Here is a 72,089-nt window from a genome sequence, read left to right as displayed (position 1 = left end):
TGAAAAGCCAGGCTTGACTGCTTGCATCTGTTACACCATCATTAGCAGGCAAAGACAGGTGGTTCCCAAGAGTGCACTGGCTAGCCACTCTAGCTTCAGTTTAATGACCTTGATTTAAACCATTAAGGCAGAGTGTGAGAGAAGAAAACACCCAACATCCCAGAATCCTGCTTCATGCTCATCTGTATACACACACACACACACACACACACACACACACACACACACACACACAAACACACACAGAGAGAGAGAGAGAGAGAGAGAGAGAGAGAGAGAGACAGAGACAGAGACAGAGACAGAGACAGACAGAGAGAGACAGAGACAGAGAAAAAGACAGGCAAAGACAGAGAGATGAGAGAATTACAGAGACAGAGAGAGGTCCAGTAATACTTCCTCACTGTCCTTTTATTATATACAAGGTAATAATTTCAGGCAAAATCTTAACATTAGATTTTACCATACAGAAGCCGCTCTCTGTGAGCTTTTTAAAAATGTTTATTTGAAAATAAATAAATAAATAAAATGTTTATTTGTATTACTTTTGGTTATATAGAGGTGTGTGTCTCTGAATATAGGTATAAGCACATGAGTGCAAGTGTCCGTAGAGGTCAGAGGTATCAGATCCTAAGAGGCAGGAGAACAGACAATAGCGAGTCACCTAATGTGGGTGCTGGGAAGCTAACTGAAGTCCCCTGGAAAAGCAGCAAGGTTTTTTAACTACTAAGCTGTCTCTTTAGTCCTCTGTAAGCTTTTTGAAATTAATAGATTCCATACTTTAGTTACCACCTAGAATTCTTGGTTCAGAGTCTGATGTGGCACAGATGTGATGGCTGATAAAAAATATGACATCAATCAAGATGATTGTCTGGGTCTTTTATGAGGGTCATCTCCTCCTTTGGTGTCAGGGCTAGAGTGAGGGCTATTAGAAAACCTAGCATATTTACAAATTATCACTTATCTTAGGCCATATCTTACCTCTTATATTCCATGAAGCTTTTAGAATTAGTGACTTGCATTTTATTCTCTACTCCACCCTGGCCTGTATCTACTGAAACATAAGTCCAAATAGTTTCAACTTACGAGATCAACCCCTTCAGTTTCTCCATTTTACAAAAGAGGAAATGGGAGTCAAGAAAGGAAAGATGCCTTGGCAAAAATCACATGCTTGTTTAAAAGCATATCCAAATTGCTAATTCTGAGACTAGGCTCTTTACAGTAACATTTACAAAAGACAATATATGCCTAGCATGGTGGCTCACACTTATAATCCTAGTACATTCAGGACTGTAGTGTGAGAACCTATCTCAAGAAAGGATGTGTATGTAACAGCATAAATAGCTACTTTTTCAGAAGTATACAATATGAACATTCCATGAACCCTAATTATTCAGGACACTTGGTATTTCTGAATGTTCATGGTCTTTTCCTAATGACCAGCCTTAAAAGAAACATGATTAATATGTCTTTCTGACACATTCTTACCCACAGTTTGATAGTAAGGCTCCTTTAGGGCTTGACCCTGGGGCCACTGCTGAGTCTAGAGCTGGAAGAGAACTCCCCAGTCACTTCATATTTCATTTCTTTGCAGAATAATGTGTAGCAGCCACTTGTAGGTGATACATGAGTTGAGCTTTGTCACTTTGAGAAAACCTGTGGAAGTAAATCAAACTATAAAACATTCCCCTTTCATGATCTATATTCTTGATTGGGCAGAGGTCTCTGGGCCTTCAGAGCAGACCTCTTGAGGTTGCTAAGGTGTTCCTTTGGGAAGGGAACTGGCATCCATGAAGTTCATTACCCAGGAGTCCTTCACCTCCTACCAGCTCATCTTATTGCAACAATTACTATCAGTCCAAGTTGCAACTAACCTCTCTTACTGCAGTGTTTTGCATTAGTGAAAACAATTACCATCATAGAACTCCAAAACCAACTGGGTCCTTGCACTGCATGACTTTAGAGAAAGAAATTGCACACTTCCTCATTAAAATAGGACCTTCTTAAAATGTGACTGAGTTTCTTGATCCCTGAGATGATGAAGAGAGGCACAGTCTGAGAACATAGAAACTATCAAAGCAGGCCCTAATCCTAAGTATTGGGAAAACTACAGTAGTTTTACACCCTTTCTTCCATAAGTACACTCCATTGTTATCTTGCCCTGAAAATACCTCTACATCAGGATTCTGGATTTAATTCTAGCCATAACTTCAACTATTCTTGAGAGACTACTAGCTACTTCATTAATTGTTTAATTTCAAGCTTTCTCAAAGAATAGAGTTTACATATTTATTCCATAAAAATTAAGTATTAGAGGTATTTAGTATCCAATTGTATACACAGGTATCAAAAAATCACATTTTCCTGTAAATGTATTCAATCGTTATTTGTCAGTTGAATATATTTGTAAAGGAGAGATGTCATTTTCCTCATGCCAAAGTAATATCCAAGTGTGATAATGATGAAGTATGAACAATTATAAACTCTTAGCTGTGTGGGAAGACTTATGTAGGTTTCCCACTTTCTAATCACCATCACATTTTCAAAGTTCTTAATATAAATTTTCTCTTTCTATCTCCTACCATCTTACTTGAAGTCTGCATTCTCATATTCACTTACAAAGGTTTCTTGTGTTTAGCTTGTCCTAGGTAGATGTTAAACCGGTGTTATGATTTTGTTGGTGTACTTTAATTTATATTTTTGAAATTATATAATTACAACATTTCTCCTCCTTTCCCTTTCTTCCTTCAGAACCCTTTTGTACACTCCTCCCCAATGTCCTTCTAATTCATTGACTCTTCTTTCATTGTTACTATATGTATATGTATGCATATATATGTATATATCATATGTACATATGCATATATATTCCTAAATTGTAAACTGCTCAGTCCATGTAACTTACTTGTATATATATGCTTTCAGGTCTGGCTACTTAGCACTGAACAACCAGTTGGTGTGCTTTTTCCTGAAGAAGATCAAGTCTCTCACTTCTACCCTTCTTCAGTTGCCTACAGTTCTTTGTGTAGGGTTGAAACCTCATGAGATTTTCTGTCTGCTTTGGCATGTACACTGGTGTCATCCTTGTTCAGCTAATGCTTGGGCAATTATGTTGGTCATACTTATGGTTATATCTTCTGACATTTCTAAGAAACACAATCTCACAGTCAAGTACCTGATCTTCTGGCTCTTACCGCCCCCCCCCCCACTGCAACATTCCTTGTGCCTTAGGTGTATAAGTGTTTTGTAGATGTATCCATTGGGACTGAGCTCCACAACTCTGCATTTTGTTGATTGTGGTTTTCTGCAGTGAGAGCCTTCTGTTTCTAAGAGGATATTCCTTGATGAGGAGTGAAGACTACACTTATCCATGGACAGAAAGAAAAAGGTTTATAGATTGTTAGCGATTTTGCTGGTTTAGTAAAGTAATGGTTGTAGATTTTTCTCCAGTAACCATGCCTTTACTAGTACTGAACAGTTAGCTAGATTTCTAGTACCAAACATTGTTCCCCTTTTATAAAATTGGTCTTGAGTCCAATTAGAGAGCTGTTAGTTACCACCAAGGTATGTGGGCCATTACTATATCTCCAGGGTTATTGTGCAATGCTGGTCCTTTATATGATTCATGGGTACTTTCTTTAGCTGGGTAAGACTTTTGGTTGTTTTCCTCCTTTGGAAGGATTGTGCCTTCAGGTACCATGGAAACTAGTCCTTAGTGATTAAGCACTTAGATCAGCTCTAGCACAGGAACCTCTGTGCCCTGAATTTAGAGTGCATGATGTCTTCAAGAATAGAGACTTAACTTATACCTCTAGGAGGCAGCCAAGGGCAATGGAAATAGGCTGTATGTTTGAGGGTCTCTTGGACAGCCCTGTTCAGCAACTCAAAAGTGTGCTTCTCATACCTGATATAGGTTTTTTTTTTCTTTATTTGTTAGGCAGCCTTTGGCTCCTGGGGGGTGGGGAGGAGATTTTTAATCAAGGTATTGGTTTATGCTTTAAATATTTTGAATTGATTTTAATTAGTAACTTCACTTACTTAGATTTCCTAATTCTCTGTAAGCCAATTATTAGCTAATTAACCTCTACCATTGCTTAAGATTTATTTTATTTATTTATGTTATGTATGTGTGAGTGTGTGAACTGTGTTCAGGTGTCCATGCCTGGAGACCAGAAGAGGATATCAGATTCCTTTGGAGCTGGCATTACAGGTATTTGTGGGACCACTCCCCTACCTTGTTCTGTGGATCCCATATCATAAAGAAATAAACTGGAATTCTACAGAGACAGAAATGACATGAATATTTGGAGACCGAGCAAAGAACTTTTGAAAGAATAATGGTCCACTGAAGATATCAGTGAGAAAAATATTTTAAGTTTGCCTGGAATCAAATAACAATAATAGCACACATTCCAGAACCTCTAGGATATAGCTACAGGAATTTCAAAAGCCAGTTGAATGCTGCAAGTTCCTACAATAAAAATTTAAGAGATCTCAAATAAATAATCTTGTGATATATCTCATGTTTCTACTAAAATATAGGCTAAATATAAATCCAGTATATGGTAAAAATAATAAATATCAGGACAGAAATTGATGAAATGGGGATATAAAGAACAATACATAAAAAACAAGAGTGACATATGACTAGAAAAACTGGTAAAAGGAAGATAAAATACAAATTAACAAAAACAAAGGAAATACAATTGTTTCACAGACCAAAGAATGATTAATATATATGTTATATATATTTATATATATTCTAAAGCTGTAAAACCTAGAAGAAACTGATAAATTCCTACACATAGATGGCTCATCAAGACTAAATCAAGACATTATTAACAACCCATACAGACCTGTAGTGAGCAGCATGATTGAAGCAGTAGGAAAAATCCCCTCCACGAAGAAAAGACCAGGACTGAACACACTGTTGAATTCCACCAAGCTCTTAAGATGTAACACCACTACTTCACAAATGACCCCACACTTGTGAAAGGAAATGGACTCTGCCAAACTCATTCTTTGAAGTCCATATTACTTTAATATCAAAATTAGATCAGGGAAAATAAAATAAAACAAAAGAAAATGATCACTTGGTGCACATAGATGCAAAAATTAAAATACACTTTTAAGACAAATTCAAGACACATTAAGAAAACCATGCATCACCATCTTGTAGGTTTCATTCCAAAGATGTAAGGTTGGTTCAATGTATGGAAATCCATGAAAGTAATACACTACAGAAATAGACTTAAGGACATAAATCTTAGTCTTAGGAAAAAGTGGTTAGCTCTCTAGTTGCATACAAGCAAATACACTTACACATAGAAATAATTTCACACATTTTGAAGGAAAGAAAAATATAATTTAATGTAGATCAGCTACACACATGAACTCACAGCAAGCAGCTGTGATAGCATGTACAAAAACCATGTAAGCTCAAATCAGACAAAAATCCCAGCATGGAGAGGGGAGGTGGTCATTAAGCCCAACAGTAGTAAAGAGCTATTAGCAATTGATACCTACTGGGAGAGAGAGAGAGTCAGTTTTCTTTAATAGTGTAGCTCCTGGTAAATCAACCATATTCCAGTGGAAGACTACTCATTCAAGAATATGCGGTCAGCAGAATTTGGACTCCCTGAATATTAAATAGATAAATAAATAAATAAATAAATAAATAAATAAATAAATAAATAAATAAATAAATAGGACACAAAGTTGGGTGGGTAGGGAAAGATGCTGAATCTGACAGAAGTTGGAGGAAGGAGTGAATATTATCAAAATATATTATAAAAAATTTCAAAGAACTAATAAAAAAGATAAAAGTGAAGAACATGATGAGTGTTCATAAAGGCTCTTCAAGATACTGTCATTTGAAGTGATATGAATGTATTGATTGATTTTTTATGTGGGTAGGTGTGTATGCACACCATAGAGTACCTGTGGAGGTCGGAGGACAACTTTAGGGAACCAGTGCTCTCCTGCCCCCATGGTTCTACTTGAACTCAGGTCATCAGTTTGCCCCACAAGTGCTTATTGTCACTATATAATCTTGCTGGCCTTGAAAGTGATCTTGGATCAACACGATTGAGAGGAATGGGTTACATGAAGTGTTGGGGGAAGCGTGAAGGTTCTGAAAACCAAAAAGATCTTACTATATAAGAAGAAAGTGATAATCTCTAAGGAAATAGCCCTAAGTTCACTAAGGGAAAGATGAAGGATGGGGATAGTTAATATTAGAGGAGATGGCAGAAAGGAATTACGTTTAGCTTTAAAAGGTGTGGAAAGGCTTTAGATTTCATCCTATCAGTAACTGATTTTCCTAGGTTTTGGAATTGCTTCTCTGGTTTAGATTTAAAATTTTAGATCTTTTTAAGGAATACACACACACACACACACACACACACACACACACACACACACACACGCACACACCAGAGGCTAGAGGAGGGGATTGGGTCTCCTGGGACTGGAGTTATAAAAGGTTATGAGTCTGGATACTAGGAGTAAAACCCCAAACCTCTGTAAAAATAGCTAATGCTTTTAATTGCTGAGCCATCTCTCAAGCCCTTAAAATATTACTTTTTATATGGAAACATAAAATACAGCTCATTTGTGAGAGGTAGTGATTCACACTAGGATAGCAAAACTAAAGATAATAAGAGATAGATTTAAAAATGTATTTTGAGGAAATTTTGGCATGAATTAATTATGAACTAAAAATATGGTGGAGGAAAATGAAGCAAATATAAAAATTTAAATTTATAGAGATATAAAGGCATCAGGTTCACGAGGTCAAGACTGTGGACACATCATTTTTTGAATGTCAAAATGTAAATTCCTACAAGACATCCAAATAGGGTAGGGAGTTGTCTCTTACAGAGTTTAGAATTCAAAAGAGATTCCAGTCTTAGGCACGGAAAATTTATACTATCATAACATTGGTAAGAATCATATTTGAAGCTGTAAGAATAATTAAGAATCTAGAGACACAGTCCTATAAAATAAAGGATACCAAGAAAGACTTATCGCAGAAATGAGTAATCTAGAATCCATTGATATCATGAAAGTTGAGGCAAACATTTTTAAGGAGTAAAAACTGGTGATGGATGTTAAGATGTAAAGAAGGGAGGATAAGATATGTCCAATGGATTCAGCTTTATTAATATCTTTGGCAAACTATTCCTTGGAAGATCTGGAACAAAACCACAGGGGTATAGTTTGAAACTGAATGAAAGGGAAGAGGAGATAGGTGTTGGGCCATTTAGTTGGAAAAGCGGTGAAGAAAAATTGATCTCTACATGGTCAGAAATATGTGGCAAGGGAATGTACATGTTTAAAACTATGAATTGAGATATTGAATGTTCTTATTGCTGAGAACACTGGTCAAATAAAAATAGGAAGGGTACAGATACAGAAAACAAACAAACAAAAAACAAATAAACAAGGCTTTAAGAAAATGAAAGGAGATGGAATCCAGAGCCTGTGTAACAAGGAAGGAAGATTGATTAAGACCAGTTCAAGTGTACATAAAACTTTTTAGAGGTGAACATTGGGGTAATGGAAGGACCTTGGTAGAAAGTCAATGATGAGTTGGACTGACTTTCTCCCCCTTCTTGAAAATGGTCCTCTTGATGGCCTGAATTAGTTCCTTGTTTCGAAGACTATAGATAATAGGATTGGCCAAAGGTGTTAACACAGAATAGACTACAGCTAGAGTCCGGTCAAGAGTCAGTGAATAGCTCTTCTTTAGCCGAACATACATAAATATGATGCTCCCAAAGAATATGAGGACCACAATGAGATGTGAGGCACATGTGGAGAAGGCCTTCCTTCTTCCTGCTGCTGTTTTTATCTTCAGTACAGCACCAATGATTCTCCCATAAGAAGTCATAATAAAAAGGAAAGTGATAAGGATGATGAAGGCATTGACAGCAAAGTCCACTAGAACATTTGTGGAGGTGTCCTTGCAGGCCAAGCTCAGAAGAGGTGGAAAATCACAAAAGATGTGAGGGATTTCATTGTAGTTACAGAAGGGGAGCTGAGAGACCAGGATGACCTCAGAAATAGGACACAGGAAACCACAAGTCCAGCAGCCAGCAGCCATCTTGGCACAGAGTGCTGTGGTCATAATTGAAGGGTAGTGGAGCGGCCGGCAGATGGCCAGGTATCGGTCATAGGCCATCGCTGTAAGGAGGTAGCATTCAGAGGCCCCTAGGGAGTGGAAGAAATAGGTCTGAAGGAGGCATCCTGCAAAAGAAATGGTCTTCTTATCACTGAGAAGGTTAGCTAGCATCTTGGGGATGGTGGTGGCTGTATACCACAACTCCAAGAAAGAGAGAACACTGACAAAGTGGTACATGGGTTTGTGAAGGGCTGCATCCAGTCGGATGACTAGGAAGATGAGCATATTACCACCAATGGTGAACAAATATGCCAACAGCAGCAAGACAAAAAGCCAGCCCCTGACATGTCCCACATTGGGGAAGCCAAGGAGCACAAACTCAGACAGGCTTGACAAGTTGTGTTGATCCATGAGAGGCTGAAGAAGACAAGGAAAGGTTGAAAAGCTGAATTAGAGGGATTGACAATCTATATTGAAGCCTTATTTTTATTTATCTTTCTCCCTCATAAATAGAAAGGCAATATGTAGTGGGTATTTGCTCTGCCCATGACCTTGGGCTAGCTGGCCTGATAGAGGCGGTGCTTCTTGCCTTGCATGCATAAGCAATATTTTAATTACTGTAATTAATGGTAATGCTATTGATACTAAGTAAAAATTACAGCTAGCTCTGGGTTCTGAATACACTGAGTGGGAAAGGTACCATTGTCATATCTATTTTACACAAGGGAAATTAGAGAATGAATAGGTTGTGACACCTGGCTATTTCATTTGATACTATTTCATAGGAAGAAAATTTTAATTTCTGTACTCTATATTGCTCATCTCTAAGCTATGTAGTCATCCGAAAGCATTCTATACCTTCTCCCAGGTCATACATAGACTTCCCCTTAGCCCAGCCTAAAATGATGGTTTAGTATATGACTTTGGTATAGCAGGTTTTTTTCTTATTGTCCAACTGAAATCTATCAATATTCGTTGAGCAAGGACGTTTCAAGACTAGGGAAAACAAAACGCAGCAAAGTATAATCTCTGACAGCAGAACTCATAGTCATGGTCACCACAGGTAGGTATGCGCATCAGTCTTCTCAATATAACTTGTGACATAAAACACCATGGAGGAGCAGGAAGAAGGCTCATTTGTCAGACAAGGGTTACTGTAAGGTAATTCTCAGAAAAGGAAGGCATTGAGCCACCTTCTCCACGCAGAGTAAGAATCAATGGCAGAGAGAAAGAAACACTACAGACAAATACTATCTCTTCTGGGCTGCAAGAAACCTGGTAAAGGCACTGTGAAATCTCACCCAGCAACCTACGACCCTATCTCAAAAGATGCAAGGTGTCAGTAAAGAATGATTATGAAGAGTGATGCAATCAGGTGTAGGCAGACTGCCAACATAGCTAAAATGTAGCTATTATAATAAGAACCTCCGAGATGGATGAGCAGAGATATCTCCTAATTACCCCTGACATGAAAATAAGATGGATGAGCAGGACATTTAGTGATGGGATGCAGATTTAAAATTAGAAATGATAAAGTAACAATAAAAAAAAAAACCTTGTGTTTTCAGAAAACTAACAAAGATAAGGGATAGACAGATAACTTGGTGAAATTCCATCTAAAAATACACTGGACATTCTCATTGTTCTCAAGCATAATGTGAACAGTAGATAAAAAGAAAGGAAAGGAAAAGAGGGCAAAGAAAGGAAGGGAAATAGAAAGGGGGAAGAAAGGAAAGAGGGATAAGAGAGGAACAATCATAATGTTACTTTATTTGTATAAAAATGGCAGCCAGCAAACAGTCACTGTGCCCGCCATAGATCACACTCACTTGGTAATGGCCATCTAATTCCAATCATCATAGTAAAAAATTGCAATTTCTTTTTATCTTTTTCAGCTTAACCTTTAGAATAATGGTTGTTACATTAGGGGTATTAAACAAAAATTATTTAACCAAGCTAATTAAATAATTAGCATACCAGACACCTTTGCTTTGATTTATACCACTCACTCTAACCTAAGTGCCCCCCAGCCCAAATTCCCTCCTGTAGAGATAAACTTACAGATTTGTTATTTTAAAATGTTAAATTCATGCAAAGCAATTTCTGCTTAAGGGATTTTTCTTCAATCTCTCATAAAGAAACCATACATTTGCCTCCCCAATTACGAGAGACAAATGTCAAAATAGTAATTCATGTTTCATAGCATTATGGGTACCTTTGCCCCTCTTGGCCAGTGGTTTCTGGTTTAACTCTCATTCTTTTCCCACCTTCTGTGACCTACCTCTTGTATCCTTCACAATCAGGTCAAATGTTAGCTCATTAATGAAGCCTTTTTTACTTTCCTCGAAAAATTTATTTATTCCTTCTGTATCATCATAACATTTAGAGTGCCTAATTAACATAGAATTGCTACCTTATAATAAGTCTCTCTTCCCTACAAACTGGGGAGATCTTTGAGATCAAGTGCACACTGCACTAATTAAGATATATTCCCAATGAATGATGGCAATGTTAAGAATAGAGTTCAGATTACTTGGATGCTATTTTCCCCCTACATCCAATTTAAGGTACACCTTTCCACCTGCACACAAAATCCCTACCCTTTCTTCATCTCAAGATCAATATATCCAAATTAATTTCCCTGACCTATCAAAAGCCCAGTCTTTTTCAACCTCCAATCCATATAATTAAAAGGAATATGTCTGATTATCTGTTTTGTCTAAGGAACTGTTTGTTAGATAATGTTCCTTCCTTCTACAAACGACCTTGTCTAAAGCTAACTCTAAGTTCATGTCAAAGAAGATCTGGTAAGCATGAGATGCTTTCAGAACCATTTTGAAGACTTGTGGACCCTAAATTCTTATACCAAGGATGCTTAATACCTTCACTAAAAATCCCAGGTAAGGCTCTCTTTAGGTATATTCCAAAAACACCTGCCCCTGAGGGATATAAGACTTCTTTAGATATTAGCTGCAGATCCTACAGAAACCTGTACCTTATACCACCTGAAGTAACCTGTAGCTTGTCAGCATCATCACCCGTTCCACAGAGTAAACAGTAGCAAATCTCTCAATTTAAGTGTGGACTGGTAAGGATGGGGGTCAAGCTGACCTTTAATGTCTCTTGTAGATCTGATTCGGTAAGGTTTGCAAAGCTGGATTTTCTAAAACAGTTATATAAGTCATCTCTCCATTGGATCCTACTCTCTGATCTTAAAACAGTATCTGTTTTCAAATCCATTACCCCACCTCTTTGATCCCTGGTCCTTACAGGTAGTTAAGCCCCAGTTAACTGACCAACCACTGTACATTGTCTGTTTCAGCCTTGCCTGGCTCCGTATGTGCAGTAGATGAAGGCTGGATTGAGCAACACTTTCTCCTCCTTCATGAGTCTTATCCCCACAGCCATAGTCCCTGGAGGCAAAGTTTTAGGTCACTTGGGGCACAGGAAGCAAGAAACCCCTAGTTCCAGAGACAAGTGAGAAGAAGCCTCTGTTGGACTCCTGGGGGGAAACTCATGGAAATAATATTCACTCCTGAGAGGTAGTTACAGAGAATCCATCTATCTCATTTCCTCCCTTGCTACCCTGTTTCTAGTGACTTCTTAATGAAGAAGAAGTCTAGTATTGCCTCATATTTCTCTTTCTTTGAGAAGCCTCACTGATAACAACTACCATGTTTGAAATAAAGAATGGATATCAGAAATCAGATGTTTTACTGGAAATAGTTCTCTAAGCATAGGGCATGAATCAACTAATACAATCTTCACAATCACTCTGCAATATTGATTGGTGAATATTGCAACCTTTAATTCCTAAGTAAACTAAAACAGAGCATCTAACACTGTCCCTGGCTCACACACATGCCTACATCAGCAATGTAAACAAAGCACTATAACAAAGGGCCTGCAATAACTATGTCTGTATTATTGCCTCCTGAAGTGTGGGCAGTGGTCAATAGAATATAACCAAAGTAAAAAAATCACAGAATGATACCTGTCTCAAGCCCTGTGTTCTTGACCAGTATCCACTACCTATCTGCCCTTAGGTGGTTATTATTTATTTTCATTCTATATTTTATTTAGTATAAGTGTGTGTGTGTTTTGTAAGAATTATATAAGATAAAATATCAAGAGCAACTGTACTTCTCTGAAGATATTAGCCTGCTTTTTTGTTTTGTTTTTTTCTCATTTTGTATTAGTTCTTTGAAAAATTCCCATAATATTTTGATCATATGCACACCCTCCACTCCTCCCAGATTCATACTCCCTGTCTAAGCACCAAACCACCCAACTTTGCGTCCTTTTAAAAAATCCAGTGCAGTAAGTACTGCATGGACTCTTGGATTTGTGGGCTTCCACTGGAGTATGGTCCACCTACCAAGGGACTGCATACTTTAAGAAATCTGACTATCCCATTTCCAGGAGATGTCAACTGCCTATAGTTCCTGAGCCAGGGTTGAGAATTCATGGTCCCTCCCCACTCTGTGGTAGACTTTTGTCTGGCTTGAGCTTGTGAAGGACTTGTGCATGCTGTCACAGCTGCTCTTGTTTGGAATATACAATTGCCTTGCTGTATCTGTAAAAACACTACATATAACCATTGTGTACACATGTGTGTACAGAGGGGTGAGAGGAGCCAAACAGGCCTTTTCTTAATCCTTAGATTCTGAAATATCCAGTGCTTTGTCTCACTGACACAAGGCAGATATTCAACAATCTTTAGTCAAATGTAAATCCAAGTTAGGCCAGATTCTCCAGTAGTAAATTCTAGAGTACTGTGCATTTCTTGATTCTTTCCATCTCTAATAGCTCATTTAATAACTACATTTCAAACTTTATTGTGAAGGCGTGTCTGCTGCTTATGGATCTATTTAATTCTCTAACCACATTGCCTAGTACTCTATCTGGCACACAGCCACAAAATATATTTAATAAATGTCATAAAGGGCCTTTCTGTCCTATACACACTTGTTTGGAGAGTTCATTTATTAGTGGTCTTAGTATGAATGGTATTTTCATTTGATAACAAAATATGTCCTACCTCCACTAAAGTTCACCTTGTGAGTTTTGATCACTTTTGAAAGGTCTTTAACTTACTTTGAGGTTTATATTCTGTCATCTCCCCTCTTGTGAGTTTCACTAACATTATATTAACAACAAATTTAATAAGTACATTATTTGGCTTTTCTCCCATCTTGCTACAAAACTGTAGATGTGCCTGTTGATACTGACCACTGTAACAGAGCCCTAGTTCCTTCTTTCAAGGATTACACATTCATTATGGAAAAGTATCCATCCTTTACTACACTTTAATTCCATGTATAGCTTTCTATTTTTTTCAAGTGTTTACAGTACATGTCCCTAGGACTGGGATCAAAAGGGCAGGAGAAAATAAAAGGTCAGAAATCCTGGAAATAATGAAGCAGAGCTGGAAAAGGCCTGGTATAAAGTATTGAGGGATTCCATGTCAGGACTAAGAATCACCCGTGGGCAGGTGTCACACTGGATGTCAATGCATCAGTATACAAAAACATATTGATTTGATCCTAAAATAAAATTTGTTCTCAGATTATAACTTAATTCATACAATGTTTCCCAGTATGTGCTTGTACAATAGCACATACTTTTGCTAAGGGACAGGTGATTATTTTTCTTTGAGAGCCATATAGTAAATACTTTTGACTTGTCAGTTCTCTAGGCTCTATAACAAATACTCAACTTTGTCATTGTAATACAAATGTAGCCATTTCTATTATGAAAAAGGATGCCTGTGGCTCTCCTCTGGTAGAAACATGTCTGGAGAAACAAACTGCACATTTTTTTTGTTTGTTTGGTTTTTCGAGTAGCTTTGCGCCTTTCCTGGAACTCACTTGGTAGCCCAGGCTGGCCTCGAACTCACAAAGATCCACCTGCCTCTGCCTCCCGAGTGCTGGGATTAAAAGCATGTGCCATCACCGCCCGGCCAAACTGCACATCTTATTTGATCCAAGACTGTATGTGAACCAAAAATTTGGCAGTCTATACATGTGTTCAGAATTTATGCTCATGCACATGCACACATGTACCACCACCACTTCACACACTAAGCATATATACAAACACACACTCACATAGGCATACATATAATTTTATTTTAAGAAACATTTCCCTCATCCTAGTGTTTTGAGAATGTCATCCCTTGGAATTATCCCTGAGAAAAACATCTCTGCCTTTCCCAGAAAGCAAGCATTCAACCACAGCATCCCATTGTACAGAAAGAAAGGTTTAGTCTCACACAAGTTTTCTATTATTTGGGCTTTGGAATACTTTGAAAAATAAAAATGTTTATTTTTAATTACAAATTTGCCCCATCCTGATACATAAAAGATATACAGAGTATACTTTCTACTAGTGGATTTGGCAGAGATAACTTCATAAAACCTGAATAGAGCAGAAATTAAGGAACAAATGTCATGAAAGCCTCCTTCTGAAGAAGAAATGAAAAATGAAAACATGTCATCTCTTCCGAAGGGAATAAAAACTAACTGAAAAAATGTAAAATGCATCATTACTTTTCAGAAATGTTTATTCACTTCATTAGCAATAAAAATACAGAAAATAGGATTTTTTTTCTGAGATCCTATCACTAGATAGTAGTCAAAGTAGACAGCTAGTCAAATTGAAACAAAGCTGTTAGATATATTATAAAAGATCAATATTCCCTCTGCTTGTTAGTCTTTCTTAAATATAGCACTCAGGTACCTTTGTTATGTAATGGACAAAAGTCAGGACACTACTGCTGATAATTTTATTATCCCTATAAAATGTAAAGATTCACACAAGTGTCATGAGTTGTTAATAAGCCAGGCAAGCTGGAAAATCCATGGTAGGCCACATTCACTACTGATTGGGGCGTCACTTTCTGGGAAAGACGGGCCCCTAGAAGTCTATGGCTCACAGAAGCCTGCATTTCTTTGTGATTTTCAGGACCACATATGTTCTGTAGAGGAGAAAGAGGAAAAAGGAGGAGGAAAGGGGGGAGGAGAAGGAAGAACAAGAAAAAGGAGAAGGAGAAGAAGAAGAAGAGGAGGAGGAGGAGGAAGAGAAAGGAGAAAGAAAGAAGAGGAGGAGGAAGAAGAAGAAAAAGAGGAGGAAGAAGAAGGAGAAGAGAGAACATGAAGTTGAGTCAGTAGGGAGGTGGGGAGGATAGGAAAGGAGTTGAGGAATAGGGGAACAAAATCAACATATACTGTATGAAAAGTTCAAATAAAAAGATTTAAAGTACGTTTAAAACACATAAAGATGGAAAGAAAAAGTGGTGGTGGGAGATGGGGAGGTATCAGATAGGTCAGAATGGGGGATGGGTATCTTTAAAACACATTACACCTATGTATGAAATTATCAAACAATAAAATAAAACAGACCTATAAGCGCCTTGAAAACAGGGAGCTGAAAGTGCTCTTCTCTCTTTACACCTTTGTATGGTTCACAGAGCTAGTTTTTCATGAAGGGGATGCATCCACAATGTTTCCTGGTTGACTGTTTCCAATTCGGAGTGGAGACTTGCTTAGACCTCCAATCACCTAGGCACCCTTGTTTGCCACCTCATTCTCTTTCACATTAGAGGAAGCCTCTACTTCATCTTCCAACATGTTTTATCACAATGTTGCTTAAGAACATTGAGCTCTATATACCTTTGTTTTCTGTTTTCATAGCTCAATGGCATCCATCTCAACATTTGTCCAATGTGTCCTTCCAATATTCATGTAACTAATGTCAATATCGTCTAGATTTTTGTCCAAAAACTCAGTCTGAACTGCAACCCCATAGCCAGCCTAGGTTCTAGAAATTAACACATTTCAATTTCTTTCTAAGTTCTGTCTGGCTAAAAAAAAAAAAAAGAACTTTATTTATTTTGTTGTGTTTTTTTTTTCTTCAAACATGTGTCCTCATCCACTTCCATATTAATAGGTTCAGGGACTATATTTCTCCTCCAACAGTTTTCCCAATTTGTTCTTATCCAAGACTACTTTGGCTAAATATCCCACATATTATTGAAACGATTAGTTAATGGTTGACATAATCAACAGCTAAATCTTGCCATTTTCAAATGGGTGGATTACAAACCTATTGGACATCAGATTCAATTCAGCAAAGCCTTAACCCTCTGTGAGACCCTCTTAACGGCTTCTTTTACTTCCTTATTGCGAAGGGTATAAATAATGGGGTTGAGAAAAGGGGTGAGAAAAGTGTATACCAAGGCAATAAGCTTGCCTCTGCCCTCAGCTCGAATGTCCGGTGGCCCAACATACACAATGAAGGCAGAGCCGAAGAACAGTGTCACTACAGTTACGTGGGATGAACAGGTGGAGAAGGCTTTGGCCCGGCTAGCAGCTGAAGGCAGCTTCAGCACGGCTTTCACAATACCTCCATAGAGGGCCAAGATGAGGACAAGATTGCACGTATTGATCATACCAATCACAACAATATAAACCTGAGCATGCCAGCTTGTGTCCACACATGACAACTGCATTAGTGGTGCCAGGTCACAAAAGTAATGGGCTACCTCTTTCAAGCAATAGGGTAAAGTGGCAGTGAGACTGGCAGGCACCAGGGCAGCTGAGAAGCCAGCCACCCATGTCCCTCCAACTAGCCGTAGCTGTACCTGTTTGCTCATGAGAGCATGGTAGTGGAGTGGACGACAGATGGCCAGGTAGCGGTCCAGAGCCATGACACCTAACAGGTAGCACTCAGTCATGCCCAAGGAGTGGAAGACATACAGCTGGACAAAGCATGCAGCTGATGGGATGGGTGAATGTCCATGGAGCAGGGTACGGAGCAAGGTGGGCACTGTGGTGCTGACATACCAGAGTTCCAGGAAGGAGAGGACGCTGATAAAGAAGTACATGGGAGTGGACAGTCCTGAATCTGCTTGAACAAGGATGATGATGAACAAGTTCCCTGCAAGTGTGAGGAGATAGATGCACAGGGTCCCAAAGATTGCAAGATGTTGCAAGGTACCGGTGGGAGTGAAACCAGCAAGAATGAAAGTCTGGGTCCAGGTGTAATTAACATGATCCATGATTCCTGGGAATGAGAGACAAAGGCACCAAATGAGCATCTTTAGGCTTTTTCCTCTTGAGATTTTTTTCCAGAGCCCAAAGACTAGAACACATAAGCTAAGAAATAACTTAGATTCTATCCATTCTGTTTCCTCTAGTCTACAAAAGAGGAATTAAGTACCCGAAGTCAGAAGTGATTTTCCCAATATCTGTTGCTGACAAGGATGACATAGAGTTCTGTATCCTCAATTCACAGACCAGCACTTGTAGACTATGGAAGCAGAGCCTTGGGCCTGGGATTTTCTCCTTTTTGCTTCAAAAAAAAATAAAGATAGGAAAAGCTATCTTTATCACCTCCTATCATTCCTAGTGAAATGTTCCCTTGATACTTTGAAATAATGGCTCTTACTATATACTGGATCCAACAATCAGGGTGCAGTAGGAAAAGGAGACTTATTTTTTTAAACAGTTAAGTCTCACTGGGGGTGTCTCCTGGAATGCAAGATTCTCATCAAAGGTTTAAAGAGGAAAAGATAGATAAAAAACAAATCTGTCTTCAAGGCATTTCTCAAAGCTCAGAATTTGGGGCAAGCTGAATAAGCAATGAGCCTGCAGGGTGTTTATTTCTGGAAGGATGCTAATTGGAGACAAACTTCAGGATTCTGCAGGGGAATCGGAGAAGGGAAACTATGAAGCCAGGCTCTTTGAAGTGTATAAAGAGTTACTGAGGTAGTATACATAGCACCTTCTTTCAGGAATTGTACTTCTAAGTTTGTTTTACCACCAACTCAAAGCAAACGCTGGTTCGGATCACTGCTTCCTCTTTGTTTGAACTTTTTTAAATGAAGAAGTTTAAGTTAGAGGTTCATGAAGCTCATTATAAGTTACCACTATGTGATTCTCCCGTCATTAATTGATGTGCGTTGGGTTAGTATGGAAATGGAAAGTCTACACTAATATCCCTAGATTGCCACTCCCATACTCCAAGGGAAGTTATTCAGGAAAGGTCAAAGCTGTTCCCTATTTCTCTTCTTCAGCCACTCTTACCTCTTGTGTGCCACCTCCAACCATTACCTCACTGCTTTGGTTACAGCAGAACTAGTCTCATCCTTCTTGATATCACTGCTATCCCAAGACACTTCCTTACTTATAGTCCATGCTCCTGGAACTGCAGGTCTCCAACAAACTCCTTAGTAAATGTTCCCTGGGGCTGCTATGACTACCTCTCAGGATAGATCCCCCCTGGGCCAAGAAGTTAGGCTCAGAGTAGTGAATCAGATGAGACATGTTTCTCAAACACCTTAGTCCTGTATCCTTCGCTTTGGAGTGCTGAAGTCTAATCCCAGGGATATTGCCTTTTTGTAATGACCACATAACATGTCAGTAAAGAAACAATCCAACTCCCATCACCTGACACTACAGTGGCCACAATACGTTCATTGTTCCAAACACTGCTTACTGACTATTCAAAACAATATTCCAGGTTTTATTTTACTTTTAAAATGATTGATATATGTGTATTGTGAATGTGTGTGCCTATGTTTATGTGTGCAGTCATGCAGGTGTCTACAAAGGCCAGAGGAGGGCATCAGATCATCTGGAGCTAGAGTTACAGGCAGTTGTGAGCTGCAGAGATGGGTGCTGGGCCTTAAACTCAGGTCCCCAGTAAGAGCAGCAAGCATTCTTAACTGCTGAGCAATCTCTCCAGCTCTCCTAAAATACTGTTATAAATGTTGTATTTTAAATCCCCATCAGCAGGATTGCTACCAGTACTCAATCCAGTCCACCATTTTATCCTGGACATCTTAATAAAAAATTAGTTTTTCACAAAATATTTCCACTCTCATTTTTTCCAAAACTCCTTATATCCATATCTGAGCTTTGATCTAGGCTGAGTGTTATCTCCAAGTGTGTACTTGGATAGATTCAGAGTTCAGATAAATAACAGAATAATTGCACTTATCCACTGAGTGTGAAGCATTTGACTTATTCGTTGATCTAAAAGTACTTTAAAAAAATTTCAGAGCAAGAGACTGTTCAGAGTAGTTGTTAAATTAACCTTAAGATAAAGAAATAATGTATTATATTAAGAAACAGATAGTGCATGAAGGGAGGAGTCCTGTGGAACCATAGTCTCAGGATCTCTATGATTTGGGGCAACAGCAGGATATCCAAGAAGAGTTTTGGTGAGGGTCCACCCCTCCTTGCAAATAAAAGGTCTAGACATGAAGCCATTGAAGAGAACTCTTAAAATTGTGATAGGGATGCTGAAGTTTATCTCTTCATAGTTGATGGCTTCTGGTAGGGGTAAAGATGGGGAAGGACTCACTTTTCTTTAAGGGACTGGCCACTGGGAGCTTGACCATATCCATTGAGTATATGAGCAACACAAAATAGAGTTGGTATTTCTCTTTCTCTCTCTCTCTCTTTCTTTCTTTCTTTCTTTCTTTCTTTCTTTCTTTCTTTCTTTCTTTCTTTCTTTCTTTCTTTCTTTCTTTTTTTTGCTGGAAGGAGGGCACAAGGGTGGGAGTGTGGACCAGGGAGAACTGTGAAATGACTGTGATCTGGGTGTATTATGTGACTTTCACAAACAATTAATAAAAATATTTCACTGGAAAAAGAAAAGAAACAGATCACATTAAGTGGATAGAAAATAACAAGTCCCTGAGATTGGAAAAGCTTCCTATGGAAAGCATAGCATTGGAGGCCAAAACATAAAACATACATTGTTTCTAAGTGCTAATAGAACTCCATGATGGTCAGATTCTATATCTTACTTCCTTAGTAACACCCGACTATTCACTGGGATAGATAGTCCTTCATTACAATGCTGTATCTTCTACAGTCTCAAACAAGGGACCATGGTTTATCCAAACCCTTAAATTAATAACAGGACTGTCCTCAGAGAAGCAAGGTTAATATTCTGGGTTTCTCCTTCCCTTCATGTCATATTTGTCTTCCTCCATTACTCTTCTGTCAGCCACCTCTGAGAAGAATTGCCACGTAATTTCTACATTTAAAGGGATAGCTCCATTTGTATGTCTGAAAGCATGGTATCAACTGAGTGGATTGTACACTCTATACCCTGTGTCTCTCAGGTCATTATTAAAGAGATACAAATACCTAGCATAGAAGTGGTAGAACTATCTAGCATCAAGTAGAAGAGTAGCGTATACCATCACCATCAAGTTGTAATCTGGAGCCAAGGATGGCTTTTAAAATTATCTATATAAAATTATTTTAAATGAGACAGGATAGAATATGTACAAAAATTCACCAGATCATTAGTACATTTAAAAAAAATAGCACATGCCTATGAGAAATTAGAAGTGAATAAGCAAATGCTTTATGAGGTTAGGGACATTGAAGAAGAGTGAGAAGAATCATAAGGGCCAAAGGTGGTGGATGAGTACAACAAACTGTTTTCTGGACATAGTAGGGCAGATACATATGAACTCACATCAGTTATGACAACATGTGTAAGACTTGTGTAAAAACAAGTCAGACCAAATTGTAGCACGGAGAGGAAAGGTGAGCATGGAGAGGTGAGCATGAAGTCTTCCTCTTAGCTGAGGCTATTGATAACTGATAGCTTTTCGGAGGAGGAGAGTCAGTTTTCTTTAAGAGTATGACACCTCATAAGTCCACCAAGCTGTGACCTCTGACTAGCCAGCAATGTCTTCCAACATCCACCAAGTTCCTCTTTCTCTCCAGAAGTCCCACTTATCCTCTCCTGCCTGGCTGTTGGTCAACCAATCAGAAGGTGTCTTAGCAGAGATACGTCTTCACAGTTTACAAAAAGATTATGCCACAACATCTCAAAGTAGTTTTAAATTGTATTTCCAGGATAGCTATTGATGTTGAACATTTTGAAAATGTTTATTAGACATTTGTATTCATTCTTTTAGGAACTCTCTGTTCAGAAGTGTGCTGAAATTTTTATTGGGACAGCATTGAATCTGAAGATTGCTTTTGATTCCCAATCACATTAAACGGCTGAGTAAATAGGGATGAATCTGAGAATAGATGAAAAAGACACGTTTACTGCAAAGTTCACAACATTGCAGAGGCAAAATAGTCTTCCTTTTTATCCTATCATTTCTATATCCTATTTTCCTTTTTTCCTGTAGAAAGAGATCTTTGAATTTAACTCTTTTGCTTAGCTTTTTTTTAATGACCAATAAAAACTTGTAACCAACTCCTTTTAAATGACAACATCCATAATCCATTTTTGGGAATGTGGAAATAGTTCTCTAGTCTACTTTCTGTTGTTTGGGGACACTGGTAATCTTTGGAGGAACCTTGAGAAAATCAGAGTAATTGCTAGGTCTTGGCTGGAATAGTTTGTGAGGCTGGACTATCTCATGCAGCAGCCTTGAAGTGGTTCTGGATGGTGGATCACTGGGCCATCCGTTTTCATTGGTGTTTGGTTGCCTTGCTCTGAAAATACATATATAATATACATATCTGCAATAATACAAATATAACTGTGTATTGTACACAAGTCAGCCAAAGATGATTTTTTTTGTTATGTGTTTGAGCAGGTGGAATATACATGATGTGTTTTTTAGTTCTTTTAGGTTTATTTCGTTATGTCTGTAGTCAGGATTTCAGGGGTCTTCCTGGATCAAACCTGATTTTCTTTAACCGAAAATGAATCCACAGCTTCTCATTTCCTGTGGAAACAAAAGCAAAACATCTCCCCCAAAGTAACACACCTTTTGACTTAAATTTTGAAGTCAAGACATTTTTAAAATATATAGGTTGGTTTAATCTATCAGCTTTCATAATCCAGTGTCTTTTAGTAGCCAAAAATTTAAAAACAACACAATAACATATAGGATCCAGACTCTTTATGTATTTTTCATATTTATGTGGCTGATTTCTTTTATATTACTTTTTAAGGACTTTATATATATATAAATGACTGTCTATATGTTTTTTTCTCCCAAGCCTATGTATATTTTAAACACACTGTAACCCACTTAGACATTTTTTTCCCCTGTGAATCTCTCTTTATTGCATATCTGTAATCCTTTTCTGGCCAGTCAGTTCCTTATTAATCTGTTAAGTGGCAGGGTTAGGACCAAAGCCTCTGCTTTGTAGGCTGGCCCTGGCCCATTGGTTCCCTAAGAGCCTAGCTTCATAGCTTAGGTACTGGAGTGAGAGCCATGTTTACTGGCCCAACTCTGGAGAGTTTTGGGGTCCATGATGCCACCAAGTAGTGCGCATCCTGATGCTCATAAACCCCATTAAAGGTCTCTTAAAAGAACCATGCCCATTTTTTGCCATTAGCACTGAGCAAGGAAGCCATCTCTTCAAGGAGCTGTGCAAACAGAGTCTAACAGAGTCTACCTGGGAAAGGCAGTTACCAAGAAGTCACACTTGACTCTGTTTTCATGTGTTTAGAGTCCTTTCTTAAAGCCTTCCCAGGCTTCATGTGGATGCATGTGGCCCTGAACATTGGGTGCCATTTGTAGGTGGGGTTTTCTTTCGTGACTACCAGTCCCAAGTAACCACACAGAGGCTTATATTAATTACAAATGCTCAGCCAATAGGCCAGGCTTATTACTATCTAGCTCTTACAAACTAAATTAACTAATTTCTATCAGTCTATGTACTGGCATGTGGCTGGTGGCTTTATCTGTCTTCTAGCATGTCTTGCTACCTCTGTGTCTCCTGGCAACTCCTTCAGCTTTACCCTCCTCCTTCCCAGCATTAATCCTAGTCTGATTCTCCTACCCAATCTCTTCCTGCCCAGCTGTAGGCCAGTCAGTTCTTTATTAACCAATGAGAGTAATACATATTCACAGTGTAAAGAAGAATTATTTCACAGCATAAAGGTTACAAAAATAGCATTAGGTACAGTTAAAATGTACCTGATAAATAGGAAAATGATACCTTGTGGTCATAGGTCATTCTGCAAAATAACTGAGCAAGTTTGTATTCAGTGTCCAACTTTCTTACTGATTGCATGTTTCTTCGCTACCTACTATATTAGAGTTAGAACAAAGTACAAATATCCTGCATGATGGAATGAATGCTGGGCTTACTCCAAATGTAGTGCAAGTGAAGTGTTCACTTTTAGTCCTGACTTCTTCATTCTGTCTGTTCTACTAGAGTCATCATCCAGAACTCATCATGGGAGAAGTGGCCAAGAGTAAGCATGGATACTTAGCTCCATACTTCACATCAGGCACTTTTAAAAAGTAATGCTGTTTGTAGTACAAAATGAAATATACAGCCACTTCCTGCCAGAGACAACCCGAGAGACTCCAATTCCCTGAGGTAGTATCTGTCCATTCATAAGACCTGCAGAAGGGATGAAGATCCAGCAGCATTATACACAAGTATGTAAAGGTTTGTATACTTTGAAAAGTACTGTGTAAGAATAGCTTCAACGCTATGTTATAAAGGGAAAGACTCAAGGAGGTTTGGGGATAAAACAGCTGCCTAATGAAAGGCAAAGGTAGTTTGGAGTTCTGAATGGATTTATGAAAGGCATTTTTTCCTGATAGAGTTAAAGGATAGTAATATAATGTCTACCACACTTATTTGATTCTTAAAAGTCTGTTTATTTATTCACTTACTCATTTGTTCTTCAAATATAAATGAATAAAAATCCATGGTGTAATATTCATTGCTTTCCTCAGTTGTGATAGGACTACTTCTAGCTCCACAGCAGATATGCAAGCATCCGTATCCTACCATAGAGCACGAACCCCATAGGAATGGAGGCCAACAAGTTAATAAATAAAGTGATGCAAGCCACTTCCAGGACGAACAACTCCCAGCAGTTCTTTAGTGCTGACAACACAGAAAACAATTCCTTTGAAATCACAACCCTATATGAAGTTAGATGCATAAGGAGATCAAGGATGGGGGTCTCAAACAATAGCCAGCAGAATGGAGGACTGCAACCCAGCACTGAAAGAGCATAGGGTTAATGATCATGTAAGATTTCTCCAGTTATATAAGGAGGACTTTGGGCACAGCTCAGAAGGAGATACGTCACTGGAATGCATCAAACACTTTACACAACACCCCACAGATGTGAGATATGTGTACAGCTAAGCATTATCGAGTAAGTAAATCTTTGTTGCAAAAAATGGATGTGGGAAATGTTGGATAATGATCAACATTTACGTAGTTCCTAAGATCCTATTACTGCACTCATTTTACAGATTAAGAGAATTGAGGCAGAGACATTTTAAGACAAAGAGAAGTCAGTAAGCAGATACTTTCCCCCCTAGTAAATAGGAAAAAAAAACAAACAAACTGGGAATTTGACCAATAATTTTCCTTCCTTCAGGATATTCAGAATATGCTCTGCTTGGCCTGGATCAGACGATGCTTTTGAAAGTGTTGCAATCCTAGAATTGAAACTCCCTCAGCTGGAAAGAACATGAGTAGCCGTTCCTTGCCAGCCACTCAGATTTCTTACACAGAGATGAGGGTGAGGTGACCCTGCCAAGGTCAGCTAGACATCTGGACAACATCTGGTGGAATCCGGTTCTTGATGGCAATTCCAGTAATCCTTCTCATTGTGTTGTGACAATAGTGAAACAATAATCCTCAGCCAGTGGGTTGTGGTGAAGGTTTTAACGTGTGTTTTAGGCTAGGCATGGCTGAACAGCTGTTACTAAGATCCTAATAGGCTGAAGCACTATAATGTGAGTTTAAGGCCTGTCTAGTGTATGCAGTGAATCTCAAGCCAAGCTGGGATACAGGTTCAACTCAACTCACACATACACAACACAACACAACACAACACACACACACACACACACACACACACACTCACACACACATCTGTGTGTACAGGGAAACAATAATTACTGATCCTGATGTGAGGAGTATTAAAAAATTTCATTGCTTTTATTATTGCAGTGGGACATATATAAAAGAAAAATGAGACACATTCATACAGTACCTAGTCCCTGCCAAGGCTTTAGTTCTATCATTCTGATTACCACACCATCCCTAAGTGGTTAACTGGTGGGTTCAGAATTCACAAATCTCTAAAGTGTAGAGGCTAAAGGGAACAGTATTGTCAAATTCTGACCAGAAGCTGGGTCCTGACACCACAGATTTGTGTACACACCTGTGATGTTCTTTTTCTGTTCTTCCTGTAAAGTATGGCTTCAAATTCATTCTAAGAAAAAAAATATCATCGATACTGAAAGAGAGCTCAGACAACACACTCAACTCCACTACCTTGTCCTGTAAGTGATGAGATGAGCAATTCTAGTCCCCTGCCACCCGCCCTGAAAGTTATGTCATCCTGAGCTGGCTCTGGTACTGTGACTCAAGATTACTGGACTCTTTGACCAGCTGGGAGCTGTCTGCTCCACATGAAACTCTACACACGCTGTCAATTTCATGTTTCTGTCCCTCTGGTTTTCTACCTTTTAAACACTGTTGGGATCATGTGTTGAATACAGAGGCTGCTGCTGGGTTCAGTTGCCCTTATTTCACTGTCCTCATGTCTGTTTACTTCATCCACTGTACTTAAGAGATCTGTGACTCCTGAGCCATCAGATACCCACTTGGGGGTGGTATTTTAATTAGAATGACAGTACAAAAGCCTTGGCAGGGACTAGGTACTGGGTGAATGTGTTTCACTTTTCTCATTCTTATATATGTCCCAATACAAAAACCAAAGTCATAAGTTCAATTAAAATATTTTCTCCATGCAAGGTTTTAATCTGCTGTGGCATTTCTTCATCATCAGATCGGGAAGGATTTCCCTCTACCTCTCCTCCTCTGATTGGTTTGAGAGAGTGGGTCTGTGCAGCACAGTGAGTGCTAAACTGAGTGGCAATCTTATTGGCATTTATTTTGATTCTGCAAACCGATCAACAAGCCAGTTGATTCTTGCATTTGCCCAGAATGTGGGCAACGCCAAAAGAGATAATCAGGCTTCCCTCAGGAAAGTCCTGATCTTGTCCCGGACCCTCTTCACAGCCTCCTTCACTTCTTTGTTGCGAAGGGAATAGATGATGGGGTTGAGGAACGGAGTCAGAAGGGCATACACTAAAGCAATAAGCTTGTCAGTGCCCTCAGGTCTGTTCTGAGGTGAGCCCACATACACAGTAAAAGCAGAAGCATAGAACAGGGCCACTACAGTCATGTGGGAAGAACAAGTGGAGAAGGCTTTGGCACGACTGGCAGCTGAAGGCAGCTTCAGGACAGCTCTCAGAATACCCCCATAGAGTCCCAAGATGAGGACGAAATTGCATCCAGTGGCCACGCCAATCACTGCCCCATGAACCTGAGCATGCCAGCTTGTGTCCATACATGCCAACCTCATTAGTGGTGCCAGGTCACAAAAGTAATGGGCTACCTCTTTCAAGCAATAGGGTAAAGTGGCAGTGAGACTGGCAGGCACCAGGGCAGCCGAGAAGCCAGCCACCCAAGTGGCACCCGCTAGCCACAGCTGTACCTGTCTGCTCATGAGAGCGTGGTAATGGAGTGGGCGACAGATGGCCAGGTAGCGGTCCAGAGCCATGACACCTAACAGGTAGCACTCAGTCATGCCCAAGGAGTGGAAGACATACAGCTGGACAAAGCATGCAGCTGATGGGATGGGTGAATGTCCATGGAGCAGGGTACGGAGCAAGGTGGGCACTGTGGTGCTGACATACCAGAGTTCCAGGAAGGAGAGGACGCTGATAAAGAAGTACATGGGAGTGGACAGTCCTGAATCTGCTTGAACAAGGACGATAATGAACAAGTTCCCTGCAAGTGTGAGGAGATAGATGCACAGGGTCCCAAGGAAGGCAAGAGGTCGCAGAGTGCCCGTGGGAGTGAAACCAGCGAGGATGAAAGTCTGGGTCCAGGTATGGTTAACATGATCCATGATTCCCAGGAGGAGGGGGAGTTAAGGTGCAAGATGAACTACTTTGGGGTCCTCCATCTATTCATGAAACATTCCTAGAGCCAAGAATAACAACTGTGAGCACATGGCTGAGCTTGGACATTATCTAATTAAATCCCTTATGTTTCCATAGCAGAACTGCAGTATCTCCCTTCCCCCATCCAAGGTGAAATGATTGGCTGGGCTGGAACTAGAAATGAAGACTCCTGACCTTGTTTAGTCTTTGTGTATGTTCTAGTACTGGCCTCTTGAGAGTCCAGCAAGTCAATTCTCCCCTGTCCCCTATCAATAAAAGGAGAGAGAGAGAGAGAGAGAGAGAGATCTTTTCTACTGTAACCTCGCTTATGACCTCTATCTTTTCTGAGGACTCTGTGCATCTGGTTTACAATACTAAAATAACCAGAAGTACTGTGCTGTTGTAAAGGAAGGATTGCCACATAAAGGTGGTTATTGTGATCTTTCCCAGGAAGTCTTCATTGACTATTCTGGTAGGTAAGGATTAAGTGATCTAGGCAAGATAACAGTGCAGACACTCCAAGAATATCCCCTAAAATATTAGGCCCACAGTATCCAATGATTATTCACTCACCGCTCATACTATACCTTCTAAAACTGGGTCATCATGAGAGACAGATAACAGGAATTATCAAAGAAGAAAAGCATGAGTCAGAATCCCCAGGCAGGAAAGAGACTGCAGCAGCCAGAGACTGGTCTGACTGCATGCCCTTGCTCTGACACACCCCAGTTGTACACTCAGAACTGGGGGATTTTTCACTTAACCAACTTCCTCTTCCCTAAAAAGAAGAATAGAAGGACTTGGTAGTTGGTTCCTAAAACTCTTAGATGTTCTGATCTCCCTTGGTTATTGGGAAATGATTGTGAGTTTTGTGGGCATCAAGTCTAATTTTACTTGAGTTTTCTTCCCACACCTGAGAGGACTCCCTAGGAAAGGTCAAAGCTCTTGCCCAATTCTCTTCTGATAATCTCACATCCTCTTTACCACCTTCACCCATTACCTGGCCCCTTGATGGCATTAGAACCAGTAGCATTCTCCTCAGAGCAGTTTCTTTCTCTGTCTGCTTATATGCTTATATGTCTTTCTAATGCTCCTAGAAATGCCACCTTCCCAGAGGTTCCTTGTTGGGTGCTCCCTGGAGCTGTGAGTGTGATAAGCCCTCAGTAAAAGTCCCTATGGAAAAAGGAGTTGGGCAGAGAGAAGTAAAACACACCAGGTCTATTCAATTCTATTTCTCCGAGAATTTTTCTTCATTTTACACCCAGGAGTGATGTCTTCATCAATTGTCTCCAGTAAGAGACAATCAGTACTAATGCTGTAGGAAATAATGTTATAGTGAATTTAATTTTTTAATCTAAATATCATTTTTATCAGCATATTTGTTCAAAATATTATTTCCTAAGAAAAATGTGAACCAAAGTTCAAAATGTTATATTATGTAGCTAAAGCATTGTTACAAGAAGTACTCATTCATCAAATATATATGGACCACTTTCTGTTATCCATACTTTGTACTAGTGTAAAGCTGGTACAGATAACAGTATTTGTTTCCTCAAGAAGTTTAATTTGTAGTGTAAGACATAAACTTTATTTTTTTTCTTCTAGAAATTTTTATTGGAATAAATATACAATATATATGCATGTGCATGCACATTTGTAATTTCAAAACAAACAAGCAAACACATAATATGTTGAGGTGATAAGATATACAAAGTAACTGGAAAATTTTTAGATTATCAGATAAAATGATCTGACTTAAAATAGAGACTTAAAACAACAACAAAGAATATGTAAATGTGAAAAGATAGCAACCCAACTCAAAATAAGGTGTGTTCAATCTAGAGCTATATTGTGATATTTCTCTCATTTTTTTTTTTACTTTGACAAAGACCTAGAAGTTTACAAAAATACTTGATTTGGAAGATGGAAATCAAATAGGTATTTTTTCATGCATTGTGTATAGGAATATAAAATAATGTACTTTGAATGAAACGTTAGCAATACTTATGTAAACTACATACTCATTTTCATTAAGCCACGTTATCCTATTTCTAGGAATTCATCTTCAATATGTGTGTGGATAGTACACACACATATAAATGTATTTCCTTTTAGTCTTATTTATAATTGGAAAAGATCAGAAGCAATTCAAGAGCTCTACAATATTTACTAGTTAAATAGAACAAACCAGGAGACACTAAGGAGCTTTTTATCCAAATGAGAATGCCCTTCTTGAAATGATATGTGCAAATCTTTCAGGATGTATAGAAATACTCACATTAGTTTGCTTTCACAAAAGAAAACATTGGAGAGTTGTAAGAAACACTATTAATTTTTTTCTATGAGAATAGTGTGTGTCAAAGCACAGAGAAGGAGAAACTAGGTCTGAGAGTGGGAAAAATGCTCATTCATATTGCCTTCTGTGTATTACTTTGATTATTAAAAACAATATAGGCATATTATCTACTGCTATGACTGTGCTCACTTTAAAAATTCACATTAGTGTGATGACATTGTGTCCTGCTCTAGTAATCAATGATGAGTATATATTTCCTTGAGTTGCGGGGTGACTGAAAGTTCCATATGCTCTTCACTGAGCATAGACCCTAGTGATGAATTATTTTGATGTAAGAGATGGTCAGTACCTCTTTTGAGTATCACCAAGGAGTGTGATGCTTGGGTGCTATTTTGTTTTCTTCAAAACTACTTCTCAATAAAGACAGGTTGAGATAACTACAATTAGAAAGGCAAAAAGTAAGGAGAAAAGAAAGTTATGGTCCCTATTTCACAAAGATAAAAAGAACGACAAGGATGCCCAGGGTTTCACTAAATGCATTGGTCCCAAGGAAATGATCAACTTGAATTATTACTACCTTGATTGTCCTTTATATTATAAATGTGAGATATATGTAAACTAGGTAAGAATCCATTTTATGGAATTTATATGTAAAAAATTTCAAGTAGTGTTTTTCCCATATGGATATATACTTTTCCATGTGCTTTACATTGTGCAGAATACTTTAACACAAGAATTCTCTCAACTTACCTATTGTCCACATTTCACAAGTGAGAAAGACAAGTGAAAATTTCAGACATTGGGGGGAAACTATTAAAGATAATGATTGAACCATGGAAAATGATGTTAAAATCCCATCGCTAAACACTATATGCTCTGCATCTGGAGGAAAGGGATCTATTACACCTAGAAACCCTCTTAAGTGCTCAGACCATGGTTAGCCACTTTGCATATTTCATTTCTTTTCATCTTTATGGGAGTTTGAGTTCCTTATCATGTTTTAAGGGTAAGGAAACATATTTCAGAAGAGTTTCATGTTTTTGTCCAGAATTTTGTAACTAAAAGGAGGAAAACCTGGATATGTATGGATATATTTCCCTCCCTTTGGCATGTTCAAAAATTGCCCATTTGGCTAGGTCTACAACAAGTCCTTCCATTTTAAAGGAAAGTTGGGCTGGGAAGAGATCTCAGAGGTAGCACACTTAAGGCCATACTTTCAAAACAGTGTTGCAATCACAGAACCAAATTTTCTTAAAGTGAAAAGAATCTGAAATGTCATCCACACCCATCATGGATTTTGCAGAGAGAGATAGAAGGAGGCCAAGAATGTTGCAATAGAACAGCAGAGGTTGCCAAATTCATGCAAGGATGAATGTGTGTGCCTTTGTGTGAAGTTCAGAACTACTTCTTTATTTACTTTAAATAATTGGCACTGTCTTTTAGAAAGAATGTGTAAAGGAATGTAACAATGGAGAGTGGGCTAAGAGGTGAGTCAGCGGGTAATAGCATCTGCTGCTGAGCATGAAAACTTCAATCCCATCTCCAAGACCCACATAGTAGAAGGAGGGAACCAACTCCTGCAAGTTGTTCTTTGATTTTCATATGTGCTCAGAAGCACATGCACAAGCAGCATATACTTTCACGTGTACACACACACACACACACACACACACACACACACAAGGCCAAAATAATTAAGTAAGTAAATGAATAAATAAACTTGTAAAAAATGGACATATGCTGGTATAATACAGAAATTAAAACTATTATAGACAAAATATAAAATTAATTTTATAGAGAGTATTCAAGACTCACAGGATGGTCTTTCTCTGCCAAGTTCTGTCTGTCTAAGGGGCTGTGCATTTTTTAGAAGTTCATATTTCCTCCTTGGTCTTCACTTCCGTCATCAGAAAAGTGAGAGAGCTGAAGCGAGTCATGTCAGAGAAAAAAAAGTGATGACGAAACCAGGTGGGCAGAATTGTTAAGCTCCAGCCTCTACTTCCTATTTCTGTATGTTTTCACCTATGTTTTCTGTATGTTTTCTATATGTGTTCTTTCATATGTGATCTACTCATCTGTCTATTTGAAAACAGAGGAGTTAATGTTTTCTGGGGGTGTTTTATTTCGTCTTTATGTAAGACAAATGTGTTCACATCTTGCTAAGTCTGTGCAGCTGTGGGCTGAACCAATCTGACGGAAAGTGGGACATATGCCTACTTGGGATACATAATAGGCCTGGATACATTTTGAAAAAATTCAATCTATTGTTAGTTAGCAAGACTAAGACCTCAGGAATACGGACTCAGGCCTAGACAATGGTGTTGACTGAAACCTCAGGTAGTGGTGATGGCCAGAGGATGAAGAAATTGATGGCTTCTGACATCTTCCAAATCCAGTATCTTTAAATTACCATGCTTAACCCTCATATATGCTATCCACTATGGCATATTTCTAATTACTGAGCTCATCTCCTGTCTTCCCTCTATTTTTTTGTTCAGGATATCCTTTTTCCAATCTCAGAACCAGGCCATTAACACAAGAGACATCATTTTCTCTCTAATCTTATAATAATTCTGGGGTCTTCCTAAGGTTCTGTGTCCTTGTGAATACAGCCACTTTAGTGAGCACTGTATAGATGATATTGCTCCTATTACTGGAGAGTTGATGGTAATAAATATTCTGGTTAAATTCCTGATGGCTGGTCTAAATGGGCTTAAAGAATAGACAGTTATAAATAGCCTTTCATCTAATCTTAGTTGCAAGTCCTTCTAGCATACTCAGTGTCTAGTATAAGTAAGTAACTGGAGCTCCAGGTGTCTATCTGATAAATGACTAAAGCTGTACATCTATCATGACCTCTCTTTCCTCAGTGAACTGTCACTAAAATAAGTGTTTGGTGGACAACAAAAAGCTGCACCAATGTTCAAGGACTATAGAAATTCTAGACATGGAGAGGAGAGACCCGAATACAGCAGCCTCTCTGTTCAAAGCCTCAATAGCAGGTAATGGTCCAGGAAATGTTTAAGCTAAGTGTTTAAAGCAACTGTTCAATATTCCCTCTTTTTCAGCGGATCTCAGGCAGCTAGCTGCCTTGACCATCCCTATCTTTAGCCACACCAACCATTTGTTTCCATGTCCTGTTTTCAAGACAAGGAACTTTGACCCCACGGCTGGCAATTGATGTAACACATCCTGTTGGAGCATATGTCTCACAGGGAAGCAGGAGACGCAGACCTTAAACAGCTTCAGAAATCCTCCCACAAAACTTTTCTACAGAGCAACTCAAGGGAACAGAGTGAAACACTAACAAGTTTCCTAATGAGAAAACAAACGAGTTGCCTAATTGAGCTGGGGAAGGGAGAAGACAGAGTAGGAGAAATGGTTCCCAGGAGGAAGCCTATGTCTAATTAATGACCCAGAGCCTCAACTTCAGTAATTATCAGTTTTTTTTCTCTTCAGAGACCACCAGTGCAGGAGTGTCACAGTAGGAAGCTTTGGGGAGGCTCTTGGTGTCTCTTTTTGATTCCTCCAATTAGTCCTAATTAGGATCATGGGAGCACAGGCCAAGATGTCAAAGACACTACTTTAGGTTAAGACTTTGTCAGAGTCCCTTCCGCAGAGACTTTTCCTAAATCCTAATTTGTTTCTTGTATCTATAGTAGGTAATATGTTGGCTTAGACTGATATCCAGGCCTAGGTTTGAATACAGACTTTACAGACTTTACCGCTAGCTAACTCCAGTATAAAGTGCCACAGACCTTCCCTCACCTCAGTCTTTCAGTACATGAAAGTGATTTAACTCCATGACTTTTATGGTGTTTTCAACTGTAATTCTAAACTATGATAAATGATATAGAATACAAAGTAAGTATGGTGAAAATAATCTCATCCTAATATCAAGGCACTGGCAACAGAAGAGGCAAATCAAATTCAATAGGTTGACTCGATTACACACAAGGGGCGGAGGAGGAGGAGGAGGTGTGCCATGTGAATCAAGCACATTAAACTATTTTTGCGTTTTTTTTATTTTATAATTTAATTTAATTTTACATATCAGCCATGGATTCCCCTGTCCTCCCTCCTCCCGCCACTCCCCACCCTCTCCCCAACCCAGCCCCCCATTCCCATCTCCTCCAGGGCAAGAACTCCCCTAGGGATTCAGCTCAACCTGGTAGACTCAGTCCAGGCAGGTCCAGTCCCCTCCTCCCAGGCTGAGCCAAGTGTCCCTGCATAAGGCCCGGGTTCCAAACAGCCAGCTCATGCACTAAGGACAGGTCCCGGTCCCACTCACTGCCTGGGTGCCTCCCAAACAGTTCAAGCTAATCAACTGTCTCACTTATCCAGAGGGCTGGAGAGATGGCTCAGCCGTTAAAGGCTAGGCTCACAACCAAAAATATTTTTGTGTTCTTTTCGCTCCTTTAGAACATTCTATAAGCTGCCTCTTTTATGAAAACAAAGTTCACTTTTTTTTTATAACAAAAAAGGTTCCAATCATTGCCTATCTTTACACTCCTGCTTGTCTGTACACGTACCTGTTTATTGTGACTCTCGGGTGCTCCTGAAAAGTAAAATTCACAAGTGAATAATACTATAGAATATTCAGTCAAAACCCCCACACTTTAATTCCAATCCCATACTTCATCAATTTAAAAACATTCACACAATTCACTTAATTCCTTCTGGCCTCATTTGCAAGCTGAAAGCAGCAGTCACGTGGAAGACCAATGGGAAGATTTTGTAAAATAATTTAAGTGAACATACAATAAACTGCTGTGGGAATGAAACCTAATTTTGCTGACATCTATTATTTTTAGTAGTGTAAGGGAGTCTAATTCCAAACACAAGAGATGGTTTCTAAATCTTAAAAGTATCATACTAAAGATGAGTTCAATGAATGACTAAAAGCCTAGAGGTCTTCAGTTCTGTATACTCAGAGTAGTCTTTAGAAGTCATTAAACTATGAAAGAGGCAAGACCTCTGACACATCAAAAATACTCATGATTTGTGACATGATCTAGACTCATGTCTATTCAGAGATCCATATCTTTCCAGCTATATGAACTGCAGTTTGGTCAGGGCCAACAAACTAAGATGTGCTAATGCTGTGCCCCTCCTGGTAGGAAAACCTTGCTAGAGGCTGTGATGTTTCAGCTAATCCAATCCTGTCTTGATGAGTTGTAAGGAAGAATCATGGCATGGGAAATTACTTCCTAAAGTTTGGGATGGAAAATAAGCTCAATTACTATTTGGGTCCTGTCTTATTCACTGTGGCATTCCTCACACTACTAAAATATTTAACACATAGGCAATCATACAGGTCTCATGGCACACAAAAAATAAAAGTCTTTTATATGTTTTACTGCAAAAAAATGAGTTACCTTTAAATTTGATAATGTTATTTTTTGTTTATTTATCTTTATTGTTTGTAGGACTTTCAGGTTCATAGAAAATGGTGCCAGGGCTAGACAGGTGACTCAGTGAATAAGAACATTTACTCACAGACCTGATTACCTGAGCTAAATATGCTGATTCAATAAAGTAGCAGAAAAGTTGTTCTCTAACCTCCACATGAATGCCAGAGCATGCATGTACCTGCACACACACACACACACACACACACACACACACACACACACACACACGAGAGAGAGAGAGAGAGAGAGAGAGAGAGAGAGAGAGAGAGAGAAGAGAGAATAGATAAATAGATAGATAGATAGATAGATAGATAGATAGATAGATAGATAGATAGATAGATAGACAGATGATAGAACAATGGGTAGATAGGTAGATGGATAGATAGGTAAGTAGCACACACAAGAGAGATGATAGATAGATAGATAGATAGATAGATAGATAGATAGATAGATAGATAGATAGATAGATAGATGATAGATAGATAGATAGATGATAGATAGTTAGATAGATAGATAGATAGATAGATAGATAATTTAAAATGAATGAATGGTGTCCAAATTAAAGTTCCAATATATCCTTTGCCCCAACACATGTGCCATCTCCCTCTCTGTTACCATTTCTCACCACAGTGAGAAATTTACTATCCCCAATGAACTTGGGTTTAATACTGATAAGTCTTTATCAGCCAAACACATAATTCCTGTTAAAGTTTTCTCTTCATGTTATATATACTGTCATTTTGGAGAAATGTGTAATACACATGTCTACCATTACAGTATCTTATGGAACACTTTTATTGCCCTGAAAATGACCTGTTCTTTACGTGTTCCTCTTCTTCTTCCAAGTCCATGTAACCCTTGATGTTTTGTCCTGCATCTACACATTTATCTTTCTACAATGACACTAGACCTAGTGAGAGCATCTCTCCTCATGGCCCAGCAAAAGCCTCAAGTCTACCACCAAACACAACCCTTTATTTGCACGGATAAACAGCTGTGATTGGAGGAAGTACAGTTTCTCATTTGCATTAAAGTACTGTGCCTTGATTGGTACAAAGGCAGTCTTTCAGTTGCTTGATGACGTGTCTTGATCGCTGCAATTTATCTTCTGTCTATATAAGCCAGAAATCAGTTCCATTCGGAAATATGTGGAAAAGCCTCCCCACACCCTGTTTATTCCATGCTATTGCAACATTCAGCTCAATCAAAGGCTTCTCTCAGATGGCCTTTTCTCACCTTTTGTTTTTCACTGGTGGAGTGAACTGAGCTGGCAACACCAAGAAAGGTAGAAAGGCAGTGATGAAGACAGAGTGGTGGAGGTGACAGTATTAGTGACAGTGGTGGCTGTAATAAAAGAGCAGCTGGAGAAATCCAGAGAGCATCTGGGGCTGAAATAGGAAAGTCAGAGATAAAGACGATGAGGGCTAGGTAGAGCTGAAGATGAGACACTGCGGGCTCGGATAACTGGGTGCGGGCTCGGATAACTGGGTGCATTCCAGACAGCGATCTGTCCTTAAGTGCTAAGAATTCCAGCGCCCTAGCCAAAGAGCTGTGACGCTAGGCACTCTCAAGGTCCCAGCATCACGAATGCACCGTGTGCTTGCTGCTATCTTTCACCTGCTGCTTCCAGAAGCTGTCGACTACAAAAACATCCAAGTACATGGCTGGCAGTTGGTGATTAAAACCTAGAATGGCAAACCTCCAATCTGAAACCTCAGGACCACAAGTCTTTGGCTTCTGAAGGGTTTGGAGTCTGTAAGGCCCTGGGTGTATTAGACTATGTCCTAGGCCTTGAGTACTCTGCTACAATGAAAGCTCCATCTCCGCTGTCCATGATTCCTATCCAGGTAGAGCCAAAGAATATTGGCCAGCTAGTTTTAGCACCCTGATGTCGGTGCACCATGCATGTGAGTTTTATGTCTAGTGTCTTAGTGGCTAGTATACATCTGTTTGCTACAAAAGTCATATGGTTGGGACTCTTTTGATGTAGTGAAATTCATAAGAAAAGAATGTGAGCTTAACCAAGCTTTGCTTTTTATTTTTCATAGTAACCACAGTGTTTAAGGAAGTAGGGAGGTTTCCCTAGCCAGGGAAATTGAAAGCTATGAACACCACTGGGAGGAGGCCTGGTTGTTTCAGCACTCTTCTCCCCAGTGAGACAGCAGCACAGTGAGAAACGTCCAATGTTGCTCAAGATATGAAGCGACACTCACAGTGTCATAGTCCCTGGTATCCTTACTTATATCCTTCTGTTCAGTTTCTGATTTACTTATTTATCTGCCTACTCAAATCAAACAAGCCCACTTCTTGCCTTGTTAAAGATCTCAGGATCTGAACATTTCTGCAGAAATTTCCAGGGAGGTGAGTCCTGTCTCTTTCCTAAATATATGATCAGATACCTCTGATATATATATATATATATATATATATATATATATATATATATATATATATATATATATATATATATATATATATATTAGTGTTGGAGGGTGGAGGAACCAGGGCTGGCTGGTGCCAGCTACACTCACAGCAGTGAACCTGCTATAGCTGGTTTTGGATGCTTCACTCAGGGACATGACAGATGATGGAATAAAGATGGCATTGTGGTGATATATTGCATACCCTAATAAACTTATCTGGGGACCAGAGGACAGAGCCAGCCACTAGATTAGACATAGAAGTCAGGCAGTGGTGGCACACACCCTTAATCTTATCACCCAGGAGGCAGAGATCCTTCTGGATCTCTGTGAGTTCAAGACCATACTGGAAACAGAGCCAGGCAGTGGTGGCACACACCTTCAGTCCTAGCACTTGAGATCTCATGCCCTTGCTTGGAAAGCACATGCGCCTTTAATCCCAGGAAGTGACATGGCTGAGTGGAGAATGGTATGTAAGTTGTGAGGAGACAGGAATTAAGCAGAGGTTCAACTGAGACCCTCAGGGGTGAGGACTCAGAGGTTTTCAGTCTGAGGATTCGTGGACACAGTATTGGCTGAGGAGTCTACAAGGTGAGGTTGGCTGTGGCTTGTTCTATTTCTCTGATCTTTCAGCTTTTACCCCATTAACTGGCTCCCCCCCCCTTTTTTTTTACTGAGGCCTTTTAAAATTTGTGTTACATGGCATCTTTATTCCTCCACCACAGTGGAATGAGATTAAACAAAAACATTTTGACTATTGAAAGTGAAATAAATTTCTAAATATGACTTTTCCTGAGTTATTTAAAATTGAACTCTGGTTTTTCCATATGAAGTTGAGTATTATTCTTTCCAGGTCTGTGAAGAATTGTGTTGGTATTTTGATGGGGATTTTGATTAGCATTGAATCTGTAGATTGCTTTTGGTAAGATTGCCATTTTTACTATATTGGTCCTGCCTATCCATGAGCATGGGAGATCTTTACATTTTCTGACATCTTCAATTTCTTTTTTCAGGGACTTAAAGTTCTTATCATATAGGTCCTTCACTTGCTTGGTTAGTGTTACCCCAAGGTATTTTATGTCATTTGTGGCTATTGTAAAGGGTGATGTATCTCTGATTTCCATCTCAGATTCTTTGTACATTGTATATAGGAGGGCTAACAACTGGATCAGGCCCTCTGAATAGCTGAGATAGTTGATTGGCTTGATCTGTTTGGGAGGCATCTAGGCAGTGGTTCCAGGTCCTGGGCTCATTGCATGAGTTAGCTGTTTGAAACCTGGAACTTATGCAGGGATGCTTGGCTCAATCTGGGAGGAGGGGACTGGACCTGCCTGGACTGAGTCGATCGACAGGTCTATCTCAGTCCTCGGGGGAGGCTTCTCCAATGGAGACTATCAACCACATTCTATGCAGGCCCCATGGCTGGGAGTAGTCGGCCAATATAAAAAGAGCTTCATGTGTTTTTTTGTGAGGAAGGTATTTTGTTTACTTGGGAATTTTTTTTCTGATTTTACTTTTTATGTTTTTATTAATTTTTGAGAATGAGAGGAAGAACATGAAGATAAATGGGGAGAGGAGAAGATCTGGGAGAGTTGGGGGGAAAGAAACATAATCAATATATATTGTATAAAAAATTAAATAAAAATAATAGAAAAATACCAAAAATGTAATGAGAGAAATTTAAAAAATTTGGAAATACAGGAAAATATGATGTTTACCAGAAACTGGGAGTGGAAAGAAGTGAGCTACAATCTATTATGCCATGTTTGAGTTTTTCAGGTCAGGATACTTTCATTTGGTCTTCTCATATATTCCTTCAGTATCAAGTATCAATATTAATGTAATAACACATGAAAATAGGATGATTGATGCCTCTTAGTTTTTCTGAGTTCTCATTGAAGGAAACAAATGATTTGTCACATAGGGAAGACTACAACATTATCAGCATCCATTCTCTGGACTCTCCCTTTCCTCTCTCTATCCTTCCTTCTTCACCTCTACCGCCTTCTTTTTCTCACTCAAAGAAATATAATCAGACAGTTAAGCAATAACAGAAGAAAGTTTATTCACCTCAAACCTTACCATTCAGATAATTTAAAGGGTTTTCTTTGTACTTCTCAGATACTTTTATAATTATGTGGAAAATTTTTCTAGTGTAACATCTCAAAATAGTTATTTATTATTTGCTTTTCAAATTTAACATATCAGGGCTATCTTTCCAAGTCTCTAAGTTAAAATTCATATCATATTCAATGGTTACATCAGTGTTTCTGTTCCTTTTTTAAGTAATTCATTTTAGATTGCTTATCTACTACTACAAGCTCAGTATCACTTTCAGTGATTATCCTTGAAATGTGTGCATTAAGGATCATTTGGTGGCCTTCTAAAACCCACTAATTTATTTTATGCACATCCTATAATTTTATTGCTAATTTAAATCTAGTCATTGCTACTTGTTTACTTTTATACCCATGACTACCACTAATTATATCCCTTTTTTATTTCCATTTTATACTAATTGGTTACACTGATGAAAAAAACCAGATCCAAGTGAAATCTAATCAGTCATAGGTAATGATTGTTTATGACATGATAGCTTTTTATTATTTTCATTCCCTTGGGCCAGTGAGACAATAACATTATCTCCTATTCTCCTATGAAGTTCATAGATTTTCATTGTTTTGCATACTCTGTCTTATAGTTAGACAATCTTCTCATCAGTGAAATACTCTGTTAAAACACACTGAACTCATAACACTATGCAGAAAACAGATTAGATGCCTGATAATATTTCTCTGGATTTACAAATCCTTGCTCTTGAGGAAAACTCTCTATCCATGTTTAAGGACATAGGTCAAACCAAAGTATCACTACATTAGCCTATTAAAAAGAGGTGGCTGTGGGCCAGCTCATGTTGTTTTTGATATTTAATAATAGAAGACTGGTTTCTCCTTAAAGATATACTGCAATGTGTACTTTCAGAATAACCCCAGATAGTTCTATGGTAACTAAAGTTCTATGTCATCTTTGATTTATATTTACCCTCAGTATTTTCAGCAATATTTAACTTTCCCCTTTTATAATCTTCAGCCATAAGACTAAAAGATATATTAGAATTAATTATAATCTCACTTAAGTACTTTATAAAATTGCTCTCAAATCTTGTACTGTGTTCATGCTGAACATCTTGCTTCATGTTAGAAAGATTCCTCTGATTTTCAGTGAGTGTTCAGATTTCTGTGGCTGAAGCCCATTGCTTTCATTAATTAGCCTTTTGGGCAATGAAAGATTTATTCCTTTGTTTATACACACTTCTACAAATACATAAAAATTGTTAAGACTAATGGAGAGATTGTGATTTATCTTATGCGAAGTTTAATTTGTATTTACTGATAAACTTATATATTTATATCCTTGTGCTTGTTCAACCAAAAAAACACAGACCCAAACTCAGAGCATTACCAGAGGTGCTGTTCTCCAAAAGGATGCCATGACAGTGATGGTGCTCAATGCAATAGACCCATTTGAATATGAGTCATCAAAACACTAAGTAAAAAAAAAAAATGTTTCATGCTACAGTGGCCACTGTGAATGAATATTTCCATGTGAAAGTTTTCAACATCAACCTGAAAGAGAAGTTCACAAAAAAGAATGTCATAATAATCTCCAATTACTTCAAGTTCAAAGGAATCCTAGAGATAAATGAGGCTTCCTCTGTGTTTGAAGCTGGTCCTGACCAGAAGATTGAAGTCACCAACAGTCTTATCAGAGAAGCAAATAAACCTCCCAAGTTTTCTGATTTTCCCAACTATGGCCTTGGAGTAGTGGTTTATGGGTTGTTTACATTACATAAGGTAATGCCTGAAAATTTGTTTTTGTCTTTTTCTCCACCAACACCTGAACTCAAATATGATAACTTTCCAGTCACTATAATAACAATATTGTAACAGACATCTTTACCATGGCTGGGGATAACAGGTGAAATCACTCCATATACTAAGGAATAAGAGTAGGTGACATACTAACAACCTACTTCCTAAGATATCTCTTAAAGAGTTCCCTGAAAATGAATTACCAAGGATCTTCATTTTACTAATTTCAAAATACCTACCCTCAGCCACGGTGAGCAGGAATGGTGTAGGACATACTTCAGTGCCATGCCAACTGTCTCAGTTATTTTAAGCTCCACTGCAACTACACAATATTCGTTCTTTTCTTCCTATACACTTTGTTTCTACAGATTGACTGAATCAGTGTGATTATTGATTGTGACAGGTATTTGGAGTCATACATGATTGGCTGGCATCCTTCTATTCAATAAAATTAATCTTCTATCTTTATAGATAGTAGGTTTAATGATTCAATGTTGACTTGTATCTTAATTACCTATTTCTGAAGACCATAGCAATCGAGAACTATTGTATGAAGTGATATTTGGGAGGCAAGTGTACCTAGTTTTCTCATTTACAGAAGAAATATACACAGACATCTCATTGATGCATCAGTGGCCCAAATCAGGGTATTGGTATTCAGTATTTTAAAATGACAACCTTGGGGAACTCAGCAAATGTTTTGTAAACTTGGCAACTTTAAGTCTGTTTAGTCCATCCTCTTTTAAAAAGACCCTTTAGTTTAAACCCATACTTTATGGCACACTCCTTAGAGACTATGCTTATGAACACAACTGAAAAGTTGAAGAGCAATAGCTTGAGAGAAACTCAATAGAGTATGAATTAGGGACATTGACTTACTTGAATATGATACTGGAAAGAGGTAAGTAAATGGAGAGGGTCTAAATGAATGAATTACTGGAATCTTATCTGTTCTGTAGATTTCCTTTAACCTATTTAATGAATGAACTGTCAGAGCAAATGGCCATTCATGCCTTTAGAAGATATAAAGATGGTTGTCCAAAGTTCTGAGTCCTGAGATCAATCAGAGTGGTTTATGGAGAATCCAGACTGTTGAGGAATAGGGAGTAATGAAAAACAGGATAAACATTTATTGTCCTAACAATTCCATGCACAAATCTTCTAGATAACAAAAGTAAATCACTGCAGCAATAAAAAAATTCTTTGGGAATATTTCAGTGAAGATACCTATATGCCTGTGTCTGTCACAGATTTCATATTTCCCTGTGATTTAGTCATGAAATGTCTCCTTTTGAAAGTCTAACAATGTTTCTGAATGTGATAACTTTGAGAAAATGAATGTTAATTTTACTTTTGCAGAAAAAAGTGAACCCAAAGACCACAATCTACGAAATACAGGATGATTGGGAAAATAACATAGAAGTTGTAGGGCATGGAAAATGGTACAACATCAACGGTAAAGAAGGAGATAAATTTCAACTCTTCTGCTTTCAACTGAAAACAATTGACAAGCAACTGAAGTTGGTGTGTGGTGATCACAGTTTCATTAAGGTAGGAAGTAGACTAGGAATGGAGTTGTCAAAGTGGAAATTGATGCTTTCTTTAGGATTCTGAACTTGAACTTTTCAGAGTATTGCATAGATGGTTCTATCTCTGGAGGAGAGAATGGAGATGATGCCTTTATACTCATTACTATAGGGAAGACTTTTTTTTTTTTTTTTTTTTTTTTGGTTTTTTTCGAGACAGGGTTTCTCTGTGTAGCTTTGCGCCTTTCCTGGAACTCACTTGGTAGCCCAGGCTGGCCTCGAACTCACAGAGATCTGCCTGGCTCTGCCTCCCGAGTGCTGGGATTAAAGGCGTGGGCCACCACCGCCCGGCTAGGGAAGACTTTTAAAGATGGATATTGAAGGCCGGGCAGTGGCGGCACACACCTTTAATCCCAACACTCGAGAGGCAGAGGCAGGCAGATCTTTGTGAGTTCAAGGCCAGGCTGGTCTACAGAGCGAAATCCAGGAAAGGCACAAAGCTACACAGAGAAACTCTGTCTCAAAAAAACCAAAACCAAAATAAAAATAAAAATAAAGATGGATATTGAAGAAGTAATCCAAAGAATATTTTATATATGCTAAATAACAAGATGAAGAAGTTAGAATGACATGGATATACATTTATTATTTATCAAGAGCAAGGGTTGTTAATAAGTCAGATGTGATTTGAGTTGGCTAATTATGGAGAAAGTTAAACTCTTAATCTGGATTTTAAGGAAGAAATACCTATATATTTATGAGTTATCACAGTGTTTAGCACATCATAAGAAATGAGTTGGAATTATTTTTTTTACCTGGCTGAAGACGAGAGAGAGAGAGAGAGAGAGAGAGAGAGAGAGAGAGAGAGAGAGAGAGAGCGCTAAGAAATAGCAATGACATGAAAACACACCAAAGTGGGGATCAACACTATTAATTCTATTATGTATGGAAGATGACAACTCTGAGAACAGGAGATCAAATGGCTGTTTAAATAGTCAGATAAATATAGTATTGTCAGAAATAAGGACCATTCATGGTAGATAAGGTAAATACGGAAAGGTTTATGAGGATGAATGCTTGATCACTTTGACACATTAGTAAAAAGTATTTTGTCTTGAAAATTTGTGTTGCACAGAAACTTGACTTGGAGGCAGAAATATTAGTTAGACACAACTATGTGCTATTATACACTTTCATATTAAGTATTTGCATTAAATATTGAGGAACTTTGTAAATTGCTTATGAAATCTTTGGCAGTTTGAATATCACCATAGACTTGTGCCACTAAAACATGCAAAGGCTATGGAGCATGACTTTAAAAACTAGGCAGCTACTTTATCAAGACAAAACAGAAGCTATTTCATAATTGTACTAAGCAGGGAAAAGATAAATGGGGCTTTGAGTCCTGGAGATGACTAATGTTTAAGAAGAAAGACCTTCATTATTTTACAACCAGCATGGTAATGGTGGTGAGAGAGAAAATGGGTTCAAAGAACATCCAAATGTGATTCAGAGATAACATTGAGAAACAGGATAAATGGTGCTGATACTAATACTAAGAACAAAGGACATCACCTAAGGGGTGGAAGGATACTCAGGTTGATGTTGATGTTGAACCCCCTTTAGTAAATTCCCAGTTATACTAATAGAGAACACCTGTCAAATACTTACTATGAGTTGGAACTTTAAACAGCAAAAGAGAGATAATAATAATTTCCATTTTGTAGATGATCAGAAATAGTCACTGACAAAGATAGCAAGTGGTGGAACTGAATTCTACCTATGCTACCTGGCACTGAATGCAGATTCATAGAAAAGATGTGCATACAGATCAATGATGGCAGTTATGGATCACAGGACAGAGAATGGAAAGCCAGTGGTAAACAATACTAAAAAATTAAGACAACCTAATGTAGCGGGGCCATTTGACGAAGCGTGTGAGATCTCTTTTGGGCTGGATGTCCTGCCCAATGCCGAAGTTCTTAGGCCTTTTCTCAAACAAAGGGTTCACCACCTTTTTGGCCTCCTGCTTCTTGACGACGGCGGGGGCCGGGGCCACCTTCTTCCCCTTGGCCTTCTTTCCCTTGGGCATCTTGCTCGGCTGGAGGAGAGAGAAAGGAAAGGGAATTGTGGGTAATATGTAAGCAGTAGCAGCGGCAAAGAGCCATCCTCTATAAGCGGCTCAAGGTACCTCCTGCCATTAACCAGTTCACACAGGCCCTGGACCGGCAAACAGCTACCCAGCTGCTTAAGCTTGCTCACAAGTACAGGCCAGAGACAAAGCAGGAGAAGAAGCAAAGGCTGCTGGCCCGAGCTGAGAAGAAAGCTGCTGGCAAAGGGGACGTCCCGACTAAAAGACCACCTGTCCTCCGAGCAGGGGTCAATAGAGTCACCACCTTGGTGGAGAACAAGAAGGCTCAGCTGGTGGTCATTGCCCACGATGTAGACCCCATTGAGCTGGTGGTCTTCCTGCCTGCCCTGTGCCAAAAGATGGGGGTCCCCTACTGCATCATCAAGGGAAAGGCCAGGCTGGGGCGGCTGGTCCACAGGAAGACATGCACCACTGTTGCCTTCACACAGGTTAACTCGGAAGACAAGGGTGCTCTGGCTAAGCTGGTGGAAGCTATTAGGACCAATTACAACGACAGATATGATGAGATCCACCGCCACTGGGGAGGCAACGTCCTGGGTCCTAAATCTGTGGCTCGGATTGCCAAGCTGGAAAAGGCAAAGGCCAAAGAACTCGCCACTAAATTGGGTTAAATGTACACTGCTAAGTTTTCTGTACATAAATATAATTACAAACTTATAAAAAAATTTAAGACAAACAAATGGAGAGGTCAAGATAAAATGAAAGACAGAGGAAACATAGATATTGTGGTGATGTATTCTCCAATATATTGTGTACCATAATAAATGTGTTTGGGGTTAGAGAACAGAACAACCACTAGATATAGAGGCCAGAAAATGGTGGCACACACACCTTTAATCCTAGGATTCTCAAGGCAGAGATCCCTCTGGATCTCTGTGAGTTCAAAGAAACACTGGAAACAGCCAGGCATGGTGACATACACCTTTAATCCCAGGAAGTGATGGTAGGAAGCAGAAAGGTATATAAGGCAGACCAGGAACTTGAGCCTAGTTAAGCTTGTAGGCTTTTAAGCAACAGTCTAGCTGAGATCCATTTGGATGAGGACACAGTCTTCCAGTGTGAAGAAAGGATATCAGCTGAGGAATTGGCGAGGTGAGGTAATTGTGGCTGGTTCTGTTTCTCTGATCTTTGAGCATTAACCCCAATAACTGGCTCTGGGTTTGTTTTTATTAATAAGACCTTCTAACAATCATTGTTATAAGATATAGAAAATTTAAAGAGGAATAGGATCAACATAGTTTATGCTAGACACAAATGAGCAAGGGACTCTATTAAAACCCTAGAGATGGCTTTAACAAAAGGTATAATCCAGATACAACAGTCAAAATGTAATTTCTGCTACATGCTGACACAGGGATATACACATTAGCTGTTTCATTTTCAAGAATACAAGAATCCATGAGTTTCAACTATATCTGATAACCCAGAGCAGTAGTACTGAGGAAAATAAGAATTTCATGTAGTTTTGCTTTGTTTTTCTACTATAAACCATGCTTTAGAACAGGCTAAACCAATATTGTTTATTATTTCTTTTTTGTTATAATTCTATGCCCCCAAATAAATTCATGTTGAGTGTGAAAAATCATCTCTTCAAGGAACACATAGGTGGAAATGGGTGGCTCTAAATAAGGTAATGTATTAGAGAAGATGAAGCAAAAAAGATCAACAGCCTTTGAGAGGGCAAAAGTCATGTAAGGCCCTTGAGGGCTATAGGCAAAGATGCGTGACTGGAAAATATAAACACTGTTTTCACTCAATTGCTAGAGTCTTATAGTATCTCTCACTGTCTCCTTCAAGGTCACCAAGGCTGGGAAAAAGAACACCCCTTGCAGATTTGAGGCCAAAAGATGAAGAAAAAAAATGGTGATCCAGAAGGTCAATTAGTACTTTTTACAGTGGAGCTTTTAAAGCAGAGACACCAAGCAATTGGGAATAAACAACAGCTTGAGTAGTACATCCATGCATTTAATAGTTTCCATATCTGATTTGTGATTATGTATTCATTTTCAAAATTTCTTATTGTTCTTTTTTCTATAAAAGTAACACTTGAATTTAATTTCTCTAGTGTAAAAATAATAAAAGTTTATCTTTAAAAGGACATCATTATAAAGTGCTGTATGTAATATATATAATTCATGAGTAAACTGACACTGATGTATTTGTGCTCTGTGGAGCACATAAGATGAAGTACATTCCATCAATGTTGAGTTCTACATTCTGATAGGACTTCCAGAGTTTAAGACCATTAAGATTCTCTCCCACTCTGTGTACTGTGCCTTCTCTCTGTTGATTTTTCTCTCTTCTGTACACAAACTTGAAGCTTTAGGAGGTCCCATTAGTCAACTGTTGATCTTAATTCCTGGATGTATGAAGTCCAATTAAAAAAGTCCTTCTGAACAGAACAGTGTTAGTACAGGCACCAAGGCCAACAATTAATAAATGGGACCTCATGAAACTGGAAAGCTATTACATGGCAAAGCACTCCATCATTGAGACAAGGAACAGTGTACAGAATGGGAAAAGTTTTTGTTTTTGTTTTTGTTTTTTTTTTACCAATTATGCATATGATAGAGGCATAACATCCAAAATATATAAGCTGGGCATGGTGGCACAGGCCTTTAATCATAGCACTCAGAGGCAGAGCCAGGAAGATCTCTATGGGTTTGAGGACGTCATGTTCTACAAAGCAAGATCTAAATGGAGAATTTTCAAAAGAGGAAAATCAAATGGTTGAGAAACACTTAAATGTTCAACATCCTTAGCTATCAGGGAAATGCAAATCAAAACTATTTTGACATTTCATCTAAACCCCTCTGTAGTGATATTTTATTTGTGTTCTAACAAATAAAGCTTGCTTGGGGATCAAAGGAAAAAGCCAGCCACTATATTACACATAGAGGTCAGGCAGTGGTAGCACAGGCCTTTAATCCTAGCATTTGGCAGGCAGAGTTTCATTCGAATCTCTGTGAGTTCAAGGCCACACTGGTAACAGAGCCAGATGTGGTGGCACACACCTTTAATCCCAGCACTAGTTAACCATACAGGTCTGGAGGTCTGTTCAGACAGACAGGAAGTGATAGAGCTAGGTGGAAAGAAGAAAGTGATGTAGCTGGGTGGAAATAGGTAGTAAGATGGCAGGGCACAGAAAGGTATACAGGCATGAGTACACAGGACGTAACTCTCTCTTGGGCTGAGGATTTCCTAGCGGTAAGAACATGTGGCTGTGGCTTATTCTATTCCTCTGATCTTCCAGCTTTTACCCTTATATCTGGCTCTGGTAATTTTTTTTTTATTAATAAGACTGTCTAGCAATTCCTGTTACACCCTTCTGAATGGCAAAGATCACTGTAACAAGTGATAGCCCATGGTGGTGAGGATGTGGAGTAAGAGGAATAGTCATCCATTGCTGGTGGAATGCAAATGTGTACAGCGTTTTCCAGTCTCCTTTAAAGATTTTCAATGTAATTCACATTTTTTTTTCTGAGAAGTCTTTTCAGACTCAAAACAAAAGATTATATCCTTTGCTTTCTCTAGAAAGTTTGTAGTTTAGTGTTTTTCCTTTCATCTATTATCTGGTTTTTCTTATTTTTAAGATCTGAAATGGGATTTACTTTAATATGAATATGGAATTTGTCTCATTAAAATTATTTTTCTTGGTAAATATGCAAGAATTGAATAAACTCTCCTTTCTCCACTTATTTGCTTTTGTCCAAAAGCAGCTTTCTGGATTCTTTACTGTATTTAACCAGTACTTCCTCTGCATTTTAAATGCAAAACTATACAAAAAATATTTGTCTTTACAAAGAACCCAAATAACAGACAAAATGTAATTTTCAATATTTCAAGATATAGAAATCAACATATAAAAAACTGACACTCCCTTACCTTTCAAACATGCAGTTTTCAAAAATTATTTTCCAACATTATCAAGTACAATGAATTATAATATATCTAGCAATAGAGTTTTAAATTTTGATCAATTTTACCTCTTCCTACTTCCTGAGTTCCTCTGAGAGCCATACCTATCCCATATCCAGCCTACTTTAAGGAGAAATTTCTGTCTAACTAGTGTGTCTATGTACTCTTGGTTATTGTCATACTCTGGAGCATATTCAATGTACCAGTAGTGACACCCTAATCAAAATAACTCTCTCAGCAAGGGGTAATAATCTTGTGTCAATCTCTTTTCTTCGTGCTGAGCTTCTGTCTGAATTATGTTTCACAGGTCTGGTGAATGCTCTTACAACCACTGAATGTTCATATGTGCAACTTCCCTGTTATATGTGTAAAACTCTCTTTCCTATACTCATCTATTCATTTTCACTCATACACTCTTTGAGCCTGCAGGAAGCATGGAAGTACTTGTGCTCACAGACAAGCACTAGGGAAATCAAGGATGTTAAAGACTCATGATAGTCTCTGTAAAGGAAGAGATGTATAAACTGTTTTCTGCCCAGAAGGCCAGGAATGGATGTGGTTACTAGCCTGGTGACCTCTGCACTGTCTATATGATCAGATGACATAGGCTCACCCAGACTCCAACATTTATCTCAGACAATCTATAACACAAACTTCCCTGAAACCCTTATGATGAGCATTGTTTATCTTGAGCCTGCTTCCTTAGTTAATCTATAGTATTTATTGTTATGGAATACATCACTTGTACTTTACCAGAGATTCAATATAATCATGTGTGAAGCTTTGTTGTACATATGGCATTAAGTTAATTATCACCAGAATTTTTTTTCCAAATTGTGCTGTGCTTAAAATGCCTGAAATAAACTACTTGATGTCAGACTAAGTTGAAGCAACACAGGCCACTGAGTTTTGTTGAACCAAATCTCCTTCTTGCCTCTCCTTGATCAATAGTCAGCTGGGCATGGTGTTTGCAGAGATCGCCCATACCAGCCTACTCTTCTGCAATGATCTCTGACACCTAGGAAGAGGGTTTCCTCTATCAATGTTCCATTTAAGGCTGAGCAATGCACAGACTCTTAGTCTCTATACCTTGACCAGTTGTGGATCTTTGTGTTAATTACCATAATAATGATAAATCATCAGTAGTCACTTAAATATTATGTCACTTGGGCAGAGTATTAACAGTCAGATCTCCCCTCTGGTCTATGACCTATCTACCTGTCCACAAATAATGAAGAAATTCTGTCCACAAATAATGAAGAAATGCTAAGGTAATATTTTTACTTCTGTAATCCAGAAGACAGCCACTGCCTGAATGTTGTATGTTTATTTAATTTGGTTTGCATATTATAGTGACATCATTATCTGAAAATCCACAGCTTGCAACAATGAATCAGTGAATAAATACATCAGAAAATGCTTTGAAGAAAAGCGATTCCAATTAAGATTATCCTCTTTTCAGTAAATACATTCAAGTACTGGTGGTAATAGGCAGCTGATGAGTTCTGTTTCTACCATCTCTTAGAATCTTTAACAGGAAAGGGAGGCGTGAATAGGTGATCTTTCTTCAATGAGATGTTGGGAAACTTTAATGGAATGTAGACTCTTAGTAATCTATCTAGAAGTCTTCTAGATAGGAAAATGTCCATGTCTGAACTCGTACTTGTTAAGATTCAGGACAACTATGAGTGTAGCTGAATTTCCCGGTAACTGCAGGAATTTCCTACTTAACAAGTCAAAACCTGTGAATAGGATAGTCCTCACTGATTAGTCACTGCTAACTCAGGGAGATCACTCAGAGATACCGAGAACAGCTCATACAGAGAGGAGTATTTAACCAGGCTCATTTTTCCTATTATTTTTTATCAATTCTTAATCTTCTGGGCATCTGACTTTAACACCATCCTTCAATCTAGTTTCTGGGAGATTTACTCATCTTTCTCTTCAAAACAGACAAGCCCTGTTTCTGCCTTGCTGAGGATCTAGGAGATGGACATCTCTGAAGAAATTTCCAGCATGGTGAGTCCTATGCCTGTTCTGTAGAGAGCAGGGGGCTCTCTGAAACCCACAAGAACTCAAGGTTCAGTGTTGGTTTTTCCATTTAGGGTAGAGGGAGCAGAGCTAGTTCCAAGGTTCCTTGGAGCAGTAAAGTCTTCACTCAAGAAGATGGTGGGCATTTTCATTAGTTTATCGTTGATACCTGAGCAAAGGAAAATTCAGTTTGACTCTTGCAGATTGTAAAATAAAATTTGTATAAGTCTAAACATGTAGAAAAGTAGAAAGAAGCCTGATTATTCTGTCTGAAGAGTGCATAGGAAACCTGGTGGTTGTGGTGAGAGACTGGCTGAAAGAAAAGGAAGTGACATGAACGAACAGACATCCAGGGAATGACATTAAGTGAACAAGCATGGTGGATTTTAAATGGCGTTGTCTAGTATTAATACCATGTTTAACCCCGTGGGTGCGGTGGTATTGTGTTCCCCAAAATATTGTGCACCCTAATAAACTTATCTGGGGTCAGAGACAGAACAGCCACTAGATACAAAGGCTAGAAAATGGTGGCACTCACACCTTTAATCCTAGCATTCCAGAGGTAGAAATCTCTCTGGATCTCTGTGAGTTCAAGGCCACACTGGAAACAGCCAGGCATGGTGACACACACCTTTAATCCCAAGAAGTGAGCCTTTAATCCCAGGGAGTGGTGGCAGAGGGCAGAAAGATATATAAGGCATGAAGACAAGACACTAGCAGCATTTGGCTGGTTAAGCATTTAGGCATTCGAGCAGCAGTTTAGCTGAGACCCATTCTGGATGAGGACTTGGAGGCTTCCAGTCCTCTGAGGAAAAAGGACCAGCTGAGGAACTGTTGAGGTGAGGCAGCTGTGGCTTGTTCTGTCTCTCTGATCTTCCAGTGTTCACCCCAATACCTGGCTCAGGTTTGATTTTATTAATAAGAACTTTTAAGATTCATGCTACATGCTGATGAACATATGCAGTAGAAAATTTCTCAGATTCACAAACACATTTCTTATCACATTTACCATCATCCTCTACTCTCTTCTACACCAGTTAAAAATGCTGTGTTTCCCGTACTATTAGATTTTCCTTCATCTTGAAAAAATTTATTATTTTGGTTTCTCTGCTTGCTTTTGTTCATTTTTTTTCCTAGTGTTAAAATGTAGGAGACAAATGGGAGATTTAAATAGAAATTCATTTCTGTTAACTATTTTTAAAGTATTTTAAAGACTTAGTAAACCATGGTGTAGGACTTCACTATACTTGAACTTAATATTTTAAATGTTGATTTGAGAACTATACTCATATTAGACCAATCTTGCTAAGTTTACCAGTTGACAAAATTTCTAAATATTTTTGGATGCTTTTCACATTGCTCATGTAGTAAGTGCAAAATACTGCTAAATATACCATAAAATTAGGGTGGGGTTGCTCTCTTTTTTTTTAATCCACAGATATGTGTACTCTCATACACACAGAATGTATGCTGTTTGTACATAAATGCATGTGCATATGGAGCAAAACTTATTCCATGGTACTAACTGTAGAGTCTTGAGGAATAAAAGCTATAAGAAAATATGATGCAGCATTATTAGTGGATAAATTCATTATTAAAGCTGCTATCGCTCTCTAAGAAGGGAAAACATATTACTTTGTGTTATTTGAAAGTAGTTTTTAATCTTAAGTTATTTAAAGCTACACACACATACAAACACAGAAACATACACATATAATTATTTACTTTAGGTAATACAATGTAATTTCTTTTTAATTCTTTCATCACTGAGGAATGCTTTGTTACAATATTCTGGTACATATCTTAAATAATATTTGACAGTTATCACTTGACTGGCTGGATCATTCATGAACAAGCTGATGGTGGACATTTTTCTTGATTCGCTTGGTCTCACTACACTTTATACTGTATCTATCTTACATTTTAAAACAAAAAAATTACTCATCTTTATGTCCTCTTTCATTTTTCCCTCAACTATGTTGCAGTATTTTCTTTTTCTTCTCTCTGTGATCAGGGCATTAAATTTTTTGGTAAATAAATATTTTAATTAATTCATTAAAAATTTAATACAATATATTTTATAGTTTTTGACAATTTTATTCATTATTTCTGTCCCCTAACTGTTCTTGTGTTTTCCATACTCCCTCTCAAATTTATGACTTCTTTAATTATTAATGTTTTTATATAATAGTCTATACTTATGTATATGAATGCATGTGTGTTGTTTATATGTGTTTATGACTAGGGATGACTTGGATCTGATAACCTGATAGAGGGCTTGTCTCACCACTAGAGAAGACTGATTCTACTTTTCTTTTTTTTTTTTTTTTGTTTGCTTCATTTATTTTGTTTTTGAGACAGGGTTTCTCTGTGTAACAATCCTGACTGTTCTGAAACTCGCTGTCTAGAGCAGATTGGCCTCAAACTCACAAAGATTTGTTTACCTCTGCCTCCCAAGTATGGAATTAAAGGTGTGCCCCATCACTGTACAGGTTGATTCTGCCTTTGTTAATAACATTTAATGCCTGTAGCTCTTCATCTGGGGGTAAGGTATGTGAGGTTTCCTCCAGCGAGATTGGCATGTGAACTGGTATTGCCATTAAGAATGTCTTATTTAGGCAGTCATGTTATTAAATTTTTATGATATGTAGCTGTGCAATATATAGAAGACATTATCTTGCAGTAAAAAAATGTAATCATCTGGCTCTTACATTCTTTCTTCTAGTGTGTTCCCTGAGCCTGGGTGCACAGTTTGTATTAGAGATGCTTCAATTAGGGATAAGCACTCCATAGTGTTGGCCTCTTGATTTTTTATCAGTTATGGATATAAGTCATACTCTCATCTGCTACAAAAGTAGCTTCTTTGAAGAAGGATGAAAGCGATGCTTGCCTGTAGGTGTAAGGATGGGTATTTAGAATGGAATGCAGTTGGCAATTATACTGGTCTAGGAAAAGACAGTGATTGTTTGCCTTCATCTAGAGACCGTGACCTCACCAGCCAGGAGCTTGCTAGGTTTTCAGTACTAGGTGTGATTTCCTTCCTTTTGAGAGGGCCATAAGTCCAGTTGGTAATTGTTAGTTACCCCCAAACTAAAAGTGCCACTTTGACCCATTGGGGATATCTTTCTGTGCCAGTCATTGTTGTTGTCCATAGGCTTTATAGCTGGGAAGGAGTATTAATTACTTTTCTCCTTTGTCACATTGCATACTACCTTCATAGAGTTAGAGAGCTAGTCCACAAACTCTTCAAATCTCCAGATATCTAGATTCCATCACAAATACACAAATATGAACAACCAGGAGACTATGACTCTTCCTGAACACAGCAATCCCATTGTAACAGGCCCTGAGAAAAACCATTTAGATGACGTATGAGGCAAGACTTTAGCAATTTTAAATATGTTTGAAGATATGAAAATTATCCTTTATAAAGACTGTGAAAATAGAAACAGTTGAATGAAATAATGAAAACCATTTAAGACCTGAAAGTAGAATTTAACAAAGATATAAAATCACTAAGAAAACCCTAACTTAAATAAAAATGGGAATAAAAGAAACTCATGAAGTCAAACAAAATCTCAGATAAAGTCTCACCAACAGATTAAAAGATATGGAAGAGAGGATTTCAGATCTTGAGGACAGTGAAGAAAAAAGTGGATAGCTTATCTAAGAAAATGTTAAATAAAAAACCAAAGACAATTAAGAGCTGTACTTGATGAAGTCATCTGAAGTCAGTGTTCTATACACCTAGAACCTATGCCCCATCCCCAGATGGGTATGTGTCCCCTGAACCTATCCTGGTTACAAAGCAGTGGTGTGTGTGTGTGTGTGTGTGTGTGTGTGTGTGTGTGTGTGTGTGTGTGTGTGTAGGCCATGAAGCTAGAAAAGAGAACATGAGCAGGAAGGATTAAGTCTTAAGAGAGGGGAGAAATGGTAATGGTGGGGGAAATCCATGTGATAAGAAAGCAGATCCGGGGACAATCTGCTAGAGATAAGAGGAAAACCACAAGAATGGGTGGGAGGGCACAAAGAAGACTTTGGAGTGGAGAAAGATGAGAGCAATGTATGGAAAACACATTTCCTGACTGGGGTTCATAATCTTTGTTAGGGTAGCTGGAAGACAGATGGTAAAGGATTCTGTGGAGGTGCTGTCATTTCAGGAACAATTTGAGAGCAAAGATCTCCCATGAAAAGAACTAAAGTGAAAACGTTCCTGTATTCTCTGTGATTTTGAAAATAACTATTCAGGAATAAAGCTAATCAATCTTTTTTCCCCTTTGTAAACAGAAGAACTCAAGCAAAAAAACTGTTTCTACACAAAGTGACACACAGTCCCAGATGAAATCCCAACTCAGCATAACTTCACCTATCGGGATAGATCTTGCTGAGCCTCAACATCAGATCCCTCCCAGTCATTCCTCAAGTCTTGCTGAGAGTCAACCTACTAGTGCTTCTGACCTTGCTGTGAGTCAACCTCAGATCCTTTATGGGAATTCACCAAACTCTCCCAGCCATTCCTCATCAAATTTTATGATTTACTGTTTCCTTTATGATATCTTTGTAACATAATTACAATGGTCATAACCTTTAAGAACTTCTTAAACCTCCCACTAATTTATTCAATGTGTTCATTCATTCACTGGGTGCATATTTTTAGACATTGACTGCAATTTACAAAAGTCTACTCTTTCTATTGCATTGTGTTATATGTGACATTTCAGAGCAGTCACATATAATTTGGAGCATGATGTCCTTTGGCACATCTAACTATTTGTTCTCATAGATAATAATGTTAACTGTAATTAGAAACATGCATAAGTCTGGAAAAAAACACAATTTGATTTCATAATTATTTTGCTTTGAGTGACACCAGCTTTGTAAAGCAATTTTCTAAGAGGCTTTGAATTTAGAAGACTGGTACCCTGATTGATCATAAACACAAAAAGCAACTAGCAGTAGTAAATATCACAGTTATATTGAAATGATTCCATGGCAACTTACCTTTATTTTTAAGATAAAATTTAGAATATTTAAAGTTTCATACTTCTTATAAATTTATTAAAAGTATGTTGAAGACATATTTATTTATTTAAGCTGAGTTATGATCCCTATAAAATTTTTAACCTAAATAGATACTGAACTGGGTTTTGTGCATGATAGCCCAGCAAGATACAAGTTCACAGGTACCTCCCAATACTGACTGGTACCTCGGTTTTTTTGTGACTGCTGTCGTAATTTCTTTTTCAGCTCTGTGGGGCCTCCCCTATTTAAAATAGAGTGGAAGAGCAAGGAAAGAGATACCGTGATAAATGACATTATAGGAATAGGGAGAAACAGGGTGCTAGGGAAGTTCCCAGAAATCCACAAGGATGACTCCACCTTAGACTACTAGCAATAGTTGAGAGGGTGCCTGAACTGGTCTACTCTGGTTACCAGATTAGTGAATACCCTACTGTCATCATAGATCCTTAATCCAGGGACTGATGGAAGCAGATACAGAGATTCACAGCTGGGTGCCAGGCCGAGCTCCAGGAGTCCAATCAGTGAGAGAGAGGAGGGATTCTATAAGCAAGGGACACTGAGATCATGATGGGGAAACCTACAGAGACAACCAGCCAAACTAGTGGAAACCCATGAACTGCGGACCAATAGCTGTGGATCCCCCAGGCCACTGGACTAGGCCCTCTGGACATTCAAAATTGTTGTTTAGCTTGAACTGTTTGGGGGGTCCACAGACAGGGGGAATCAGGATCTGTCCCTGGTGCATGAGCTGGCTTTTTGGAGCCCAGTGCCTAAGGCATGACACCTTGCACAGCCTTGGTGCAGCGGGGAGGGGCTTGGACCTGCCTCAACTGAATGAACCAGGCCATGCTGACTCCCCATGGAAGACCTTGCCTTGGAGGAGATGGGAATGGGGGATGGGTTCGGGGGAAATGCTGGGGGGCAGGAAGAGGGAAGAGGGAGGGATCTGTGGTTGGTATGTAAAATGAATAGAAAATATCTTTTTTCTTTTTCTTTTTTTGGTTTTTCAAGACAGGGTTTCTCTGTGTAGCTTTGCGCCTTTCCTGGAACTCACTTGGTAGCCCAGGCTGGCCTCGAACTCACAGAGATCCGCCTGCCTCTGCCTCCCAAGTGCTGGGATTAAAGGCGTGCGCCACCACCGCCCGACAGAAAATTTCTTAATAATAAAAATTTAAAAATAAAATAACATAAAATTGCTCTCCTGAAATTCAGAAATAGTACAAGAAAGTCAGCTGTGGTGGCACATGCTATAATCCTTTCACTAAGGAGGCAAAGATAGGTGGACCTCTGCGTGTTCTAGAAAAGTCTAGTCTACATTGCAAGTTGCAAAACAAATAATGAGACCCTGGTTCAAAAAAAAAAAAAAGAGAGAGAGACAGAAAAGAGAGGGGAGGGGAGGGAGCGAGGAAGCGAGGGAGGGAGGGAGGGAGAGAGGAAGGAAGGAAGAGATAGAGGGAAAAGAAAAATGAAGGAAGGGCACTGTAGAGACAGTTCATCAATCAGCTAGCTGTCCCTTCATGCCTCTTTTCCAGGTCCAAGATTCTCCTTCATACCTATTACTCTGCATGTGAAGAGCTTCTAATCCAAACCATTCAGATTGGCTAAGTCTTTGGGGTGCTTCCCATGGACTTTTGCAAAGCAATGCTGATATTTTGGATAAGGTTTTTTAATTCCAATTTTTAAAATGCTGCAATGGGTTCATGAAGTAGCTCACAGCAAGAGTTTCTGATTATAGAATGCTGCTTGGGTTCATTCCCAAATACTGAAGAAGAAAAAAAACACACCAAAAAACAAAACAACAACCCACCAATACAATCCCCTTTTCTACTTTTCTACCGTGTAAGACTAGTATCAGACAAGCTGGAATTACTGCCTAAATCTCTATTTCTTCATTACCTAGATAACCAGCCATTGTTTAGATTTTCACCGTTCTATTGGATGAAAGTTTTTTGTTTTTGTTTTTTTTGTTTTTGTTTTTGTTTTTTTTTTTTATCATCTGTCTTAACTGTAGTTGACTGTCCTGTGTATACTCTATATAGAGCCCAATAATGAAGATGGAACCAAAAGAAGCTTCTGAGGAAGATGGTCACCACAAAGGTCCCAAGAGAGTGACGGTGTTGAGCACAACAAAACCATTTATTTATGATAAGACAGAAGAGAAAAGGATGTTCCATGCCACAGTGGCTACTGAGACCGAATTCTTCAGAGTGATGCTGTTCGATGAAACACTTCAAGAGATGTTTGCCAAAAGGAATCCCATTGTTCTCACAGATTATTTCTGCAGCAATGGAACTTTGATGATACACAAAGCCTCCAGTGTGTCTGCAGCGATGATAGCTCAAAAATGAATATCTCAGACACATTTAAGAAAAACACCAAAGCAAATCCTAAAATTCATGATCTTCACTTGCAAACAAGAGAAGTGCTTGTGCATGGAGTTTTTAAAATATGTAGGGTAAGCCAAAATTTTGAAAAATTTCTTCTGAAAACTCATGTTAAATCTTAACTTGGCAACTGCAACATTGTCAAGCAATTGAACACAGAAAACATGGGCCTTCTGTATAAGGGAGAGATAAGCAGAGTTTCCAATTCTGGTGTGCGATACCATCTCTTTTAATATGTTTTTTCTCAAGGCATCATGACATCATGACAATTCTTTAGAAAGCGATTCAGCAATAGTCTTTTGCATTTTCCAAGCTATGACAATCCATCTATAGTCATCCTAGTCCCGGATGCTGATCAGTTTATAACACACTTTCCTTTTACATTTTATTTCTTTGATAGCTTCCTTACCCATATTATTGGAAACTCAATTGTAAATGAAGAGTCTAACCACTAGCCTGGGTACAGGTAGAGACAATGAGAGTAAGAAACCAAATAGACAATTCTGTCCTAGAAAGCAGCCATGTCCAAAAAACTGGGGTTCTGACTCCCATGTCTTTAAAGAGTTCTCACCCCTATTCTTTACTTTACATAAAAATCTTCTTGAGGAAGTGACTTCTGCTTTAAATATCAAGACAAAGAGAAGTTTAAATGACTGGAGAAATACAGTTTAATTTCTTAGTTTATAACTGAAGATGATGAAAGCCAGAGCTTTGAGGAATTCTGGACTCACTGAGTGTCTTTAAGTCTCAATACCCCACAAAATAGCATGCTTAGCTGACCTCACCATGTGTTTATAATATCCTTTTGTATTCTTTTATACATGTGTTCAGCAGTGGATTTTTAATCAATTTTATCTGTACTGATTAAATGATTACAGTCTTTTTAAATGACTATGAACATACATGAGTCTATACAACTAATAAGTAAAGTAAATTGAATACAAACAAAAGAGCAGAGCTAGAAGATGTGGTTTTAACCTTTGAGAGACATAGAGTAGAGTGAATGAATGCACAATTAACTAAATATGATCCATTTCAATGAGAACTGCCATAGTCATTCTTAGGCTCACAATGAACTACAGATTTTCTTCTCAGTCTTCTCAAGTCTCCTGAATGTTCATAGAAACCCTGAAAAGGTTTCCAGTTCTGTTTTGTTGCTTACTTAAATACTTTTTTGTGGCTTTTGTTTTTGTTCCCCTCTTTTAGCTAATTAAGATCTTGGCTCTTCTGATAAGTTAGCACCAGTACTTAGGAAGCCGCTCAATTTCTCTAGAGAATATTTCAAAGGAAGAATTTGCTAACACAAACATCTTAGGCTGTTTGGTACTTGTCATTCTATTGTTTAAAATATGTACTTACTTTTTTCTTTTCTTTTTTAAAGAGCACTAAACAAATCATTGGACACATATTTGATAACAGATAAAATGGGCCAACTCTTTGAAAAACAGAAACTACTAAAACTCACAGAAAGAGAAACAGATTTACTAAATAATCTTATTAAAGAACTGAATCAACAATTATTAACTATCTTAAAGAAGATGGCGGGCACAGGAAGTTTTACTGATAAATTTTACCAAATATTTAAGAAAGAAGTTTTATTTATCTATTTATTTATTTTTTATTTCGACTGCTGGGTTTGTGGAGAAGCACACATGCCACAGTGCTCCTGTGGAGATCAGAGAACAGTTCTGAGAATGAGTTGTTTTCTAGATCACGAATCCTGGGATTGAACTCAGGTTCTCAGGCTTGACAATAAGCAGTCTTAACTACTGAGACACCTCAATGTCCTTTGTATCTACCATTCTAATACTAATATACATATTTGCTTTGACAGAGACAACCATCTGTTAACTCAGATTATTTCTTATTGATGTGTTAAATTTTGACACATTTCTCAGAAGATGAATGTTATTTTCTTTTGCAGAAAAGTAACGGAAATAAATGTATACATTATGTAATTAAGGATAAAACAGGTGAAATGAAAATGGTGGTATCTGGACACCTGACCAAGGTCGAATGCGAGATTCATGACAGAGTTAGACTTGTCTGCTTCGAACTGACCTCAGATGTGGGTGACTGGTTTCTGAGAGCTGTGAGGTACAGTAACATGGAGGTATGTACTCTAGGGCAACAGTATTCTTCCTAAAAATACTTATATTTAATACTCTACCAAAACTTGGTTGCTGGTTTTATGTAGAAAATTCAGTGGGTGGCAGGAAAATTCAGTTATGTCCCATTAATGTGGGTAATTTTTTCTTACCATTTATAAATAAGTTTATTTTTTTTTACCATAGTAAAGAGAAGAAATTTGGAAAAACTCCCAAACTGTAATCCCCCAAGATAAATAATAAAACAGTTATATTTTTTTAGAAAGACATGTTATTTAGGAGAAACTTAGGTTAATTTCTTTCAAATTCTTGCTCATTGGTTTTTCACATTAACTATATATTCAAAGAAATTCAGGATTTTTACCTACAACATGAAAATAATATCCATCACAGAGGAACATCAGCAGAACTCACAGCACACCTAAGTTTGAAAGGATACCCAGAACAAAATCAGGCCACAAAGGCATATCATCCACTTTCTTTGTCAAACTGACATACACATCCCTGTAGTATGTTCAATACACTAAAATAAACTAATAGAAACTTCGACTTGAAAACATCCAAGGGCTGACCTCTCCAGTCTCATAGAAATATTATCAGATCTCAATTGTTCTAAGGATCCTCACAAAGTTTCCAGACTTTGTCCCACAGCAGGTGTACTAGGTGTACCTTTAGTGGTCTCTTCCCATTTTACCCAGAGAGACTTTCTACACATCTTACTTTAGGTGCTCCAGCTCTGTTCTCCCATTACATCATGGTACCTCCTACTCTTCTACACTGTTCATGATTGGCAGGCATGAATAGTACATGTCATGGTATCAAGCAATGGAGGAAAGCTGAATCATAGGGAAAAAGTCCATTAGAGAAGGCAGGCAAGAATGAGGAAAGAGAGGTAGCTCATAGAGACAAGATAGTGTGAGGAAGGGAGAACTGTGGGACCAGCTGTATAGCAATTGATCTGACTTCATCATTATCTCATTCAAGGTCATCAAATATAAAAATAAGAAACAATGATGCAACCCTAATTCAATCATTTCCAGAGTCTTCCTTCTGAGAACATGAATGCCACTGAAAATGGAGATAAGATCCAAGTGTGTACAGAAAAAATGTACACATGTTAAAATACAATATATACAGAAGCCAGCTCTTAATTATAGGAAATAATACTTTCTTCACCATATTCTTTATAGATTGCTGTATCTTCTCCTTTGCATAGTTTGTATGCATAAGTTTCACAAAATGAAAAATAAACTCTGTATTTAAATCAGTGTTTCTAGTAATTTTTTTCTTAGATCTGTAAGTTGCTTTAAAACAAATATTTGGTGGTCTGCTGCAGATCAGAGAGGAGTAAGATTCAAGTCAACAAATATTTAATTTATATTTTTTGTGTGATATTTACTGGAAAGACCTTCTGTAGGAAAGAACAAGCTGTGTCCTCTTCAGAAAAATCAAATTTAATAAAAGATAGGTAGGGACTGAAATGTGGCCTAGAATGTAGCTGAAGGATACAATTTTGTCTATTATTTTCCCTTTGTATATTTCAGAACATTACATAGTTTTGTCATTTGAAATAAGAACTCCATAAAACTGTAATTTTCTATCTGCAAGTATGAGGAATGTCATCTCCAATATTAAGCAAAATTTTCATAGCATAAAAAAATAAACTCTGGCCGGGCGGTGGTGGCGCACGCCTTTAATCCCAGCACTCGGGAGGCAGAGGTAGGCGGATCTCTGTGAGTTCGAGGCCAGCCTGGTCTCCAAAGAGAGTTCCAGGAAAGGCGCAAAGCTACACAGAGAAACCCTGTCTCAAAAAACCAAAAAAAAAAAAAATAAAATAAAAAAAAAAAAAAATAAACTCTGTATGTAAAGCAGTGCTTCCAACAAAATCATAGAGGAAGACTTCCAAAATGTAAGGTAAGTGATGTCTACCAAGGTCCAAGAGGCATGCAAAACACCAAATAGGTAGGATCAAAAAAAGGAACTTCCAACATAATATTCAAAACACTAAAAGCTTAGACCAACAAGAAAAAGGCAAGAGAGAAAGGTCAGCTCACACACAAAGGAAAGCCCATCAGAAAAACTAACTGAGCTTGAGCAGATGTGCTAAAGGAATAAAATTCCACAAATATCATCCAAGATAACTATGTCCAGCAAATCTATCAGGTGTAATTGATGACAAAATGAATATTTTTCATGACAAATTTAACAAATTTATGACCACTGAGCCAGATGTACAGAGAAAGTAGAGAATGATGAATGCCTGAGTTGTCCCAAGAGAGTCCCCTAAGGCCCATTTAACTGGCCTACAATCTAACAAGTTGAGGTAACTAGCAGGAAACAGATTCAAACACACATTCAAAATGGGGGACTCAAGAAGGAGTATTTAAGTATACCTTGAATAAGTATTTAAGCATAGATGTGTAAACAAGCCCAAGAAGAGATGGGAATTGAATGACATCTTTTGAGAATCCTTTCAGTTCCATTCATCATTTTCTGTGGGGATTTTTGTGTTCTTGGTTTTTAATGCTTTTGTTCTTTGTATATTCTAGATAGTAAACTTTTGTCAGATGTATAGCTAAAAAAGATTAATTTCTCATCATCTGTAGACTGCCTCTTCAATCAAATGATGGTGTTCTTTGCTGCATGTTTTATGGATGAGAAACCTAAGGGTTTGATATTTGACTGCACATCCAATAACTTTGTCATTGAAAGGTGTTTAAATGCATTTTTCATATCTTCCCTTTAGAGGTTGTCAGAACATAAAGATTTTGGGACTATTGAAGAGGTCCTGTGTTAACTTCCCAGCACCTACACCAAAAAATTAGTATCACCTGTCATCAGTTCCTGGAGATATGATCCACTCTAGCCACTGAAGGCACCTGTCCACATGTGGTACACATAAGCTCATGCAGGCAAACACACACAAAAAATAATAATAATAATAATAATAATAAGTAAATCTTTAAGAAAGAAGTTAAATATATGACTGCTAAATTTTTATAAGCCAATTATTCACTTGTATAGTTTATATTTGATTCAAAAAGGAAAAAATTAATCATTCAACACTGTCTTCTGGACATAGGTAAAAGGTCAACATTGACAAAATTCATTCATAAATATTTTAAAGAGGAGATTCATAATTATAACAAACTTCTTTCTCTACTTCATATATGCCAGGCAGGTCAACTATTTACAACTTTACATGATATGGAAACTATAAGCAATTTCATAGCAAATCATCTTCCATTCAGGAGGTACAGTTAGGTCTTGATGATGATGGCTGCTTCTTCCCATATCTCCTCTGCTTCTACTACTCTGTCATCAGCAAAGGAAGGAGATATTGAATTAGTAACCTCATCTGACCCTGTATAGTGACTATTTCTTCTAATGGTCCATATGTGGTTCTGCTGAAGAGGGAAATATTCATATTGGAACTTCGTTTCTTGCCTTAAATATATTACATAAGATCAAAAATGTATGTTTCTGCTATCACTTTTAATTTCCAACATAGTTTTTATGAGGAGGAAATGCAGTTTTCCTACCTAATTAAAAAAGGTCTGAAAATAATGGAGGTATCTCAGCATCACTCATAACTTGTCACTTTCTGAGGGAGAGGACATGGAGAGAGATTACTAGATGACTGTGTGAATCAGCTGCTTCTCATCAACACTGAGTGACTCAAACCTTCTTTTTTCCCCACTATCTTTTATTTTCTTAGTCTTTCACAACATTCTGTGGTTCAGGATCTAGAGAGACTTAACAATCTCTTTTCCCACCCTTACAAAACAAACTCTGAAGCCTGTGCTTCTGAAAATCCCCAACATCTGTTCCAGGAAGGGAAGAACTCCGAGGGTTTCTGTAGAGCACAGACTGAGTGTCTTATGAGTAATCATGGGAATGAAGAATACTTTCTCAACTAATATGATGTCCTTTTGCTGTATTTTTGCATCATATTCTGTATTCTAATTAACAGCTCAAAATAGCACCTCATTTGATCTACCTGAAACAACAAAATGATACCTATTCAATAGCATATACTGAGAATGACTTGGATTTTAACCTTCTACTTCTTCTCCAAAGGGTGGTTGGTGCGCTTGAGGTCCTTTTTGCCTCATGTTCTTTGCTCTCATTGCTGTTGCTTAGTTTTGTTATCACTGTTACTTTTCTGAGGGGTGGGACAGAGCTGTGCAGTGCAAGTAGGTGCACATAGCAGCTGGTTTGCTGTCTGTTCAAATCTGTCCTGCTTACTCACCCTGCATACTTCTCCAACAACATTTCTTCAGCACTTCATGCTTGTTTCTACTTAGGCTTTTCACAAACTGTGTTTTCCTCTTCCTGAAAATCTTACAACTTGGCCAAACTATTCTCTCCCCTGGGCATCCGTGTTAAATGCCAGTCATCAGGCAGTACTCCACTTTTGTTGTTTATGTCATTTGTATAATTTTTCATTTCATCCACACTGCAAGTTTCAAAAGAAGTGACCTATCCAACTCATTACTTCAGTGAGTTGAGTGGTGGTTCAAGCCACTAATATAAAAGGAGATGATCTTCCCTGGAAAAGGGAATGCAGTCTATGACCATGGAAACCTGGCATGGGAGTACATGACAGTTTGTGAGGGTCCTGGTACACAAAATTTCTTTATAGTAAATATAAACCTTTAGCAAACTGTAAGAATCTTATATAATATGGCATAAATGGAATCTTGCATGTTAACATTGTTGCCCTATATCAATAGCCTCCCAAGTAGACTGGATGCAAATATAGGCAAAGGGAGAAATGAGAAACAGTGGCAGCCCTGACAAGAAGTGCTGCACTAACCCTGTGATGTATCTGAAGTATTTCTAATACTTCTTAGTGATTTTTCAGTCAGTGATGCAAAGGGATGTATGACTATTTTTAGAAAGTTTTTTCCCTCTTGAGTTCTATTTTTATGGTGTCATGAAACCTGAGGCATGCATGCATCTTTCTCCTTCTCTTGATAATATTGTGCTACTTCTGGAAAATGAAAATGGTCTTTGTCATCACAGACACAGTGTTCATACTTTGAACCATCAGATCAGCTAAATCTGTTCTCTTAGTTTTGAGTAGAACCAAATGACAATGTAATACATGTATCTAGCAACAGATTTTTTTAAAAAATATTTTTATTATGTTTTGAGAAATCCATGTATTCTATTTTGATTATATTTACCCCCTTTACCCTCCCCAATTTCTCTTATCTAGAACATTCTATACCCACCTTGCTTTTTGTCTTCATACATTTTTTTTAAATCCATCCAATTAGTGTATCTATAGATTCTTCAACATTTGCCCATCCAGTGGGTCATAGACAACCTACCAGGAACTGCAACCTTAAAGAAAACTAACTCCCTCTATTCTAGCAGCTATCAGTTCCCAATAATTCTTCAACTAGGGCTCGAATTATTTGAGTATCTCCAATTTCCATACTGCTTTTTTTCCTGACTTGAACTTGCACAAGTCTTATGCAAACTGTCACAGATACTGTGAGTTCACCTGCATAATTACCCTGTTGTTTCAGGAAAACCATACATTATTATAGTCATTCACATCTCTGGATCTTCCAATCTCTCTGCCACCTCTTGCAAAGATCCATGAGTTATGGGAGGAGGGACTGAGATACAGATGTCCCATTTAGAGGCAAGACTCCACAGTCTGTTACTCTCTTCATCTTGGCCAGGTGTAGGTCTTTATGTTAATCATCACCTACAGTAAAAGGAGCTTCATTGATGAAGTTTGAGAGATGTACTAACCAATGTGTGAAACAATAAATCATTAGGATTGAGTTTAATACTATATCCCTTTGGAAGAGTAATATAAATAAAACCTCACCTTACGTCTATGCATCCTCTCTCCCTAGTTTTGTGGTCCTGATAATGGTGTCAGGTGGTCCTTAAGTCTACTAAGAACTTTGTTACTCTCATGATGTTTATGACACCGTTGCATGAATGGGTGTCTTTTGCTGAGCAGGTCATTACTGCTGCTGGCAGAGTTCTCAGATATAAGACTGATGATTAGCTTTCTCCCTTACTAGCATGCTTCCCCCTTTCTAGCTCTATGACCAGTGATAAGGAAATGTAAGCCAAATAAACCCCTTTCTCCCCAAGTTTCTGTGCTCATGGGATTTTTATCTTAGCAAGAGTAACCTTACCTATGTTACCATCCCTTAGTCTTGCCTCAAAGTCCTACAGACATTCAATGGGAACCATCTAGGCACACCAACGAAGAAAGCAGATAGACTAAGAAAGCAGAAAGGCAATCTTCAAATCTTCACTCCCTCTCCCTTCCTCCAGAATCAGTCCCTCAGTCTCATCCCCAGCTCTGCAACAGACTGCTAGCTGTGGCCTCTCCTCCCTTTTCTGCCTCCATCATCAGGGGACTAAGCAGATTCTGGTGAAACTCCCACCTGAATACCTTATTTCCCCCCTGCCCGTTGAACCCTTCAGACCACTCCTAGCCCATCTCCAACCCTAAATGTCAGCTCCAAATTCCAAGAAACACATTCTAACTGGAACTCCTAGTGGCCACACCTAGCAGGATCTCAGAAACATTCCCTCTACCACATTCAGCTACCACACTCTCCTAAGAAAAAGAGAGGACAACAAAAACCAAAGAATAGAGTACCACCAAACAAAGACAAGAACACATATCAACAGGTAGAATTACAATCCTCCTAAACCCAGATGCCTAGACACCAGCATAAAAACACAATCAATTACAGCCACAACAGTGTGTCTCTTCAAAGCTCAACAACCTTATTTTAGTAGGCCCACGAAATGCACTAGAGCTGAAACACAAGATAAGGACTTCAAAATAGCCTTTATGATTATGTTAGATGTCCTTAAAGAGGAAATAAATAAAAGATGCATTAACAAGTTCTATGGAAAGACAAACAGTAGCATGAAATGAAGAAAATAGTTCAAAACTTGAAAGTGAAAATAGAAGCAACAAAAAAAAAAAAAAACCTTGTTCTGGAATACTTATCCAGGCAAAGATGTGTTACATTTGTTCATGCTATGGAATATTACTTTAACTGTGTCATTTGTTTCTGCTACATGTGTTTAACAATGTAAGGATGTATTACATTTGTTATGCTGCATTTGTTTAATCATGAAAAGATGTGTTGCTATTTCAGCAGGCCTGCCTAAGGCATCTGATTGGTCTAATAAAAAGCTGAATGGCTAACATCTAGGCAAAAGAATCATATGCAGGGCTGGCAGGGTGAGATAATAAGTAAGAGGAGAAATCTAGGAATGAAAGGAGAAGAAAGAAGAGAATGAGGAGAAACAGGGGAACATGCTTGGGCCTAGAAGCTAGGCAGCCACAAGCCAGCTAGATGGAACTAGAAATGAAAAGTTTAGGAAAGTTCCAGAAAAAAACTATAAATGAAATGTTTAGGAAATCGAACAGGAAACTCAGAAGCAAGTATCACCAACAGAATATAAGAAATGGAAGAGAAAAATCTTTGGCATTGAAGACACAATAGAAGAAATGGATACCTTGGTCACAAAATGTTAAATCTAAAAGAGTCCTGGCACAAAACATCCAAGAAATCAGAGATACTATGAAAAGACCAAATCTATGAATACTAGGAATAGAAGAAGGAGAAAAAACCCAGGCCAAAGGCACAGAGAATATTTTCAACAAAATCATAGATGATACTTCCTCAACCTAAAGAAGGAGGTACCTATCAAGGTACAAGAAGTATACAGAATAAAAAATACACTGGACTAGAAAAGAAATTCCCCTTGACACATAATAATCAAAATACTAAACCTACAGAACAAACAAAGCATATTAAAAGTTGCAAAGAAAATAGACCATGTAATGTATAACGGCAGACCTAGTAGACTAACACCTGACTTCTCAATGGAGCCTCTTAAAGCCAGAAAGGCCTTAACAGATATCCTATAGACTCTAAGAGATAAGAGATAACGCCCCAGACTACTATTATACCCAGCAAACTTTAAATAATGATAAGAGAGAAAATATGACATTCCATGATAAGACCAAATTTAAGCAATATCTATCTACAAATCGAGTCCTCCAGAAAGTGTAAAAAGGAAAACTTAAACCTAAAGAAGCTAATCATACCCAACAAAACACAAAGAATAATGAATATCAGGCAATCAAGTCAAAAAAGAGAGAAAAGAAAAGCCATACCACAACAGTCAAATATCAACTGCTCACTGATTATTCTCATCATCAATTGTCTCAATTCCCAATAGAAAGACACAGAGAAACATAATAGATGAGAAAACAGGACCCTTCTGCATCACTCAAGAAATACACCTCAGCATCAAGCAGACATTACCTCAGTGTAAATAGTTGAAAAAAAGTTCCAAGAAAATGGAACTAAGAAGAAAGCTGCTGTAGCCATTTTTATATCAACAAAATAGACTTCAAACCAAAAATAATCAAAAGAGATAGAAAAGGACACTACATACTCATGAAAGGAAAAATCTACCACTAAGAGGACAATGCAATTCTTAACATCTATGTACTAAACAAAAGAGCACCAAATTAAAAAAAAAACACTATTATAGCTTAAATCACATATTGACCCTCACACACTGATAGTGGGAGACTTTAATACCCCACAGTCACCTATAGACAGGTAATCAAGACAAAAACTAAACAGAGAAATGCTGAAGCTAACAGACGTTATAAATCAAATTGACCTAACAGATATTTACAGGACATTTCACCCAAATGCAAAAAATATACCTTTTTCTCTGTACCCCATGTGTAGCTGAAAGTTTTCCTATGTACCACCCAGTTCACAGCTGCTCAGAACCAAGTAAACACACAGAAGCTTATATTAATTAAAACTGCTCAGCCATTAGCTCAGGCTTACTACTGACTAGCTCTTACACTCACTCAGCCCATTTCTGTTAATCTATATGTTACCACGTGTTCCATGGCTTTACCTGTATGCCATTACATGCTGCTCCCTGGATTACAAGCTGGAGTCTCCTGACTCAGCCGTCCTCTTCCAAGAATTCTCCTTGTCTGCTTATCCCACCTATACTTCCTGCCTGGCTACTGGCCAATCAGCGTTTTATTAAACCAATGTACAAAAGCATTATCCCACAGCATTTCCCCTTTTCTGTTTAATTAAAAAGGAAAGTTTTAACTTTAACACAGTAAAATTACATAAAATAGAACAGTTATCAAGCAAGAATTACAGTTACAAGATATAGTCTATTTGTATTTTGTAAAATTAAAGAAAATATTGTATCTATCCTATATTTGTAAGTCTAAATTTTCATATTTAATTTATTTCATCATAACAAAGGAAAATTATAACTAGTCTTCAACTACATCGAAGACCCCAGAGGGATATATTACCTAAGTAAACAGGAAATTTATTGCAAACAACTTCCAAAAATCTAGATTGACAGAGACAGCTGGCTGTCTGGACAATCATCCAAAGTTCCTCAGCAATGTTGGGGCATCCATTCTTCAGCCTATGGGCCTAGAGACTCTCAGTTGCTTCTTCCTGTGTCCTTAGAATATCTGGCAGTTTCCTCTGTGAAGCAGAAATCCAAAGGATCATCTTGTCTTGTGAAGTTCAGTAGTCACCTTCCTATGGGTCCTGCATGTCCAGTTTATATAACATACTGTTAATCAGATGACTAAAGGGCACTTTTTTTTTTTTGCTCAGTGGCTAACTTTTGCCACAAAGAAAGCAAACTCCATAATGAGTTTCTTCAATGCCCATCCTCTTTCTTGAAGTATTTGGTGCTGTCTCATTGTCCAGAAAATTCTAAGTTCTTAAAACATTTTAAATGTCATATTCTGTAGGTCTTTGAAGTGTTTGAAGATTACCTACCTAATTGAAATATATCTATGTTCACCTAGAAAACTAACATGACTACAAGTTTGATTAGCAGACAATTAATTATTAATCTGTATGTCTTAATTATACATTACAATTTAAATGAGTTACATAAGTATAATACCTAAAATGAGAGTAGATATATATATATTTATATAGTATAAAAAAATCAACTCTAAATTTGTATCAATAAACTAAAATCCATACCATTGTAAAACAAGTTGCTCTTTAAAAGTAGGTTCAACAATCCACCATTTTATTCTATCATATCTATGTCCTATATTTCCATATCATATTCCCCTTTTTTCTTTTAGAAAGATATTGACTATGACCAATAACAATTTGTAACCAACAACCCAAACAAAGACAAACATCCATAATCCATTTTTTGGGAATGTGGGCATAGTATTCTAGGCTACTTTGTGCTGATAGGGAGCATTGGTAATCTTATGGGTGGGAACACAAAGAAAAATTTAGGATTATGGAGTAGTCTTTGAGGCTGTATTCTCTGGGCCAGTTGCCTTGAAGTTGATTTTGGATGTTGGATGATCTGGGCCATGGTGTCATTGGAGACCTTTCAGGGGGTCTTGGCTGGTCAAACCATATTGGCCTAGAAGCAATGGACAGGTTCTCATCTTCTGTGGAAACAAAAGAAGAACCTCTTTTCCAAAGCAGCATATCCTTAGACATAAACTTTAAAGTCCAGATACATTTAAAATATATATACTGACTTAACTCAGTAGCTTTTACAATTAAATGTCTTTCTGCACTTAAAAATCCCAAAGACAACCCAATCCAGATTCTCTGTATAATAGCCATCTTTAAGTGGCTTATTTTTTATATTACCTTTACTGTCTCTTTAAAAACTTTATTTTTAGCCGGGCGGTGGTGGCGCACGCCTTTAATCCCAGCACTCGGGAGGCAGAGCCAGGAGGATCTCTGTGAGTTCGAGGCCAGCCTGGGCTACCGAGTGAGCTCCAGGAAAGGCGCAAAGCTACGCAGAGAAACCCTGTCTCGAAAAACCGAAAAAAAAAAAAAAAAACTTTATTTTTAAAAACTATTTCTTTATATAACTCTCTATATTCATTTTCCTCTCTCTTTCAAGCCTATGTACTTTTTATACATATTGTAAACCTTTTAGAGGTTTATTTTATCTGAACCACGTTTCCTGCCAGCTTTGGGGGAACCATGCTCACTGCCAACTCTGGGAAGCAGTGGGTCTCCATTCAGCAGTGTGTAACTCTTCTTCTTCTTCTTCTTCTTCTTCTTCTTCTTCTTCTTCTTCTTCTTCTTCTTCTTCTTCTTCTTCTTCTTCTTCTTCTTCTTCTTCTTCTTCTTCTTCTCTTCTCCTCCCTCCCTCCCTCCCTCCCTCTCTCCCTCCCTCCCTCCTTTCTTTCTTTTTTCTTTTTTCTTTTTGTATTAGCAAAAGCTAAATCCACCACACCTCCGTGAACCAGGGTGGGAATCTGCCATCTTTGAGCTCAAGCCCACATGCCACAGACCTGCCATAAAGTAGCTCAAGTCAGCAGGCCTGAGAGACACAAACAAGTAGGAAGCTGTTTTTAGCTCCATTTTAGAATTTTTTTTTTCTAAAGCTTTCTCCGGTTTTAGGGGGAACTCTTGCCCCATGTTTTGGTGTCATTTTTTAGCTGAAAGTTTTTCTGTGTCCCACCCAGTCCACAGTTGCTCAGACCCAAGTAAACACATAGAAGCTTATATTAATTAAAACTGCTCAGCCATTTTTTTTTTAGCTCAGGCTTGCTACTGACTAGCTCTTACACTTAAACTCAGACCGTTTCTGTTAATTTATATGTTGCCACGTGTTCTGTGGCTTTACCTGTGTGCAATTACATGCTGCTCCCTTGGCGGCAGGCTCGTGTCTCCTGACTCAGCCTTCTTCTTCCAAGAATTCTTCTTGTCTGTTTATCCCACCTATACTTCCTGCCTGGCTACTGGCCAATCAGCATTTTATTTAAACCAGTGTACAAAAGCATTATTCTACAGCATCTATGGATTTTTTTTTCTAA

At 38.2% G+C, this 72,089-nt stretch overlaps 6 protein-coding genes across 6 annotated transcripts; 3 read left to right on the top strand and 3 right to left on the bottom strand.

Moving 5' to 3' along the window:
• Positions 1-7,579: 7,579 nt before the first annotated feature.
• Or6n2 (olfactory receptor family 6 subfamily N member 2) lies at positions 7,580-8,533 on the bottom strand. The gene has a single exon (XM_006993704.1). The coding sequence runs from the start codon at positions 8,531-8,533 to the stop codon at positions 7,580-7,582; it is 954 nt and encodes a 317-aa protein (XP_006993766.1).
• A 5,702-nt stretch (positions 8,534-14,235) lies between these two features.
• On the bottom strand, positions 14,236-18,283 carry LOC102903369 (olfactory receptor 6N1-like). Its single transcript, XM_076547146.1, has 2 exons — positions 18,211-18,283; positions 14,236-17,188 (listed from the first exon to the last, which is right to left on the bottom strand). The coding sequence occupies exon 2, from the start codon at positions 17,181-17,183 to the stop codon at positions 16,245-16,247; it is 939 nt and encodes a 312-aa protein (XP_076403261.1). The 5' UTR covers positions 17,184-17,188; positions 18,211-18,283; the 3' UTR covers positions 14,236-16,244.
• A 7,797-nt stretch (positions 18,284-26,080) lies between these two features.
• Positions 26,081-27,025, bottom strand: LOC102903061 (olfactory receptor 6N2-like). Its single transcript, XM_006993702.3, has one exon. The coding sequence runs from the start codon at positions 27,023-27,025 to the stop codon at positions 26,081-26,083; it is 945 nt and encodes a 314-aa protein (XP_006993764.1).
• A 13,610-nt stretch (positions 27,026-40,635) lies between these two features.
• LOC102909037 (interferon-activable protein 204-like) lies at positions 40,636-46,614 on the top strand. The gene is made up of 3 exons (XM_076547144.1): positions 40,636-41,043; positions 42,421-42,612; positions 46,537-46,614. The coding sequence occupies exons 1-3, from the start codon at positions 40,753-40,755 to the stop codon at positions 46,588-46,590; spliced, it is 537 nt and encodes a 178-aa protein (XP_076403259.1). The 5' UTR covers positions 40,636-40,752; the 3' UTR covers positions 46,591-46,614.
• LOC143267875 (large ribosomal subunit protein eL8) lies at positions 44,425-45,409 on the top strand. Its single transcript, XM_076548245.1, has 2 exons — positions 44,425-44,466; positions 44,739-45,409. The coding sequence occupies exons 1-2, from the start codon at positions 44,425-44,427 to the stop codon at positions 45,348-45,350; spliced, it is 654 nt and encodes a 217-aa protein (XP_076404360.1). The 3' UTR covers positions 45,351-45,409.
• Positions 46,615-50,610: 3,996 nt separating the features above from the next.
• On the top strand, positions 50,611-61,468 carry LOC143267730 (interferon-activable protein 203-like). The gene is made up of 5 exons (XM_076547145.1): positions 50,611-50,676; positions 54,976-55,152; positions 57,750-58,165; positions 60,019-60,207; positions 61,187-61,468. Exons 1-3 carry the CDS (start codon positions 50,647-50,649, stop codon positions 58,056-58,058), a joined length of 516 nt encoding a protein of 171 aa, XP_076403260.1. The 5' UTR covers positions 50,611-50,646; the 3' UTR covers positions 58,059-58,165; positions 60,019-60,207; positions 61,187-61,468.
• The last annotated feature ends 10,621 nt before the right edge of the window (positions 61,469-72,089 follow it).

Source organism: Peromyscus maniculatus, chromosome 11 (assembly GCF_049852395.1).
Source record: "Peromyscus maniculatus bairdii isolate BWxNUB_F1_BW_parent chromosome 11, HU_Pman_BW_mat_3.1, whole genome shotgun sequence".
In the NCBI taxonomy this organism is placed as follows: Eukaryota; Metazoa; Chordata; class Mammalia; order Rodentia; family Cricetidae; genus Peromyscus; species Peromyscus maniculatus.
Note: the sequence above shows the minus strand (reverse complement) of the source record. Positions and strands in the feature narration are given on the sequence as shown.

Coding starts and splice junctions, on each gene's coding strand:
- Or6n2 (XM_006993704.1), bottom strand. CDS start 8,533: ATGGATCAACACAACTTGTCAAGCCTGTCTGAGTTTGTGCTCCTTGGC.
- LOC102903369 (XM_076547146.1), bottom strand. CDS start 17,183: ATGGATCATGTTAATTACACCTGGACCCAGACTTTCATTCTTGCTGGT.
- LOC102903061 (XM_006993702.3), bottom strand. CDS start 27,025: ATGGATCATGTTAACCATACCTGGACCCAGACTTTCATCCTCGCTGGT.
- LOC102909037 (XM_076547144.1), top strand. CDS start 40,753: ATGTTTCATGCTACAGTGGCCACTGTGAATGAATATTTCCATGTGAAA. Junction 41,044..42,420: donor GGTTGTTTACATTACATAAG/GTAATGCCTGAA, acceptor TTACTTTTGCAG/AAAAAAGTGAACCCAAAGAC. Junction 42,613..46,536: donor GTGATCACAGTTTCATTAAG/GTAGGAAGTAGA, acceptor GTCTCCTTCAAG/GTCACCAAGGCTGGGAAAAA.
- LOC143267875 (XM_076548245.1), top strand. CDS start 44,425: ATGGCAGTTATGGATCACAGGACAGAGAATGGAAAGCCAGTG. Junction 44,467..44,738: donor CAGAGAATGGAAAGCCAGTG/GTAAACAATACT, acceptor TGTAAGCAGTAG/CAGCGGCAAAGAGCCATCCT.
- LOC143267730 (XM_076547145.1), top strand. CDS start 50,647: ATGGACATCTCTGAAGAAATTTCCAGCATG. Junction 50,677..54,975: donor CTGAAGAAATTTCCAGCATG/GTGAGTCCTATG, acceptor CTTTGTAAACAG/AAGAACTCAAGCAAAAAAAC. Junction 55,153..57,749: donor CTAGTGCTTCTGACCTTGCT/GTGAGTCAACCT, acceptor TACTCTATATAG/AGCCCAATAATGAAGATGGA.